The 72,089-nt window shown below is 44.0% G+C and overlaps 1 protein-coding gene across 1 annotated transcript; it reads right to left on the reverse strand.

Annotated features, from left to right (window-relative positions):
* Positions 1-25,431: 25,431 nt before the first annotated feature.
* On the reverse strand, positions 25,432-49,070 carry TMEM170B (transmembrane protein 170B). Its single transcript, XM_065400189.1, has 3 exons — positions 48,974-49,070; positions 31,940-32,110; positions 25,432-25,617 (listed from the first exon to the last, which is right to left on the reverse strand). Exons 1-3 carry the CDS (start codon positions 49,068-49,070, stop codon positions 25,487-25,489), a joined length of 399 nt encoding a protein of 132 aa, XP_065256261.1. The 3' UTR covers positions 25,432-25,486.
* Positions 49,071-72,089: the final 23,019 nt, after the last annotated feature.

Raw genomic sequence — 72,089 nt, forward strand, 5'->3', positions numbered from 1 at the left:
TGCATGATTACTAGTATAAAGGATGAAGATCCTGAAAAATCAGAGACAAGAGGGACCTATATTCTCCTTTTATCACAACAGTGCCTGAAGGTCCCAACCAAGTCAAGGACCCTATAGCAGCAGTTCTCAAACTATAGTAACCCAAGGGCCCCCATTTTGATTTAAAATTTTCCCCGGACCTGCTCAGCCCCAGGCCCCATCCTGCCCCTTCTCTTCCCCACCTCTTTCCACCCCCTCCCTCTGAGCGCGCCCCGGCCCCTTCCCCCCCTCCCTCCAAGTGCCTCCTGCATGCTGGGGAACTAAGGGTGCTCCTAGGGGTCTGCTGGCCTTGCTGATCAACTCCTCCTCCCTCCCTCCGCCCCCTCCTTCCCAGTGCCTCCTGCACACTGAGAAACAGCTGTTCTGCGGCATACAGGAGGCACTGGAAGGGAGGGGAGGAGTTGATCAGCAGGGCTGGCGGACCCCCTGGAGTACGTCCGCGGACCCCAGTTTGAGAAACACTGCCCTATAATGCAAGGTACCACACAGACACATGATGAGAAACAGTCCCTGCCTCAAAGAGTTTACAATCTACGTAGAAAAGAAGGACAAAAAAAAAAAAAGCACAGAGATAAACTGCCTTGCTTAAGGCCACACAACAGGGTCAGTGGCAAAGCCAGGAACACCACCCAGATCTCCAGACTCCCAGTCTTGGGCCAAATCTGCTAGACCACTTCGCCCTCCTCGCTGGAGCGGCTCCTTGGGTTCCAGGTTAGTCTGATACAGAAAGTAGAAATTCCTGAACACCTTACATTAAAAAGAAAGTTTGTAATAATGAATGATACAATCAGCACAGCAGCCCTTTTCTTATTATGTCCAGACCTAACACTCATCCACAATGACAGACTGAAAGTCCCCCATCAGCACTGTTAATACTATGTTGGGGTCCCAGGAGAGAAGGGGCACTCAAATGAGGGGAAAACTTGGAGATAGTCCCTTAGGGAATCTTGTCAGCTTAAGAGTGAGTGAGTGAGTGAGTGAGTGTGTGAGAGAGAGAGAGAGGAACTTGTGGCCATTGATAGGAGAGTGATGCGCAGATATTGTTGCTAGATGGCAGGGGCGGCTCTGTTTTTTGCTGCCCCAAGCACAGCAGTCAGGCGGCCTTTGGCGGCACGCGGATTCAGCGGCGTTTCTGCGGGTGATCTGCTGGTCTCGCGCCTTCGACATACCCGCCGCAGAATTGCTGCCGAAGCCGCAGGACCGGCGGACCTCCCGCAGGCATGCCGCCGAAGGCTGCCTGAATGCCGCCCTCACGGCGACCAGCATGCCGCTCCCCGCCCCAGGCACGCGCTTACTGTGCTGGTGCCTGGAGCCGCCCCTGCTAGATGGACCCTTATGGAACTAATAAAGCCCAAATTGTTTCAGGCTACGAAATAGTCCAATATTGCTGAAATGGGTATGGTCAAGGGAGTCAGCAGGCGCTGCAAGGCCCAAATAGAAAACCTCTTCCATCTAGCTTTATAAGTCAGTCTAGCCGAGAAGAACATTCTGCACCTCAGCTGAACAGCTTCTTTCCGTGGATGTCATCCAGCCAGCATTCAGGCTGTCAGATGAAACAATGGTGGGTCCAGGTGTAGGATGTGACTGTTATTCTGAGAGACAACATTGGGCAGAGTAGGTAAGGGGATCTGGGGCTGCATAAAGCCATTCACCAGATCTGAACACCACAACTGCCTGGCTCATGCTGGGGCTACCATAGTCAGTGATACTACATCTTGCTTCCACTTCCTCAGGACACTTAGTATCATTGGAATCAGTGGAAAGGCATACATCAGTTCAAGCATCATTGGGATGAAAAAGGTATATGGCACAGAGCCTGAAGTGGAGCTCCCTCAAGAGCAGAACACTTGGCATTTCTTGTTCTGGCCTGTGGCAAATAGGTCTATTTTGGGGCATCCCCACTTACAAAAGATGCTCGGCAACACTAGGTCTTTGATCATCCATGCATGGTTGTCTGAGAACAATCTGCAGAGGCGATCTGCTAGCAAGTTCTAAATGCCTGAGAGAAGGAACTATGCTGATTTGAAAATGGTTTGATATGAGCTACTGTCGTAGAATAAATTTTAAGTGAAGTTGCATGTTGGGGGTATGTTGTGGGACGAAGACCAAAAAGAACACACACCAATAGGTGCACGGAGACACAGAGGCTTGGACTCCTGAATGGAAACTCCATCCAGACTACTCATTGAGGACTTTGGGGGGTTGAATTTCACACACTGACAGTTGGCTCCGGGAGAGAAGGTTCGTCGGTTGGCTCCTGTGAGGAGAGGAAGCACTTCTGGGCTCTTATAAGCTTAGGATATCCCTGTTAGAGAAAGAAGTTGGAAAGTTACTAAACACTATTATATTTACTTGTGTTAAGTAAAAATTTTGTGTTATGTCAAACTGAGGATTTTGAGAGGTTTTTGAAGAGATCTGCAGGTCCTTTGAAATAGAGTTAAGAAAAGCAGCCAAGATCACCCAATATTTACAGATCCTGTGAAGATTAGAGGGGTAAAAAGGCTGTACTGGTGACCCAGAGACACTGGTGTTGAAGAAGATGCGTGCCCAGGAAGGGGCAGGTCATGACAGCATGAAAGATGCAGGGTCAGCGGTGTGATCTAGTGACAAATACATCAGCTGCTGAGCTGAATGGCCTCCTAACAGAGCAGAGATGACCTGGTTTCCCCTTGCATGTTGACATAATGCATAGCTGGTGTGTGTTCTGTCAGCACCTGGACTGTGGATCCCTGGAGTAGGAACACTTTGTGTACCAGGCAGATGGCTTTGAGTTCCAGAACATTTATGTGCAGATGAGTTTCTTGAGGAAACCATAGGTCTTGTGTTTTAAGGTGATCTAGCCTCCCCCCCACCGTCCTTGAGTGAAGGCATCTTTCACAGGAGTCTTGGCTGGTAGAGCTGCAGAGAAGGGTACTCAATTACGCACCTGAAAAAACTTTTCACCAGTTTAACAAGGGGAGAACTTCTTGTGGGACAGTGTCCATTTGAAGTCTGTAGGATAGATATGTTGATTTCAACCACCCTTGTATGAAGCAGAGAAGTCTGGAAAACTGCATCACATAGTGGCATGAGATATGTCCCAAAAGCCTGGGGCATGCTCTTATTGGATGTCTTTGAGTGAGCTTCAAGTGGATTGTTGAGGTCCATTATAGTTTGGAATTGTTCTTATGGAAGGTAAGCTCCTGCTATTTTGGCATCTAACGAGGCGCCTACAAACTCTATACTTAGATAAAAATGCACACTTAGTCTGACTCAGTTGGCTTTGAGGCCCAATTTGGCAAAGAGCTTTAAGGTTACTTGAATTGAGTTGGTCGCCTACTGGGGTGACCCTTCCCTAGATCAATCTGTCATTGAGATATGGGTAGACCTGGATCCCCGTCTCCTCAACTGAAAAACTATGACCGCCGTGCACTTGGTAAACACTGTTGGTGTTGTGGAAAGATCAAAGGGCAGGACCCTGAACTGGTCAAAAGAATCTGATCTCATGTGCATGGGGTGCATGAGCCAAGACTGTTTGACCCACATGAACAAATACTTGAAAAACAGCCTCTGCATTTGGAGAAAAGAATAATTAGTTTGGCCAAGTGTAGCCATTCTATTTTCTTCCAGGCTCTAGTCCTCCTCATTTTCTATTCACACTGTCCCCTTGTTTTAGTCCCAGAGAAACATCTAAAAGGTACATGTACACAACTGAAGAACCAGAATTTCAGTGAGATGACATACTTTGCTCGCCTGAAATCTCTATAGGGCATTACATGCCAAAAATCTGGCTCTAAATTTAAATGTGGTGGATTCTGAACAACTAACTAACGTGCCAAGCAATAGCACCATTTAACACACACACAAAAAACCTTTGTTAATATGGAGTTAAGTTGCATGGGCTCAGCCGTTCCCTCTACTCCTTGCGCTCTAAGAGTTTGAATTCCCAAAACAAAAGTATTGAAAAATCAGGAAATGCAGAGTTAAGGTGCCCTTACATCCATCATATAAAAATGTTAGTATGCAACAAAAAAAATCAAAACACAAACGTTAGAAAAACCAGAAACTGAGGAGTTAAGATGGTACTTCACAGATACCCTCCTCCCTTAACCTTAACTCTGCCCACTCCAGGCCCTGTCCTGGATCAATGGTGCTTCACAGTGAGGGGTTTGCAAGGCTGTACAAGTCCAAGCTCTTATTTGCAGTTATGGAGGTCACAGAGAAAACAGAATTTTTTATTCGATACAGGTAAGGGACTAGAATGTTCCCAGTTCCTCTGGGCATCCCTGCAAGGGAAGAGTTAAGGTTGTGTTGTGTAGGAAGGGAGACAATGAGGTATGGCAAAAAGGGCAGAATGAAGGAGAAACCAGTGGTGAAAGACTACACAAAAGCAGAGACTTTTGAGTTGAGATCTACTCTTCATGTTCCAATTTTTTTCTCTTAACTCTCAAATCCGTAACTTTTCCTCTACTGCCTCTTACGAGTGCAACACCCTTGCCTGTCCTAGTTTCCAAAGCCACCACACTCATGTCAATTCAATCTCCTGGTAAAAACCCATTTCTGCTGCAACACCCCCAAAGAGTTTGTAATTTAATATTTAAATAAAAAATAAGCACTTCTGTTGCCCTTTGTTGTGTCTTTTTGTTTATACAGGCATTCACAGTGTACTGTACAATGCCAAGCACATTGTTGGCACTAAACCAGTAATAAATAATTCCTAGGATACTGGACAGTATAAACAAAGGCACAAAATTGACTGGGAGAATGACAAAGGACACTAGGGAGATGAGATCTCAATGTGGGAAATGCTAATACGGTTTATCTCTGTTTAAACATGCTGTGCTAAGATAGTGTCATTAAAACAAAGCTGAAGGTGGGGATTGCATTTAGCAGCTGTTCAGTCTGGCAGAAAAAAGGAATGTATAGGCCAGGAGCACCATCTAGTGACAGAACTCCTGCTTTGCATAAGAACCACTCAAACCATTTGGCCAATCATCACACTAGAGCAACAAATCATTCAGGCATTTTATTCCATAAATTGTTAATTATGTGAGGTTTGTGCTTTCCTCTGAAGCAGATCAATTTCATAAACGGCAATTCCTTTTTTTGTGTGGTTTTTAATGTTATTTGCTTGATTATACAATTGATGAAGGATTTCTCCTTTTTAGTGGTAGATTGATTTCATAACTATTGGGCCAGTGGAAATCTGGAGGAAGGAGGGCCAACTTCTTCAGAATCTGAGGAATATAAGCACATTTTATTGAGGTGCTAGGTGAATCTTCACAGTTAAGGTTGAGTTTTGCATATAGATATTTAGAAAAATTAGCAAAACAGTAAGTTGTACATGATTTTAAATGCACGGTTTTAAACTGAATTAGCTTTAGCCTAGCTCAATGGGACAGAACAACATTCTCCAGTGAAGTGAAGGCTGAAGTTGTGGAACACTAGAAAAGCAAGGTAGGAGCCCTATTGCATGGGAACCACCCATCATTCTAAAATGGAATGTGCATGTGAACCCTGCTACAATGATTTTATATTTATATTGCATTTGAGACACTTCTCTCTTAGCACTGAACTTTTACTGAAGAACTACAGTCGTCATCTATACATTTTCCATGGACACTGGCAGAATGGTGGCAGGAGCTACTGGATCACTCTGCAGCATCTTTCTGTGAAGTGCCAGTAGGCACAAAGTGGTACTGGTTTTTGGATGTTATGTAAATGGACACAAATCTGACATCAGGAATCATAACATTCAAAAACCAGTGGGAGAACACTTCAACCTCTCTAATCACTCAGTGACAGACTTGAAGGTGTCAGTTTTGCAACAAAAAGACTTCAAAAACAGACTCCAAAGAGAGACTGCTGAACTCGAATTAATATGCAAATTAGACACAATTAACTTAGGCCTAAACAGAGACTGGGAATGGTTGCGTCATTACACTAATTGAAAGTTCTCCTCACACCTTCTATGGGTCATCTCGATTACCACTTCAAAGTTTTTTCTTCTGCTGCTACCGATAGCTCATCTCAATTGATTGGCCTCTTACAATTGGTATGCGTACTTCCACCTTTTCATGTTCGCTGTATGTATAAATATCTTGTCTGTGTGTTCCACTCTATGCATCTGAAGAAGTGAGCTGTAGCCCACGAAAGCTTATGCTGAAATAAAATTGTTAGCCTCTCAGGTTCCACAAGTACTCCTGTTCTTTTTATAAGCTTCATGGTATCTCTATCATCCTCATGGTAAATTTTCAAACAAGTAGTTTCAGATCATATTTTCAAAAGTGCTTAAATGACTACGTGTAAGTCCTATTTTCAAAAGTAACGTAGGCTCAAGAATTTTTCTAATTGCAAAGGTACTCATTGGCTGCCAAAATGTTAAAAATAGCGATGGAGAAGAAAAAAGGAATTAAGGTCAGGGTAAAGTTTTCAAAAGTGCCTAAGTCACTTTTTAAAATGGGGTTTAGGCAGACATGCCAAACCAACGGGGGAAAAAACGCAGAAATTGGGCTTGGTTTTGGCTTAATTGGCTTGTGAGTTGCTTGTTGGCTAGTTTTTGGCTTGTAGCTTGTTGCTTTTTTTTTTTTTTTTTTTTTGATCGGCTCCCGGCAAGCAGAGGCAAGAGCGGGGAGAGAGTCAGGGGTGCACGGCGGGCCCACCACAGCCCCAGACTGCACACCGGGGAGATCTAGTCACAGAGAGTGTTGGGGTTCTTAGGGATTGGCTTGTTTTGAAATGGGATTAGCTTGATTTTTGGCTTATTGTGAAAGTCAGGGTGCTTATTTACCACATGAAAGTTGGTAACTGTGGATTTAGGGCTTGTCTACATGGTCAATTAGCATGCTGAAAGCCAGGGTGTGAATCTACAGAGCACTGGCACTAACTGCCTATGCACTAACTGACCATGTGGACCGTGCTACAGCACACTATTGTACGCTTTGATGCTTCAAACAGGAGTATGTCAATGTGTGCTGTAGCAGCGTACACATGGCCAGTTAGTGTTCAGCAAGCTAGTGTGCTATAAATTCACATTGTGGCTTGCCATGCACTGACTTGTGTTGACTCAGGCTTCTAAGTAACATTAAGGTCAATGTGAATTAGGACTTCAAGTCATTTGAAAATAGGCTTTAAGTATTTTTGAAAATGTTACCCTTGACCTTTAATTCCTTTTTTCCCTTCTATCATTTTAATTTCAACATTACTTTGGCAGTCACTCTTAGAGTACCTCTGTAATTAAAAAAATGCTGTAGCCTATCTGAAAATCCAGAAAAGGGAAGTTACTTACCTTGTCGTAACTGGACTTCTTCGAGATGCATGGTCTCTATCTGTATTCCACTGTGGGGCTCAGGTTCATGGAGCTCATGCGTACCAGAGAATTCTTGCTAGTAGTGTCTTTTGGTCCACACCTTTGGCACAGCTCTCCATGTGCTCCCTACCAAGGATATAAGGGGCAGGGCAGACTGATCACCTTGCCAGTTCCTTCTCTACTGCCAATACAGTCATGATCCAATGCAGAGGAAATGGAGGGCAGATAGTAGAATACAGTTAGGGAACCACACATCTTTAAGAAAAGACAGTTACCTTTTCTGTAACTGGTGTTCTTCGAGATGTGTTGCTCATGTCTATTCCACAACAGGTGTGCGTGCTTGCCACGTGCACCGGTGTCGGAAGTTTTTCCCCTAGCAGTACCCATAAGGGAGGGCCCCTAGAGACCCTTAGAGTGGCGCCTCCAGGGCATGGTATAACTGGCACTGCGTGCTCCCCCCACCCTCAGTTCCTTCTTGCCAGACAACTCCGACAGAGGGGAAGGAGGGTGGGATGTGCAATAGACATAAGCAACACATCTCGAAGAACACCAGTTACAGAAAAGGTAACTCTCTTTTCTTCTTGGAGTGATTGCTCATGTGTATTCCACAATAGGTGATTCCAAGCTATATCTGCTGGAGGTGGGTAGGAGTTCACAAACTCACGGGACTGAGCACAGCCCTGCCAAACCCGGCGTCTTCCCTGGTCTGGGAGATGATCGCATAATGCTGGTTAGGAAAGATAGAAAATGTGGCAAAAGACCACCTTGGCTTAACCACGAGATCTTGCACGATCTAAAAAATAAAAAGGAGTCCTACAAAAAATGGAAACTAGGACAGATTACAAAGGATGAATATAGGCAAACAACACAGGAATGCAGGGGCAAGATTAGAAAGGCAAAGGCACAAAATGAGCTCAAACTAGCTACGGGAATAAAGGGGAACAAGAAGACTTTTTATCAATACATTAGAAGCAAGAGGAAGACCAAAGACAGGGTAGGCCCACTGCTTAGTGAAGAGGGAGAAACAGTAACAGGAAACTTGGAAATGGCAGAGATGCTTAATGACTTCTTTGTTTCGGTCTTCACCGAGAAGTCTGAAGGAATGCCTAACATAGTGAATGCTAATGGGAAGGGGGTAGGTTTAGCAGATAAAATAAAAAAAGAACAAGTTAAAAATCACTTAGAAAAGTTAGATGCCTGCAAGTCACCAGGGCCTGATGAAATGCATCCTAGAATACTCAAGGAGCTAACAGAGGAGGTATCTGAGCCTCTAGCTATTATCTTTGGAAAATCATGGGAGACGGGAGAGATTCCAGAAGACTGGAAAAGGGCAAATATAGTGCCCATCTATAAAAAGGGAAATAAAAACAACCCAGGAAACTACAGACCAGTTAGTTTAACTTCTGTGCCAGGGAAGATAATGGAGCAAGTAATTAAGGAAATCATCTGCAAACACTTGGAAGGTGGTAAGGTGATAGGGAACAGCCAGCATGGATTTGTAAAGAACAAATCATGTCAAACCAATCTGATAGCTTTCTTTGATAGGATAACGAGTCTTGTGGATAAGGGAGAAGCTGTGGATGTGGTATACCTAGACTTTAGTAAGAATATCATGCGAGATCGTATCAAATGCCTTATCGACAAACTAGGCAAATACAATTTAGATGGGGCTACTACAAGGTGGGTGCATAACTGGCTGGATAACCGTACTCAGAGAGTTGTTATTAATGGTTCCCAATCCTGCTGGAAAGGCATAACGAGTGGGGTTCCGCAGGGGTCTGTTTTGGGACCGGCTCTGTTCAATATCTTCATTAACGACTTAGATATTGGAATAGAAAGTACGCTTATTAAGTTTGCGGATGATACCAAACTGGGAGGGATTGCAACTGCTTTGGAGGACAGGGTCATAATTCAAAATGATCTGGACAAATTGGAGAAATGGTCTGAGTTAAACAGGATGAAGTTTAACAAAGACAAATGCAAAGTGCTCCACTTAGGAAGAAAAAATCAGTTTCACACATACAGAATGGGAAGAGACTGTCTAGGAAGGAGTACGGCAGAAAGGGATCTAGGGGTTATAGTGGACCACAAGCTAAATATGAGTCAACAGTGTGATGCTGTTGCAAAAAAAGCAAACATGATTCTGGGATGTATTAACAGGTGTGTTGTGAGCAAGACACGAGAAGTCATTCTTCCGCTCTACTCTGCTCTGGTTAGGCCTCAGCTGGAGTATTGTGTCCAGTTCTGGGCACCGCATTTCAAGAAAGATGTGGAGAAACTGGAAAGGGTCCAGAGAAGAGCAACAAGAATGATTAAAGGTCTTGAGAACATGACCTATGAAGGAAGGCTGAAAGAATTGGGTTTGTTTAGTTTGGAAAAGAGAAGACTGAGAGGGGACATGATAGCAGTTTTCAGGTACCTAAAAGGGTGTCATAAGGAGGAGGGAGAAAACTTGTTCACCTTAGCCTCTGAGGATAGAACAAGAAGCAATGGGCTTAAACTGCAGAAAGGGAGGTCTAGGTTGGACATTAGGAAAAAGTTCCTGTCAGGGTGGTTAAACACTGGAATAAATTGCCTAGGGAGGTTGTGGAATCTCCATCTCTGGAGATATTTAAGAGTAGGTTAGATAAATGTCTGTCAGGGATGGTCTAGACAGTATTTGGTCCTGCCATGCGGGCAGGGGACTGGACTCGATGACCTCTCGAGGTTCCTTCCAGTCCTAGAATCTATGAATCTATGAATGCGAGGTAAATGTGTGAACTGAAGACCATATGGCAGCCCTGCAAATGTCCTGAATGGGAACATGGGCTAAAAAGGCAACCGAAGAGGCTTGCGCCCTAGTCGAGTGTGCCCTCACAATTGATGGCGGGGGGATTCCCACCAGGTCATAACAGGTATGGATGCACGAAGTGATCCAGTTGGAGGGCCACTGAGTGGAGATCGGCCGAACCCTCATGCGTTCGGCTGAGGCAATGAACAGCTGCAAGGACTTCCTGAAAGGCTTAGTCCACTCCAGGTAAAAAGCCCGAGCCCGTCTCACATCCAGCATGTGGAGGCGACGCTCCTCACTGGATGCATGGGGCTTGGGGCAGAGGACTGGCAGGAAAATGTCCTGACCCATGTGGTAGGCAGAGATCACCTGAGGAATGAAGGATGTAGGCGGAGCTGGACCGTATCCTTATGGAACACTGTATATGGTGGCTCGGAGGTCAGGGCCCTGAGTTCCGAGACCCGCCTAGCCGACGTGATCGCTACCAGGCAGGCCACCTTCCACGAGAGGTGCAACCAGGAGCACGTAGCTAGAGGCTCAAACGGGGGACCGGAAGCCAGGCCAGCACCAAGTTCAAGTCCCACTGTGGGACTGGAGGCCTAACGTACGGGAAGAGACGATTCAATCCCTTAAGGTACCGGCCAGTCATGGCATAGGAGAATACCGTGTGCCCCTGCACCGGCGGGTGGAAGGCCGATATAGCCGCCAAGTGCACCTTGACGGACGATGGCGCCAGGCCCTGGGCTCTAAAGTGAAGGAGGTAGTCCAAAATGAGCTGGATCGGGACAGTTACGGAGGAAACGCCCCGTTCAGCTGCCCATCGGGAAAACCAAGACCACTTTGCCAAGTAGACTTGGCGTGTGGAGGGTTGCCTGCTTTCCAAGAGGACACACTGAACCCCTTCTGAGCACGTCCTTTACTCCCGGCCTAACGATTGAGCAGCCACGCTGTGAGGTGGAGTGCCACTAGGTTGGGGTGGAGGAGAAGGCCTTGGTCCTGGAAGAGCAGGTCCAGGTGGGATGGCAACGGCCACGGCGGGGCAACCGCCAGGCTCGTGAGGGTCCCGTACCAATGCTGCCTGGGCCATGCCAGGGCAATCAGGAGGACCCGGGCTCTGTCCGTCTTTATCTTTTCCAGGACCCTGCCGATCTGCGGGAATGGGGGGAAGGCATAGCGAAACTGGCCTGACCAGGGACAGGAGGAAGGCATCGGAAATAGCGCCCTGTCCTAGCCCCCTCTCCCCTCCCAGAGCTGGGGACAGTGACAGCTCTGCCAAGTCGCGAACAGGTCCCCGCTCTTGGAAAAGTCTGTGCACCACCTCTGGGTGAAGAGACCACTTGTGCTGAGAGGAAAAGTCCCTGCTCAAGCGATCCGCCCGCGAGTTCCAGGTGCCCAGTAAGTGGTAGGCAAATGTCGTGGGCTATACAAAAGTCCCACAGCTTGAGGGCTTCCAGGCAGAGGGCAGAGGATTGGGCCCCGCCTTGCCTGTTGATGTAAAACATCGAGGCCATGTTGTCTGTGAGAACCCTGACCACTCTGCCCTCCAGGTGCGAGCGGAAGGCCATGCATGCCAGTTGGACCACCCTGAGCTCTTTGACATTTATGTGGAGGGCCAGGTCCTGTGCAGACCACAGACCTTGGGTCTCAACGTCTCCCACATGGGCTCCCCACCCAGGTCCGATGCGTCAGACACCAGTTCCAGTGACTGGGTCCTGCCTCTGAATGAAACCCCACGGAGCATGTTCCCCGGGGAGGACCACCATCGAAGGGAGGCGATCACCGGTTCGGGCACAGTGAGGACCTCGTCCATCCTGTCTCTGGCCTGGGAGAAGACCAAGGCCAACCAGAGCTGGAGGGGCCTCATCCTGAGTCTGGTGTGATGAACCACATATGTGCACACCAACATGTGACCCAAGAGCTGGAGACACGCTCTGGCTGTTGTCACTGGAAGCCTTGTGACTGTGTCGATGAGCCCTTTCAAGGTCTCGAACCTGTCTGGTGGGAGGGAGGCTCTGGCTGACGTGGCATCCAGGACCTCCCAGATAAACTCTATGCGTTGTATCAGGACTGTGGACTTTTGGCATCGTTTACCAACAGGCCCAGAGTGGTGCACATGGACAAAAGGAGCACCACATGGTCCCGCACCTGCGACTGGGAGCTGCCTTTGACCAGCCAGTCGTCCAGATACGGGAAGATCTGGACCCCACAGCGCCTGAGGTAGGCCGCCACCACAGACATACACTTTGTAAATACCCTGGGGGCAGTGGACAGGCCAAACGGGAGGACCGTAAATTGGTAGCGTTCCTCCCCAACTGTGAAACAGAGGAAGCATCTGTGCCCCTCGAATATATGGATGTGAAAGTACACGTCCTGCAGATGGAGGGCGGTGAACCAGTCCCCAGGATCCAGGGAGGGAATAATGGTGGCCAGGGAGACCATGCAGAACTTGAGCTTCACCATGTACAGGTTCAGGCCTCACAGGACCAAGATGGGCCTGAGCCCCCCTTTGGCCTTCAGGATAAGGAAATAGCAGGAGTAGTACCCCTTGCGTTTGAACTCCGCTGGCACCACTTCCACCGCTCCTAGGCCAAGGAGCCGCCCCACCTCCTGCTCGAGCAGGGCCTCATGAGAAGGGTCCCCCAGGAGGGACGGGGGTGGAGGGTGGTTGGGCGGGGTAGAGGTAAACTGGAGGGTGTAGCCCCGGGAGATGGTGCTGAGGACCCATCGGTCTGAGGTCAGCTGCGACCACTCCAACAGAAAAGCACACAACCAGTTGGAGAAGGGAAGCTTTATTGAGGGTGGATCCCTGATGAGAACAGGTAGGTTGCCCCGGCCGTCCCGTCAAATCTGCCGTTTCCCTGCCTGTTTGCCCTTGGAGGACCCAGGGTGGGGGGCAGACCAAGACTGTCTCTGAGGGCGTTTCTTATAGTCCTGCGACTTTTTATAAGGGGGCTCGTATTTAGAGTGGGAGGCTGCTGTGGCTTAAACTTAGGTCTAGCCAGAGCTAGAACATAGAGGCCAAGAGTCTTAACGTAGTGCGGGAGACTTTCAGGCCATGCAGTTTTATGTCCATCTGTTCCGCAAACAGAGCCTTGCCATCAAACAGGAGGTCCTGTAAGGAGTTCTGCGCCTCACTGGACAGCCCAGACAGCAGGAGCCACGACGTCCTTCTCAGGGACACTGTGGAGGCCATGGACCGTGCGGCCAAGTCCGCTGCATCCGACGCTGCCTGCAGGGTTTCCCTGGCAGCTGTTGTACCCTCCTCCACCAGAGCTTTGAATTCCTTCCTGTCACGCTCCTAGAGGGAATCCTCAAACTTGGGCAGAGAGCCCCATAGATTGAACTCATACCGGCCCAGGAGAGCCTGATGGTTCGCCACCTGTAACTGGAAGCTTGAGGACAAATAAATTTTTCTCCCAAATGAATCCAGCCTCCTTGAATCTTTATTTTTTGGAGTAGAGGCTGGTTGGCCCTGCCATTCCCTGTGGTTGACCGACTCAACCACCAGGGAGTTAGGAGCAGGGTGGATGTATAGGCATTCATGTCCTTTGGGGGGCACAAAATACTTGAGTTCCGCTCTCTTAGAAATGGGGGCCAATGAGGCCCGGGTTTGCCACAAGGCATTTGAAATTTTTGCCACCTCTTTGTGGAGTGGCAAGGCCGCCCTGCCCAGTACCGAGACGGACAAGACGTTAAAAAGGGAGTCTGAGGGCTCCTCCACCTCCTCTGCCTGAAGGTTGAGGTTTGATGCCACCCTTTTCAATAGCTCCTGGTGGGCTTTAGAGTCCTCCTGCAGAACAGAGGGAGGAAGGGCCGTAATCACCTCATCAGATGCAGTACTTTGCGTGTCCACTGGCACCGGAGGGGGCTGCCCAACATGGGTCTAGCCTCTCCCCCAATCTTGTTCTGGTGCCGCGGCGGAGACGGCCTCTTCTTAGCCTTCTTGGTGTGCACCGCAGACGGGGAGCGGTGCCGACTTGGAGCAGCATGCTAGAGTCTGGGTCAATGCCGACTTCATCAGGATATCCCGGAGCCTAATGTCTCTCTCTCGGTCTGAGGCTTGAGCAACTTGCAAATCTTACAGCGAACGCTGAGATGGGTTCCCCACACACAGCGTAAACAGTCCGCATGCAGATCACTCACTGGCATCAGTCGCCTACAAAGTGTCATACGACTTAAAACCCGGGGCACAGGGCATGCCCCGGCCCGGGCACACTAACTAAACTACTAACTACAGGTACCATACACTGAACGAACAAGAGTTCTGGGGACTAGCTGTAGCAAAGCTGGAGAGAGCAGTTCCGAAGCACTTCACTTGTGGCAAGAAGGAACTGAGGGTGGGGGGAGCGCACAGCGCCCCTTATACCGTGCCATGGAGGCACCACTCCAGGGGTCGGTAGGGGCACCACCCTATGGGTACTGCTAGAGGAAAAACTTCCGACATCGGTGCACGTGGCGAGCATGCACACCTATTGTGGAATACACATGAGCAATCACTCAAAGAACGCCAGTTACGCTAAGTAATTTCCCTGTCTTCTTTCAGTGCTGATTCCTATGTGTATTCAACTGTGAGCGACTGACAAACAGTATTCAGAGCAGAAGAGAGTGAGAGGACGCAGTTGGTATAGCTGCTTGGAGAACCGCTGTCCTAAAGGATGTGGAGTGGAGTCCTGGACAAGGTGTAATGTCTTGCCAATGCATGTGTGGAGCTCCATGTGGCTTCCCTGCAAATATAAAGCAGGGGTACCTCTTGAAGTGAAGCTTCTGAGGTTGCTTGGTCCCTTACCTGGTGTGGGGGAGGAATCTATGTAAACTAGTAACAGTAGGATACAGCCAGACGTTCACTGAGAAGACGCATCTTGTCCTCGTACTGTTCTGTTATGGAAGCCAAGTTGAGAGAATGAAGTCTTCGCTCCTCACTGGAAGCATGGGGCTTCAGGAAAAAACATAGTAAGTATATTGACTGGTTTATGTGAAATTCTGAAACTATCTTGGGAATGAATTTTAGGTGTAGCTGTAGCGAGACCTTATCCTTTTGGAATATTGTGTAGGTGGATCAGCCATAAGGTCCTAAATTTAACCTAACCTTCTGGCTGAGGTGATGGCAATGAGGAAGGCAATGTTCACTGACACGTGGAACCTTACTGGGCTTGAAAGTTTAAGATTCAAAACTAGGCCGGTAAATGTAAATATACTTTCTTCTCCATAAGGTTGAGATGCTTGAAATCCTTATCTGCAAGAGTGGCCCTCTGGTGTTGTCTGGATCTTTCCATGGCTGCCTGGAACACCAAGGAGTTTGGGTGGGTGAACAAGAACTCAGCTCTTTCAGCCAGGACAAAGTACTGCTCCTCTGCCCACTTGGGGGTAGAGGTATGTGCCATACAGTCCTTGTCAGTGGTTATGACCCACAGGTTTCCAGTCCAGGTCCACAGGGTTCACAGGAGCAGCCATGATTCAACCCTCCACTTGCCACCTGCTGACCCAAGATGCATGAAGCCCAGCACCTGATTGAGGCTCCACCCATTGGCTGAGTCCCAGAGCAGTTGATCTGCTGGCTTAAGTAGGGCCAGCAAACCACAGAAACAGGAAGCTGTCCTAACAACTGGGATCCACTCTGCTCTGGACTGTGTACCTTGTGCCTCCTGCTCCCCTGACTTGACATCCTGACCTGGCTTGGCTCCTGACTTCTGATGTGTGGTATCCTGACCCAGCCTGACACTCAGCTCCTGATTGTGGACACTGGCTCTGACCACTACGTCTGGATGCCCACAACCAGGGCTTGACACCAGTTCTAGTATGGCTTCATTTACCAGTACAACCCATTTAGAGAAGTTGAATCAGAACATAACTTGCACTCAGTCACTATAACATTTAAATTTTATGATGATATAATTCATGTGGAGGTTACTCCGCAGCTACAGAGCAGAAATCAGATACATGAAGTAGCAGAACATCAAGTGTCTGGAAGAATATGCACCACAGATTGATATGAAACGTAAGTGATTATTTTGGCTTTGATCCCTTTATATTGTTGATTATTGTCAAACATTGTACAGGCATGCTATTACACAAAGAAAATGGCAATACATACAGCTTTATAATCAATTTATTTATAAGTGCATGAAACAGGTTACAGAACATTATTAAAATACTGATTTGGGGAGTTGTATTTTTTACCAACTTTTCATCAAATAAATCTGTACAATGAGTATTATCTACATACTGGGTTAATTTGTAACTTACTGTATATAGGTCATTACCAAAGATTTCCTCTAGTATGTTACAAAGATGAAAACTGCATAAAGACTCCTGATATCTTATGACTAGACAGGGCAATGTTAATTGTGCATCACTGCTTTATAGCTGGAGCAATGAAGTGGAAATATGTGCAGAAAATTTTGCTTTAATCTAAAGTAATATGCCAACTTTTATTGCTACCCTTTGAAAAAAAATGAGAGGTGAGTGTGCTGTGAGAAACAGAGAAAAAACATTTGTATGGCTATACTAAGTTCATTACTGCAATTAAAATACAGAAGGTTAACTGCAAAACTTTTATTGTCCAAGAAATTATTGTAGGTACATAGTAAGGTTTATACACAAATGGGGAAATAAAAAAGTTGCTTTTATAAAAAAATTTAAAGTATACAATATTTACAGCTTATTAGGTATCATCCATGAAAGTATTTTAATCTTAAATTAGAGCTAAGCTATTATATAACATGCAGTACATACAGATATATCTATCACTTTAAAAATACTGTTTTCACACAATGTAATATGAATAATTTCTAAATGAAATTACCTCTCAACTCTCATTATTCTTGCTATCTTTAAACTTTATAATAAATCTCAGGCCAAATTTTCAGCTAGTGTAAGTTTGTGTCAGCTGAGAATCTGGCCCTTAGTTCTAAAAGAGGAACATACGATAGGCTAGAAATCACATGATAACACTTTCTCCACCTCCATTTTTCTAATGCCAGGAAAAGCTGCATCTACTAGGCTCCCTATAACTGAACAGTATTATTTAAATCATGTTTGACCAAAAACCAAAATAAAGTCAATCCAATCAATCAATCTTTATCAGCTTGCTACTGCAATGACTATTAAGACTAGAATTTTAACGTTATTAATCCTCTCGGAAAATGTATTCTTCTCCCTTTTATCTGATTACAAGTGATAAATGTGATGTTTTTCAGCTGATTCAAGATGTTCACATATGGTGGGGACTAGCTTAGCCCTAATGGTTATTTTAAAGAGTCTCTAGTGGATTCTGAAGATTTTAAAAATATATATTTAAAAGTTCCAGCCTTCATAGACTGTCTGTATTGTTGCAACTAAAACTCTAAGGCAGGGGTAGTCTATTTTTTGTTAGAAGTTCAAATTTCTTAGTCAAGATCCAGACTCCAGAGAAAATAATAAAAACAACAATCAAAATAAGTAAATAAAAATATTTTGGGGTCCATTCAAAAGCACCTGGCAGACTGGATTTGGCCCACAGTTCGCCTACTGACTATCCCTGCTCTAAGGATTACCAGAAATGTACACAATCAATGTACTTTCATACGTCAAGAGAAAGGTTAAGCATTTTTTAACTTGTAGTTTCATTTTTACTATATCAATATATACAACTTATACAGTTTATACCATTTTTAAATGGGAAGAACAAACACTTGTCAACCCAACCATTCTAACCAAAGAGTTTAACAAGTTTCTTTTAGACACCAGCTCTGAAGTTCTTACCAACATTCCTCTGAAAACGGACAACACATTATTTGAGACGATAACTAATTACCAGTATCAAGCTAAGGGGCTAGCTTTAAGACAAAATGACTATTTAGATCAGTCAATTACTTATTCAGTTAATCTTCAGCATTTAGTGAAAAAACTGTTAATTATTTAGTTTGGCCTATAGATTAGTTTCCCCAACTCATAATAGAAGTTGGAAAAACAAATGCTAAGGATTCATTTTGATTACTGATAAAGAGAATAGTTAACATTCATGCAGTTTTAGTGATTTAATCTCAAATATAAACAAATTTTCCTACTTCTGATAATAGATTTTTTTCCCGTGGAATAGATCAAGGAATTGAAGATGAAAACTTGAGGTGAAAAACTTCTTGTAACAGGAATATTTCTGTAGATATCCTCACATGCTTCTACTCTAAAATCAATTACTTTTAGATCTGCTGTAGTTGGAGATTACTCTGAAGTAAAATGGCACTGCGGGGTCTGATGTTGCATCTCTGTAATTACACTACATATTAAACTTTCACGTAAACTAAGCATAAGGATGGCTTTAACTGCTTCAACTTTAATAAAATTTGGAATCAAGCCATGGACTTTCTGGCTCAAACCACCATAAGTAGGTAAAAAGGATTCTGCAGGACAAGGTCAGCAGTTACAATGCACAGAACCAAGTGGAATTTAGCTTAAAAAAATTGTTGACAGGCAAGACTGAATGGACACTAGCTTGTTTTCACACAGCTGTATGGGGTCTCTACCTCTAACAAGAGTGAAAAGGTAACGAGAGCTTTGTCACTCGAGTAAACTAAACAATTTTAAATACACAGGGTAAAAGTCACCCATCCATAGGGGCCAGCAGAAGGCCTATGTACCATGGAAGGCCCACTTAAATTGTACTTTGAGGGCATAAAGGGGGATTTCAGCAGTGCATTGACCTTATACTGGCCACTATATTAGAATTAATTTTACTCAGCAGATCGGCTCATTGTGGATGATGAGTTGATGCATTTTTTAAAATGATCACTTTTGGGATTTAAATTCACAATTCCCATCCACAATATTGTTTATTTTTGGAATGTCAGTGAAATATGTACAGTTCCATTTAACAGAATATTCAAGCAGCTCACAGACACTTGTCTTACCTTCTGTATTTATTTTAAACTAGAATCTACAAGCCCAAAGTCAGAAGACTGGTCAAAGCTCAAACATGATGGATCAGATGATTTAGCTACAGATATTATAGTAGATGTAATTACAACGATAGCTTCAAGTTTCAAGTATACATACAACAAAACCAACTCCTACAGTAGAAAGAAAAGGTTGTCAGATATGTAAAGAGCGGTTTATAAAACTGATTCCTTTCAATTGCAACGCAGAATATTTCCTTAGCAAGTCAGTATTTGAAATGTCCCTGCTAAACTAATGGAAAAATGTGTTCAATTAGGCTATGTGAGGAAATCCCAAAAGTTAATTTTTGGTGGTGAATTTGAAAGCTAGAAATAGACCTACTGTCCAAGTGTGTCAACAACTAATTTTTAGTTCCTTCAATGTAATCCATACAAAGAGAAGAGACTACACAAAAAATGGTTCAGAAGCAAGGGGGTGCCCAGGAGAAATACTACCAATACATCAGCTACATGGAAGAATTGAGAGCAAGTCTTAATCTTATTCTATCAGGATCTAATATTTTTGTCTGCATGGCATCTTCCACCAACGTATGTGGAAGGGAATAGGGTTTGTGCCAGTTTTTTCAACTGTTGATATAATGGAGATTGTTACCAAACACCAAGGCAGTGCATCTAAGAGAAACAGGAAAGGGAAGGTGGAGGGCGCGCTACTTCCCCCCCCCCCCCGCCCAAAATCACAGCCCAGGAGGCTGTGACTGCAAGAAAAGCCCCTAGCGGCTGCATGCAGCCACGGTGGCCGCATTTGAGAAACGCTGCCATAGGAGGCCAGGGGAAGATGATATCAAAGTGGTCCCCTGCCTAATCTGCCTTTCACCATCAAATAGCTAAAAAAAATTAACTAAAAGTGGTCCTCTCAGAGAAAAAAAAAAAAAAAAAAAAAAATCAGAAGGAAGAATTGCAGGGGCCTTTTAAATGTTCCAAAAATCACTGCAACTCAGCAAATGAATTTAAGGCTCTTAAAATACAGGTCACATACTCACTACAAAAGAACTGATTGCCAAACACAGTAACATGTTTCATGGATAAAAGATATTATATGCAGAAAAAGGGGGTGGGGAGGAGAGGGGAAAGACAGACACAAAAACAACTACTCTAAAGATGCATCACTTTAAAAAAATATTTAAGTGTATTTAACAGCTACAATAAAGGCCGAAGAGATTAGCTGGGGTTGTAGTCTGAATAAGCATACTGAGATTTCTGCTTATCTCAAGTACTTTGGTCTGAAAAATTCAGGTTGCAAGCCTCATTGTAACAAATGACTTCCTAATTTTGGCCATGACAAAAAATACCATAAAAGGTTCTCTTTATTTCCACTTCCAAAGCGCAGCAATTGAACAAAACCCGAGAGAGTGTGTATTTTTTTTTATAGATAGATAGACAGACAGACCCAGACCAGTTGGGAACAGCAGAGTAGCAGAAGGGAGATATACTGGCCACTGGATAAGTAGTTTTCTGTTCCCTAGTGACCAGAGCGGGGCTGCTCCAGGCTAATAGATCACCTGACTCCAATTAACCTGCTAAGAGTCAGGTGAGGCAGTTAAGCACCTGACTCTAATTAAGGCCCCTCTGATGCTATAAAAGGGCTCACTCCAGTCAAGCCAGGGAGCCAGAGGAGAGGAAGTGTGTGTGAGGAACTGGGAGCAAGAGGTGCGCAAGAAGCTGAGAGTGAGTAGGTGTACTGCTGGAGGACTGAGAAGTACAAGCGTTATCAGACATCAGGAGGAAGGTCCAGTGGTGAGGACAAAGAAGGTGTTGGGAGGAGGCCATGGGGAAGTAGCCCAGGGAGTTGTAGGTGTCGTGCAACTGTAGCAGGAGGCACTCTAAACAGCTGCAGTCCACAGGGCCCTGGGCTGGAACCTGATGTAGAGGGCGGGCCCGGGTTCCCCCCATACCTCCCAACTCCTGATCAAAAACAGGAGGAATTGACCTGGACTATAGCTTCTACCAGAGGGGAAGGTCTCGACTGTTTCCTGACCCACAGGGTGAATCTGTGAAGCGAGCAAATCCGCCAATAAGCGCAGGACCCACCAAGGTAGAGGAGGAACTTTGTCACTCTCTATATATAAAAAAAAATAAAGTTTTTTGAGTTTTGGTACAATTTGGTCAATTTATTTTACCTAAGGTGAGATTCACCCATCCTTAATTACAACCCAGAATGCTACCATATCTCAAGAGCAATACTTCAAGTCTTTTTCCTGATCATCTTGCTATGGGGTGGGATTATACATGAACTACTTTGGATGACCATGTACAAAGCTATAAAGCTAATATAGTAATGGTGCAATATTAAGTTTTAATGTATTAAAAGCATATTAAAATATGCTCAGCGAATGAAATGTAAAAATACACATGCAAGTGAAAAAGAAGAACAGTTTACAAACAAGGACAGATTTTCTAAACAACAGGTATGATAATAGAAAAAGCTATTTACTAGATGGTACTATATACACAACAAAAAATACACAAATGTAATTCAAATAAAAATCAACTGATCATACTAAAACAAAAAAAAATAGTAAAGTGCAAAACTAACAAAGAATCACTATTTCCCTTAGATTAAAACAATCACAATTCAATGAACATTAGAAATATATTTATACTGCTATGTAACATTACAGATAAAGACAGGAGTATAAATCACTCTTTGGTCCCTGTGTTTGTACATTAAAACTGGTTTAAGTACTGTCATTTGTTGCTGGAAACAACTGAGGAGTATGCCCAGAATTACACTGCTAACCATGGTACACAGAGATCAGTTCAACAAACATAAGAAGATTATCACCAAAAATTAAAGATTTGAAATATTTTCTTCATATACTACAGCTGTTCTAGCTATCCGAAAACAGATTTTTTTTTTTTTAAATAGTGATGCATAGCTAATAATCAAATATAACTGGTATTTAAATCTTGAAAAACCAACAGAGTTTCTATCTTAAAGTTACGAGAAAGTGGTTGAAGTTTCTTCACATCAATTACCATATTCAGTCATTTTTCCAAAGACCAGAATTGTGTAGATATGTTGCACTTCTACACTACTGTGAAAATAGTGAACAACAACATCAAGGGTATCCATTTAGTGCCATTCATATAAAAGATGCCTTTGGCCTGAAATACTGCACAGTACTATTACAATAAAAGAAATAACACTGTCCCAAGAAATTTACTCTGAGAGGTTGGGTGAATTACTAGCGTGCGTAAATTCTAGAATACATTTTTCACAAGATGGATTATAAAAAGACCATTCCCAATTATTACGTGTATACATTTCATTTTGACTACAGCCATTTTTGATAATAAGGGCCAAAGAGTGCAACAGCCATCCAACTCCCCAAAGCAGTCATTGGAATAAAACTTCAGTGCTGAAACTGATCTATTTCTTTCAAAGGCATAAGGCTACTTAAGATGTTTTCCCCACTGGTAACTGCTTGTTCATTCAAATACTGTATTTTAATATGGAAAGGCAGTAAGTTAATACTGTACTTTGTGACAAGCTATTCATCCTCATATCTCCCCCACACAGGAAAGCAGTTAACAAGAATTCTCCCTCGGAGCAGATAGTTTTGTCCTATTGACATCTGGTGAGCCACTTGGACATTATATTGAATGGTCTACTGTTGCTAAGCATTAATACCATATAGTACATATAGACAACTGAGCAACTCACACCATATTTTAGAGAGTGACAATTCTGTATGCAACGTATGTATTTTTTAAACATAATACATGCTTGAGCTAAAGAGCATTCAACAGCTGATCCTAATATTGCAGAGGTTTCCTTCATATGAAAAATACTGACCTATATCATAAGGAGGTGCACATTAGCAAACACTTCACTGGCACCTCAATTGAGGTGAAAAGCACAGTTCACCATTCAGTGAAATCTGAATTTTCATTCAAACTTTTGAACTTAGTAATGGCTTCTTCTGTAGTCATTGGTTTAATACAGTGAGACTGAAGATGTTAAATTGTCATAAGACGACAATGTTATGAATAGAACAGCAAGTTAGTTAGACGTGCAAAAAAATCTCAAGTCTAAGATGCAGCTTTCTAGAGAAAGCTAAAAAGTCTTGAAATTATTCAAGTTACTGAAGACTATGCTTTAAGAAAGGAATTTTTAGATCCAGATAAAATGTGGTTCCAGATTTTGTCATGTCATAAGAATTCATTACTCCTGCCAATACTTCTGTTGATTAAACCATTGCATCAGATAACCAAATCTGTTAGTAAAAGCAACATGAGAACAAGCAGTAAGAGGACAGTAAAATTATTTAAATTCCTTCCCCTAAAATCTCTCTCTCCAAGGCACATTAAATTAAAAGGAATATAACTTCAGTTATTTTATTTATACTAAGTTTTTTTTAAGTCAGTGACTTGACAACCTGCAATCAATTATTTTTTCATACATTAAGTTAATGACAAAAATTTAAATCATTATCTACAGATACGGAGAAGTAATTTAATGTTGTCCTGGAAAATAATCTCTATATCTACTAAACTGCATCATCTTTTTATGACAAAGTATCAGTTGGGAAGAAAAAAATTAACTGAAAAATGAATTAGTATTTGAAGACATTCACAATAATCCAAAAAGGACACATTGACACGTGTGTGTTAAAAAAGCAGATTCAAAGCCAAAATACTTAAATGAACACTGTCAAGGTTTATATACCTATATTTTGACTTGTGTTCTCTCCTATGTTTGGAAAGTCCATGTAGCTCTCCATATTTTCCACAAACAAAAATAAGTGTTTTTGAAGAACAAAGTTATTAATATCAGCAGCCTACCAATTATGAATAATAATTGATAAACCAATGTATATGGACGAAATAATGGTAAAATCAGATTTTAATTTATTGTATTTTGAAGTAGTGAGCAAAGTAATTTTTAAGTAACCATTGTGACAGTGTCCTTTTGATAGTGCTGCAAGTACTACTGTTTCAGCAGGCCTGGAATAATCTTGGACATCATGACAGCAACATCTTTGGTGCATAAGCCGTCTCTCTCTATGCATACATTTATTCAACTGTTGTAAAGTACTCCATTGAAGCAGGATATGAATGATTCCCTCTTTCCTCACACAGACCTTCTTGGCCCTTCTGAATTCTGCACTCATGTAATATTTTAAAATTTCTATTCACTTTGAAACATTTTATATGTGCATTTTACATGCACATCACCACTGTTCCTTTTAAAGAAGAAAACACAAGTCTACTGAAAGCTAAATATCTGAAAACTCCACATATCTAATTATCCCAAAGATAAAATGTGTTCAGAAATGAGGAAGTACATGCATTACACTACTATCCGAGTTTTGATACTGATGGACCGGATCTTAACATTAAACTTACCATTTTTGTTCAGCAGAATACCGGCACAATCATGTACCACACACAAAATATTTCTTAAAATCCCTTTCAATTTTCTTTATTGTTTCTTTATTTGTTTTTTTATTCTCTTTCAGAGCCTAGATTAGGCCATGTTTTAAACATCAGATGTTTCAGAATTAAAGACTGGTTCTGGTTTTTAAATATCATTAAAAAAAAGATTTAATTGCAACAAGTAACTTCTCTGACATCACACTGGAAACAACTTATTTCCTTGAAGATAAACAGCAAGTACCTTTTTCAGAAGGGTTAATGAATACCTACATTTCAAACAAAATAATGTATGAATAAAGAAATAATTTAAATTTCATTTCTCAATTCACATAATAGATTGTACTTAGTTTGCCTTACTCTCAGTCTGCTTGATGATTTGGGACTGATAAAATACTAAGTATGTAGAAATAAAACCATTAAATCTCTTTTCTATACGTGGTGAACCTCACAGAATTGCTTCACTAAAGATCTCCTACATATAGTGCTAACCACATTAATTTTATGAATAGAGCTGCTGCAGTCCTATATCCCAGTAATACTCATGTACAGTTCAAAAACCAAGTAGTTACTTCATATGCTGAATGGGGTAACACTCAGCACTGAGTAGGTTTCAGTTAAACAAATGCAAGTACCTTACTAGTTTACCTGAATTAATGTGGAATATATTCACAGCACTCATCTTCAAATGTTCACACTATCAATAGTCAAAAAATTAAACTTCAAGTTTGGCACACGTACCGATTCTTCAGAAATGTCCCTGTATTTCAACATTGTTAAGAACAATGATCTCATCAAGTGTTAACCTGATTGGCAGTTCTTCAAGGTGCTTTATCTCACAGCTTCACATCCATTAATTGCACCTTCCCTGTGACTGAGGCACATAAGGTGCAGAGCAGTAGTACAACAGTGTGGACACTAGAGGGCAGTCCTTTCCCTCTTAACTGAACTAGATTTGAAGTACAGGTCCCATATGCTTCCTGTTGCACTAATCCATGTCCACCAGCCACTGAAGCCACTTTCAGGGAGCTTCTCTGCAGACAAAAGGTTTCCTTATATCAACTGACTATTTTCACATAAGTCTCAAAGTGTAGCAAGAATTCTTGAAAATGAGATAATCAATGTCAGTACTGTCTGTCCAACTCCAAATACCAGTGCTTCCAAAGGAGCCATGTTCTTCCCTGCTACTCTGTAAATTCCAGCTACTGCTGCACCTAGAATCACAAGAAAAAACATGTGAAATTATTACACGAACGAAAGATCAAAGCGGAGGTTTAAGATGATTAATATCAGGTCTCAACATATTCTATTACCAAACCTGTTATCAAACTATTACTGCAGAATTATTAACGCCAATTTGCTGTACTTCTCTTGCTGTTATGATCGGCATTAAGTATAGTTTCCCAGCTGAACTGCATTTTTTAAAAACCTAGGAAATTACATACACACAAATGTTCCTAACTTTCAAATACACACACGTATACATCTATTTTATGTATTTATTTTTGTAATTTGTTAAGTTTTGCAGTTTCCCCAGACATTTTCACACTATTTATCTCTGTTTCTCTGTTCTTTACTAGTGTAAAGAAGCCTTGCAAAATTGCCAAGAAAATTTAGCAGCTGATACAGTCTACTTGCATCCCCTTACAACAATGCTTATAATGAAGAAAATAAGATTTATTCACTCCATCAAAAACATTTGAATTTTGCAAAGCTCATGTACAGTAAAATATTTATATCACCCAACAATGTTCTACATTTCAACTGGGTTCCCCCAAAACTATTTTGAGACTACACTCAATTTCATTATAGCAAGTCAGTATCATTCTGACTTACCAGTGTTAAAATCTTTAAGAGTTGTATTAGAGGTACATAAAAAAAAGCATAATACTAGTAAATGTTGCATTATCACCCTGCAGAATATATGAAAAAAATGTAAATTTAATGTTCTATTGCAGTGTTTCTCAAACTGGGGCCGCCGCTTGTGTAGGGAAAGCCCCTGGTGGACCAATGGGGGCTGCTGGAAGCGGCGTGGGCCGAGGAATGCACTGGCCGAGCTTCCAGCAGCTCCCATTCGCCTGGAGCAGCGAACCGCGGCCAGTGGGAGCCGCGATCGGCCGGACCTGCGGACGGGGCAGGTAAACAAACCTGCCCGGCCCGCCAGGGGCTTTCCCTACACAAGCGGCAGCCCCAGTTTGAGAAACACTGTTCGATACAATGTTGAATAGCGAGGAAAGAGTTTTTCTTGCACTACTGTGTGTGGGCTTTCATCAAAAGTCTGTCTAGTGCCAAGAGGCCAGGATAGGTTCTGGGTAAACTAAAAAATAGAATACTGTACTGTAAATTAACAAGACTGCTGCTAGTAACTCCTTCCCACCAGCTTCCTCATGCTAAATATCACATCACATGGGCAGTACGTGATGTTTCACAAATCAAGGTCAAAGAATAAAATCATGCTGTCTTATTCACGAGTGATGAAAAGTGAGTAAAAGTGACATTATTAGCAGTGAACAACAGTTGGGAATAACATCCACTGCTATACCAGTGATGAAGCTATGAAGTCCTGCTTACTGTACCTTTGCAATCTATCAGCGGTTGTAAGAAGATTGTAAGAGCCTACAATAGTTTTGTTAAGAGCAACTAATTTTTTTCATTTGATATCCCATGTGCTAGCGTGATTTGGATCACACTAATCCATTTTCATTGCACCTTATTTTCCATGCCTACAGAAAACATATGGAGGGCATCACATCCTATTTCAGCATTAGAAAAAGTTTCTTAGAGGAATAAAAGGTTGGTGGAATGGTACACATTTAGTATGGAAAATTTACATGCACTTTATTACAGTTAAGTACTTAAAGATCACAAGGAAAAGATAAACAACCTATTCAGGCTCCAGAATGTAGGGAGAACATATGAATACTATTTGACGTTAATGAAGATAGGTTTAGTTTAAACATGAAAAGAGCGCTTTGTAGTGTCAATGTATGATGGGATGGTCTGCCAAAGTAAACAGAAGCAAGGAATATTAACTTTAAGGAAAAACACTACTTTGAACTGATTCTCAGCAAGTACATCAGGCTCAACATGTCTAACTATGTATCTAATTTGGTGCCTTCCAAAAACAGAAAATCTTGTTTTCATATCGACCATAGTGCATGCCGCTATTCCAAATGACAAAGTACTATGGTCAAAACAATACATTCCATGTAGGTATTTGCTGGGGTTGGTTAGGTAAAAAGGGATTTTTTTAATTCTCAAAAAAACTATTCTGTGCTGCCATCTACAGTATCGCACCAGAAATACCACGCTTATATTATTTCAACCACCTGGCACAAACTCTTTCCTAAATGTTTCTTGCCTATTCACGGTCAAAATCAAACAGATTCTTTAGACAGAGCCCTTCTTCCTGAATTGGAGACAATTTATGTTGGTGAATGCAGCCCAAACTGAAATCCAGCTGCTTGGTTTTAACAAACAGCATTCCTAAAAAATGGACTCAAATTCTAGTCTCTTAATAGTTGGGACAGAGATTGAAGAGCTCTGGAAAGGCTTGCAATATTTAGGTGAAAAAATAGTCATTGCTGTAAAGCTCTCAAAATTTAGTAGTTTGAGAGACTTTTAATCTATTCTTGTCAAATTGCAAATTAGGGTGTGTCAAGCAATTTTCATTTTATAAACACAGCACAATTAGAATGGAGCCAAAAAACACACTGGTTGAAGTTTGCCAACATAATAAATAGAAAAGTGGCAGCAAATAAGTAGGGGAGAGAAGAGAGAAAATAACATCTGAGGAATATATGTATCCAAAATTCCTGCATCTAGAACACTGTGGCAAGAAGAAAGATATGCATGACATTGTCCAATGCTGTTTAATCAATATCTTACAGCTTCTTGTCTGCAAATATTAAATTCCATTAGACAACTTGCACGCTCTGTCAATATTTAGGTGTAGCGCATTTAACAAAATGTTCCTTCTCCTGGCACAGAGATTCCAAACTTCCAGCCAATTAGTGGGACAGGATTTCCCATTTGTCAAATTACAATTTCTTTATTTAAATAAGCTACTCTGCATTTCCCAAAAACACAACAGATGCAGGAGACGTGAAATGTAAAATGGAGACTCAAGTTGGTCTTGTCACCTGGAAATAATGACTTAAATTTAACCTACCTGAAATACAATACTAAACAGGAAAAGGAGGGAATACCTCAATTCACATCACAATTTGAAATGCAGTAAACTATTAAGAAGGGAAAAAAATCATTTCATGGCCATAGCTGATCTTAACAAGTTTACTACAGCCTGCTGTGCTGGTTAAGCAGTGTTCTCTGCCACTTGCCAAAACAGACAACACCTGCTAATAAAATTATTTTGCTCCTCTAGTATCGTGATTAGCAGCTAGTGATGCAGAGTTCTAAGCCAGGCCTTGAAAATGATGCACTGAAAGATCGAGGAGTTCAGCACGTTCAGAAAACAGGGATTATGCATTATTTACACAAAAACAAATTTTGCCTACTTGTTACCCATTTTTTCCACAAGACAGAACTGCCAGACAATCAACTGGGTTGCTCCTCCTTTTATGCATAAAGGAAGTGAATCAGTTCCAATAAAAAAAACAGAACGTCTTTAAGTTCCAACCCCAGTACCACATCTCTCCAGCTTCAACTATTGCAGTACATTAAAAAACACCTTAGGTAAGTGTGACTCACAGTAAGGGCCATCTAGATTTTTTTTTTTTTTAAAAAAAAAAGGCAATTCTGGATTGGGAAGTAAACTGCAATGAAAATACCCTTTAAGGCATGGGAATCTAAAGGCTTGCAATAATTATGGTAACTAGTAACTTCCTGAATGGGGTGGCAGACATCTATCAGGAATCACTGCCAGTATATGGACAGAGTGTGTACAGTTTATGTGACTTTATTCTTTCGCTTTTACTGGACAGCAAAGTTAGACAGAAGGTCATCCTGAAACATCCCATTCTTGCCTGAGACAGGGAGTATGCTGAGGAAAGAGAATGTTTTAAAAGTAGGGCTGTCAAACGATTAAAAATTAATTGCCATTAATCACAATTTTAATTGAACTGCTAAATGGTAACAGAATACCAATTTAAATTTCTTATAAATATTTTTGGATGTTTTTCTACATTTTCAAATATATTGATTTCAATTACAACGCAGAATACGAAGTGTAGAGTGCTCACTTTAATATTATTTGTATTACAACTATTTGCACTGTAAAAAAGAAACAACAGATAGTGCCATATAAAAGTCGAAGCATGATGGAGCATGCAAATATTTAGCGTATCTGGCACATATATTCCTTGCAATGCCAGCTGCAAAAGTGCCATGCGAATGCCTTTTATCACTTTCAGGTGACATTGTAAACAAGAAGTAGGCAGCATTATCTGCTGTAAATGTAAACAAACTTTAGCAATTGGCTAAGAAAGTAGGACTGGGTGGACTTGTAGGCTCTAACGTTTTACACTGTTTTGTTTTTGAGTGCAGTTATGAAAAAAATAATTCTACATTTGTAAATTGCACTTTCACAATAAAGAGTTTGCACTACAGTACTTGTATGAGGTAAACTGAAAAATACTATTTCTTTTATCTTTTTTACAGTGCAAATATTTGTAGTCAAAAACAATATGAAGTGAGCACTGTACACTTTGTATTCTGTGTTGTAATTTAAATCAATGTATTTGAAAATGTAGAAAAACATCCAAAATATTTATCAGAAATTTAAAGTGTTGTTATTAACAGTGCAATTAAAACTGGATTAATTGTGATAATTTTTTTTAATTGAGTTAATTTGTTTTGAGTTAATCGCTTGAGTTAACGGCGATTAATTGACAGCCCTATTTAAAAGGCTTGTACTTTTACAATTGTTTGAATATTGACTGTCAAGAACAAAACTATGTTGCTGAAGCTGTTACAGAGTACCAGGGAATGTGATAAAGCCAGAAACATCACTCTTGTTCTCTTACCTGATTTCCTGACCAATCCTTGAAGGGAGTGAAATGGGAAAAAAGGAATAGGGATGACATTTTGCCTATAGCTGAGGTAGGGAGTTAATGGCCTTGGTTTTGTGGTCCCTACACCTTAACAAGAACCTTTTGATTTCAGTTTATCCAGTTTGCAAAGAGATCTAGATCTAATTTAGCTCATCCCATTGATGATACTGATGACTCCTTGATTGAGATTACTCCCGTAGTCTATTGTGGTTCTGTTCTACCAATTGACCTTTAGTGTTAGAAAATTCCTTATATGGGCATTGTTTTAATGAATGAAACAAGTTTCTGCCCCTTTACTTTTTTGGGCTTTACTCCAACTCTTAGGCTTTGTCTGCATGATATGTCATACCAGTATAACTAAATCAATTTAGAAACAGATTTAGTCAAGTTGGTGCAACCTCCTTGTGTAAACTCTTATTTTGCTTAAAGAGTAGCTTTTTGATTCAGCTTAAATTGGTAAGTAATTGACTTAAGCTAAATGAATAATGCAGTCAAACCAAAATAGGAGGTTCACATAAAGGGGTTGCACCAATTTAACAATCATTTCTGAACTGTTTTAGTTATACCCAGGCAATTCTCACATAGACAAGACAAGGCCTTAGTTACTCATTTGGGTCCAATGATTGAGTGATGAGTGAGTGGAGAGGTTTTTTCTTTAGAAGAGAGGATTTCCCACGTTGTCAGAAAAATGCTTGTCTGTTTAGTCTGTTTCTGATTGCTCAGAGGTCTAACTCCTTCAGGGCAATTGTTTCCTGTCAGAGCATATATTGGTTCAAAGCAGGGATCCAAGACATTGAGGTTATTGGTGGCCTAACCACCAGGGGAGTAGGAAGTAGGACAAGACCAGCAGAGCCACTGTGGCAAGCCAAATGCAGAGGAAACCATTGTGAGACTAAGGCTTTGTCTACACTACTCAGCTTTTAGCGACACGGCCGTGACGCTAAAAGTCTGGCAGTGTAAATGCTGTCTGTCAGCACTTTTGCCGACAAAATACTTCCACTCCCTACGGGCGGGGTTTGCGTTGTCGACAGGAGAGCGCTCCTGCCAACGAGCTGTTTACACTGCTACTTGCTGCGACAAAACTTTTATCTTTCGGGGGGAGAGGGGGGCTTTTTTAAGCACCTGTGAATGACAAAAGTTTTGTCGTTCAATTGGCAGTGTAGACAAAGCCTAAGAATACATGATTTCCTCCCAATAACTAGAAACACTCATCACAGAACCTCAGGAGACTGGGGAGCTGTCACTTCCAGTCTCAGTAAAGAAGAATGGAATGACACCCTTCCCAGAACAGAGGTCTCCCCATGGTTTCCAAATATGAGGACACAGAGATTTGAGGAGTCCTCTGACAGTTCTGTACTGCCTTTATCTTCACACAGTAGAAGGAGCAACCAAGTTGACATTCTCATAGGAAAAACTACATGATTAAGGTAACAAATTTGTATGAACAGTTACCAGAATAGCTAAGAAATAATGCTCTTTTGAAAATCAGATGTAAAACTATATGTAAAAAACAAAATAGACTTACTGGTTATCATTGCTCCAGATACAGAACCCAGAAATCCAATGCTGACCACAATGACAGAGATTAGTCTCCCCTGCCTATGCCTCTGCAGCATCACAAACATTAACACTCCCACAGCACCATGGACAAAGAGAGAGGAGAAGAGAGCCCATAGGAAAACCCAGTACCACATCTCTGAAAAGAAAGCAGTCAAATAAAAGTTAATACTCTGATGTGTTAATTATAAAGCAAGACGTTTAGAAATACTGTATTTTTTAAGAAAAACACTGATTTCTGTCTTCAGAAGATATCAATCTGAAGACAGTGATATGTGCTCAAGACACTGTACCTATTTGGCCGACCATCTTAAAGAAACACCCCCAAGTATATCCAAAAATTCCAAGTAAAGTTTGGGTCCACCTTCATCAGAAGTGTATCTCTGAAGCAACCAGTTTCCCTTGAGCTGTTTTTAAAACCAAATTTCATTGTACTTTCACACTAATATACAGTATCTACTGTAGAACTATTCAACTGTCACATGCAAACAAGCTTATCAAAAATATTTAACAAGGAAGCTTAAAAAGGTGCAAAGATTAGTGATTTAAAGGGGGAAAATAAGATGAAGGCTAGCACCCTAGCTACCCATAAACTTAAATGGAGAGTTCTGACGAACAAATTAACCCCAAAGGAGCTGAATTTTAACTACTGTAGAACCTTGGAACCTCGGGAATGGAGGTTGGCCGGAACTCTGAAATGTTCCGTAGCTCTGAAGAAAAGGTTACGGACTTCAGCCATATGGGGGGGGGGGGAAGGGGGTTGGGTCTGCAACCGCAAAGGGGCGGGGGGGGGGGGTGTCAGGGCTCCGGGTGGGCGGGGCTTCTGCCCTGGGGGAGAAGCAGGGCTCAGCACTTTAGACCTGTGGGCGGGAGGGGTGCTGGGGATCAGGGCTTCAGCCCCACGGGGGGGGCTGGGGCTCAGGGCTCACCACGGTTCTGCTCCCGGCTTCAGTGGGGGTTGGGGGTGTCAGGGCTCGGGGTTTTAGCTACGGGGGTAGCGCTGGGGCTGAAACTGGTGCTCCCCTCATGGATAAAGCCCTGAGCCGCGGTGCCCCCTACGGGGCTGAAGCCCCAAGCCACAGCACCCTCCGTGAGGCTGAACTGGGATCAGAGCCATGGAGCTGAAGCCCTGAGCCCTGGTGCTCCTAAGAGTCAGAAGCCCCTCCCCCCGGACTCCTCACCACCACCCCCCCATGGCTGCAACCACAAACCCCATGGCTGAAGCCCTGAGCCTGGGGGCTAAAGCCCCGAGGCAGTACAGTATTTGCTTTTTTGTTTTGGTCTGCGCTACTGCCTGATTGAGGACTTTTAGTTCCACAGGGTGTCCAGTTGACCGATAAGTCCATAACTCTGGCGTTCATATCTTTGAGGTTCTACTGTACCTAAGTAAAAAACCTAATGTTTACAAAGAGCCAAGTTACAAATGATTTTTATATTTCTAGTTGCTTATTTACAATTAGTCAACAATGTCAGTCTAGTAATTTCTACTACTTCTTCAAAAATATGCCTACATTATGTTGTCACAGCTAGGTAACCACTAAAACTGAAGTTCTTAATGATGTAATACGTGTGCTTGAAGACAAACAGGTCCCCTTCTTAAATGTCAGACAAATGTTACTACTACTTTGAAAGTAAAGGAGCAGTAAGAATCATTGAAGGTACATGGGAATGGGAGAACTACTAACAAATCAGAAAGACCACAGAATAAGGTGCAAGAGTCGATAGCATCCACTGTTTTGGAAGAAGAAACTGTTCTGCTCTTGATATGCATGCACCCCATGTGCTCAGGTTTGGATTCTTTTGGCCAACAGTGTCTGCTGAGTATGGACATGCACTCCATGTGTCCTCATACCTCCCACCCAAGAGCATAAAGATCCAGGCAATCCCAACCACCTCTCAGTTCCTTCGCCAATATAGACTCCATGTGTTAAAGGACTCTGTAGTAGCAGGGAAGAAGAGCTGGTCATAAAATATATATGGACATCTCGAAGAACCACAATTACCATAAGGTCTGAGCGTGGAGATGGTCAAGGTGAATTCCCCCATACTAGACTGGAAACATCTCATCTGTGCACTGGATGGCTATAGAGGAAATAAGGGTAAACTCTGCATACTTCTGGAAGATCTGTCCACCAATTTAATCCAATTTAAACATGATGGGACATGGGGGTTAGTGGGATCTGCACTCATGTCTAGATGTCTGTTGAGCGGATATACAGACGTCAGCCACTCTTGCAAGCATTGAAAGTGAAGTCTGGCACGCAGAGTTACGAAAGTGTGAGAGGCCATGTGCCCTAGGAGACTGAGGCAAACTACTGATGTCCGAGGTTGGGCTTGTAACTGATTGACCAGACTTACTATGCAGTTGAATCTCAACTGAGGCAGATAAGTCATTGCTGTGGTGGAGTCCAGTAATGCCTCTATAAACTCTATTGTTTGGGTAGGAATTAAAACCAACTTCTCCTTGTTGACTGACTCAGAGGGAAGCAAAACGCTGGAGTATCCGATAATGGACAAAGTCACATGCTGAGGAGATCTCTCCCAAATGAACCAGGCTGTCTAGGTAAGGAAAAACTTGGTTAGCTTGTTTTCTCAGGTATGCTGCCACTACCACCAGGCATTTGATAAGAGTTTCTCTCTGTCTGCTGTAACTTTGAACCTAAGGCTAGAGGGGGTTCCTCTGGGTCTTTAAATCTAATTACCCTGTAAAGTTATTTTCCATCCTGATTTTACAGAGATGATTTTTACCTTTTCTTTTTAATAAATCCTACTTTTAAGAACCTGACTGATTTTTCCACTGTCCCAAAGGCCCAGGGGTTGGGTCTTTGATCACTTTGTAACCAATTGGTTAGGATATTATTCTCAAGCCTTCCCAGGAAAAGGGGGTAGGAGCTTGGGGGGATTATTCTCAAGCCTGCCCGGGAAAGGAGGGGTAGGGGCTTGGGAGATATTTGGGGAAAGGCAGAGCTCCAAGTGTCTCTCCCTAAATGTTTGTTTAACTCGCTTGGTGGTTCTGCATACCTTTTAACCTAAGCTGGTAGAAATAAGCTTAGGGGGACTTTCATGCGGATCCCCAAATGACCTTAAGGCAAGACCTGAATACCAGTTCTGTGGATCCACAGAGGGAATTATAGAGAACACTGTGATCATTCTTAAGACGAACATGTGGATGAAGATGTTCAGCTGTTGCGGTTGAGTGTCAAACCCCTTTCTTCTTAGGTATTCAAAAGTAATGGTAATAAAACCTGTTTCCCCTGTAATCTTGAGGTACTTCAACTGCTCCAAGACATAGGGCAAGTCTACACTACAAAATGAAGTTGACTTAAGTTATGTGGCTGTACAGCCATCACAGTAATTAAACTGGTTTGGCATGTCCACACTAGATCCTTCTGTCAGTGGTATGCGTCCTCACTAGGAGTGTTTGTTTGCACCGATTTAACTCAAAGTGTGGGGCATTGTAGGGTACTGACAGCTGGAACAGTCAACACAGTGTCTACACTAACGTGACGTAGTTAGGTCAATGCAGACCCAAGCGCTACGTTGCTTGTGGAGATGGAGTTATTAAGTTGGTGTAGTGGGTGACTTACAGCAGCAGGAGCAATACTGTAGTATAGACACTTATGTTGACCTAACCGTAGTGTAAGACCAGCTTTAGAAATTATTTCACTTCTTGATGTAGTGTGCTCTAGTGAGAAAGGTCCCTGAATATGGATGGGGAAGGGATATGTGAGGTGAGAGAGTCTGGAATTGAATGGAGTACCCCACCTCTACAATCTCCTTTACCTATCAGTCCATAGTTAAGAGATGAAAAACTGTTCTTAAATTGAAGGGGGTGGGGGAGGGGAAGAGAGAATTCTTTAGGGAGTTATGTGGCTCCTAACTGAAGAGTCAAATCTGCTGTTTTGAAAATGATGCTGCATAAGCAGCTGAAGAAGAGGCCGCCGATGGTCTTCTCCTCTGCAATCTGTCTCTTTTCGGATGCTTCAGACAGTCTCTGATGCAAGAAGCCTGGCTGTCTGATAGCGCTGAGGCCTAATCTGCCTTCGCCTGAGTGCTGATATATACACATTTACAAAGACCTCAGTTTTGCCCTAGAATCTTTTAAGGAGCATAGGGCCTTGCCAGACTTGTGACTAAACAATACAACATCGCTCAACGAGTAGGTCCTCAATTGCCACTTGAACTTCTTTAGATATTCCAGAAGATTATAACAAAGATCTCGTTGTGGCTATCAAGACAGCTATGGACTTTGCTGCTGTGTCTTATACAGTGCAGCTTGAAGAAATGTGTGTACCACCAGCATTCCTTCAGATGCAGGAGATTAGAATTCTCCCTAACTCTCCAGAGGAAGTTTATGTAAAAATTTATCAGCACTATCCCAACTTAAATAATTGTATTTCACTAATAAAACATGGTAATTGGCAATCCTCGTTTGTAAACTGGATGAGTAGTTTTTTTAGTCCCAAAAAGTCCAGCTTTTTTGGTTCCTTGACATGGGGCGTGGCCTTAGGTGGTCACTGTTGTTTTGCCCATTCATGCGCCATTATCACTATCCAGTAAGCCAGGCACAGGTTGAGTGTAAAATTGTTCAAACCCTCCTGATAGGAATAGATCTTTCCTCTCTAGGCACTCAGGTGTAGGTGCCAGAGATACAGTTGTCTGACATAGTAAGTTGGCTGTTGTGATGCTGCCAGGTCTAGTGCCAACTCCTGCCAAGGTTGCAGGCATTAACTAAGAACCAACAAACTGATAGCTGGAGACCAGACCAGTTCACTTATGTGTTAGTGTTGCTCAAAATAGGTATTAGTCTTATAACAATATATATACTCTATAGAATGTTTGCAGGTTGCTGCATGTGTTAATCTCATTTATAATGTCTTTATTACATGCTATAAGAAAATATGAAAGTTTTGCTTTGTAACTTTGAAAATGTTCACTCTAAACTTGTGAATGCAAATCGGAAGAGTGTTCCCCCACCCATCCACAAGGGCAATCAAAATCAGATAGGCCATCAAGGAACATCGCAATATAAAGGATTGGTGAATGGCCATATCATACCTTGGAAATGCTACATGTAAGGAAGTTCATCTTATGGACTTGGAGGCTGAATGAAAGAAATAAAACAAAGACACAGGAATATTTTCCATCTCTTTGCTGTTTGAACTCTCACAGGGCCAAGACTAATTGAAGCTGGATACACCAAGGGTTACCCCTGGGTCTGCCCTGAAAGACATTTTGAATTGACAGATCACTACAACTCTGTCACTCTTAGGATTTAGATTGCAACTTATTTGTGTGTATATGTTTGCTTGCTTCAAGCCGTAAATAACATTTCTTTTTCCTAGGTTACGTCTACACTGCATCTGAGATCGATCCACTGGCGGTCGATTTAGCAGGTCTAGTGAAAACCCACCAAATCGACAGCAGATTGCTCTCCAGTCGACCCCTGTAACCTTACTCTTCTTGTCAGGGGTAGAGAAGTCGACAGGAGAATTTCTCCTGTCGACCCCCCGCGGTAACTCGACCTAAGATACTTCGACTCCAGCTACATTATTCACGTAGCTGGAGGTGCGTAGCATAGGTCAACTTACCGCAGTAGCGTAGACATAGCCCTAATTAATAAATCTTTGAAGTTACTTTATTAGAGGATTGGCTATAGGCGGTCGTCTCTGGTGTAAGATCTAGGGTACCCACTGATCTGGGGCAAGTGATTGGTTTCTTGGATCTTGAAGCAACCTGATTATTTTGTGATTTTTGGTGTAAGTGAAGATTTATCACTAAGTCCAGCTTGCCTGAGCGGCAAGATAGACTAGAGTGGCCCAGGGACAGGGTGGATAAAAATCAATGATTTTAAAAAAAAAAAAAAATCAGATTTTTTAATTTAAATCAAAAAGCATTTTATCAAATAAAAAAAAATCTGAGGAAAAACCTATCTAAAGATAGTTTTAATTAAGATACCTTCGAGCTATAATGTATCTCATCATGGAATAGGGATTATAAATTCTAATTCTATAGTATGAGACAATATATCAGGAGTAGGCAACCTACGGCACGCGTGCCGAAGGCAGCACGTGAGCTGATTTTCAGTGGCACTCACACTGCCTGGGTCCTGGCCACTGGTCCAGGGGGCTCCGCATTTTAATTTAATTTTAAATGAAGCTTCTTAAACATTTTAAAAACCTTATTTACTTTACATACAACAATAGTTTAGTTAGACTTATAGAAAGAGACCTTCTAAAAATGTTAAAATGTATTACTGGCACGCGAAACCTTAAATTAGAGTGAATAAAGACGACTCGGCACACCACTTCTGAAAGGTTGCCGACCCCTGCAATATATTCATGTAATGTTTAAGAAAAGTTTTGTAAATGAGTTCCAATAGTTCATGGATTAGGGACCCAATCTTATTGTGTTCCAGGGGCTTCTGTATAGAAAGATTAACCTAAATAATCTATCTACCCAATAGGACTCAGTGCTCAGTCTAGAACAGGGATGGGCAAACTACGGCCTGTGGGCCGGATCAGGCCCCTCAGGGCTTTGGATCCGGCCCGCGGGATTGCCCCCCATGGCACCGCGGGCCCGGCGCCGCTCTCAGAAGCGGCCGGCACCCCTTTCCTGCGGCCCCCAGGCGGGGGGGCAGAGGGCTCCGTGTGTTGCCTTTGCCTCCAGGCACTGCCCCCCGCAGCTCCCATTGGCCAGGAATGGGGAACTGCAGCCAATGGGAGCTTCAGGGAAGGTACCTGGAGGCATGGTAAGGGCAGCGCGCGCAGAGCCCTCCGCCCCGACTCCCCCAGGGGCCGCAGCACTTCCTGGAGCGCTGTGGCATGGGGCCAGGTCAGGCATGCAGGGAGCCTGCCCTGCCCCGGTGTGCGCTGCTGCCACCCCAGAGCCGCTGTAGGTAAGAGGCGCCGGGCTGGAGCCTGAAACACTCCTGCACCCCGCCCCCCAACTCCATGCCCTAAGCCTCCTGCCTGCACCTTACACCCCTGCTGCACCCCAACCCCCTGCCCTGAGCCCCCTGCTGCACCCCACACCCCTCCTGCACCCCAACCCTCCGCCCTCAGCCCCTTCTGCACTCTGCACCCCAACCCCCTGCCTTGAGCCCCTTCATACACGCCACACCCCTCCTCTGCCCCAATCCCTTGCACTGAGCCCCTTCCTGCATACCGCACCCCCTCCCGCACCCCAACCCCCTGCCCCGGCACTGCATACAATTTCCCCACCCAGATGTGGCCCTCGGCCCAAAAAGTTTGCCCACCCCTGGTCTAGAAGATACCATAAGAGATGCTTAGTTTTGCAGTTCATAAACTGTGGATTATTGTCTCCAGAGATAACATGCGTGTTAAAAGCAAAAATGTTTTTAAATACATAAATAAATATATAGAGGTGAGAAATAACAGACCTCAACCCTATTGTCCCTCTGCAAATTTGTGTACACAGAGTTAATCCCTTACCTCTCTCTAAAAGTGCTAAGTTTCAAAAAGTTCAATGAATAGAAGATTGTTGGGGGCGGAATAGATCTGGACAAGAAGAAGTCTGGAGATAAATGTGAGAAGGTAGGGACAGGCAGTAGAAACAAAAGTGAAACTGTTTGAGCAACATATTCCAGAAGTCTTGAGGTCTTTCTGAGTGTAGTCTTCATTGATTTGAGATCTACCATACCATTCTCTCACTAGAAGGGAAAACCTATAATGGCAGCAGGCCGTAAAGAGACCCAGTTTGGGAATATTTTAATGAAGTTCCTGTACCTGTGGGTAAGAGAGGCATGTGTGAAAAATGCAAACAGTGCAACAAAGAAATGCCAGGCCTGGTTGCCCGAATGAAACAACATCATGAGAAGTGTTTCTTCTCAGGAGGAATCACAGAATCACAAAATATCAGGGTTGGAAGGGACCGCAGGAGATCATCTAGTCCAACCCCCTGCTCAAAGCAGGACCAATCCCCAGACAGATTTTTGCCCCAGATCCCTATAATGGCCCCCTGAAGGATTGAACTCACAACCCTGGGTTTAGCAGGCCAATGCTCAAACCACTAAGCTCTCTCTCCCCCCCAAAGGAGGCTTAGGGCAGGGAGTTGGAGGACGGGGTGCAGGAGGGCTTCTGCTGCGCTGAAGATGATGAAAGGAACATGTCTGAACATGCAGGATCTTCAGGTTGGTAAACTTTTTTATTTCATAATTCTTTTTTAAGGACTGCCTGTCTTCCTTCTGGACTATTCTTGAATTCTCATGTTTGAGCAAAAAATATAGTTGTTACTCTATGGTACTATCATTTTAGATGCAGTTGTGATAAAAAATAAATAGCTGAAATAGGCAGAGCTTGCTTTTACAATTTCACCTTTAAAGTAGTATTGAGTGTCAGTGAATGCAATGAGTAATACTAAATGAGTAGTATGGTAATAATAAATAACTGCATTGACTTATTTTGTTTAGGAGAATCCATCCTCAACATACAGGATTCTGAAGACTACCCACCTTCAAGATCACCATCATTTTCTATAGTTTCAGAGTTATCTGCCAATGATAGTGTTTCAGTCACATCATGTATGTCACATAGCAACAGTATATCACCTGAAGCAAAAAAACTAATCTAAAAAGTTTTCAAAATAAATCACTTCAAAAATGTTGTGTCTACCTTCTAAAAATGAAATCACATCTATCTCTGAGTTGTGAAGAATATATATTAAAGTTATAACAACCAACAAGAACGCCCTTTTATGTAGAAATCCATGATTAAATTGAGTCTTCCTGACTAGTGATTTAAATCAAATCCACCCTGCCCAGGGAACTGTCTGTGACTCCATGGTGAGAGTGTTACATTTGTCATTGGCTTGATGAACTCTAATGATAGAACATACCACCAGTTTGGGGTGACTGCCTTCTTTTTGACAGTCTGCCCTGAGGTAGGCACTTACGGCCATGAGCCACTCCAGACAGCGTGACAGCTGGCTCAAGCATGTTCTCATTTATTGGCATCACAAGATGTCCTGGAGGAGTAATATGCAACCTGTCAAGGAATTTATGAGATTTCCCCTGGAAAGCTTCCATTGGACTCTTGTGTCTGCCATGCAACAGAACAGCTCTTGAAAAGTCTGCATCGGGCTGCAAGTTAGTGAAAGTGGGAACAAAGTCTCATCACATGACAAAGAAGAGATAGGAGCAAAAACATTGTGCTCCTCAGCCTATGGATCCTTTTCTTAAGTCTTGCTCCCGTGACTATTCAGTTGGAAGGACTGCTGGTTGGGCCACCTGCAATGCTCCCCATGTTTTGATGGACAGAGACACCTCATTCTTGCTGAAACTGTAGATGCGGACTTCCTGGCTGGCTGTAAGACCCATGGCACCCAGTAGGGACGGTGGTGCTGATATAGGTATGCCTGAGGACAGGGGTTCTCAAACTGGGGGTCGGGACCCCTCAGGGGGTCGCAAGGTTATTACATGGGGGGGGTCGCGAGCTGTCAACCTCCACCCCAAATCCTGCTTTGCCTCCAGCATTTATAGTGGTGTTAAATATATAAAAAAGTGTTTTTAATTTATAAGGGGGGGGTCACACTCAGAGGCTTGCTATGTGAAAGGGGTCACCAGTAAAAAAGTTTGAGAGCCACTGCCTTAGGAGGCTAGGGGATGGGTACCGTGGGGTCATGTCCCTTTTAAGCTTCTAGGCCTAGGGTATGTGCTCTAGTCTCCCTTCTCTAAAAGACAGGGATCAAATGGCCTAGGACTTTGGGGAATATGTTGATGACATCTCCCTGCTGCTATCTGAGCCAGAGGAAGAGAAAGAATACTCTCTTCTCCCTCTAAAGGTGAAGTAGTGTTAGCTGGAGTGTCAGGTAAGAGCTTATTCTGAACCCTAATAGTAGCACTGATGGGCTGAGCACTGATCTGGGGTAGTGGTCAGTACCACAAGTGGAATTTTTACCATGACCTACGAGTCCAAGACTCATTTGAAATGTCACCATAGGTTTTGATCTTAGGTCACTTCTCAACGAGAGAGACAGGAACCTGTCCTCTGGGAGGCAGGCTCTTGATGTTCAGGAATCAATCAGCTCCAATGAACCCTATCATCTTTTGTAGTTCACCAGGAGACCTAGTTGAGAGAACAGAGAAAGGACATACACTAACACTGTTCAAGTCTCCTTTTGGGATTGCCTCAGATCAGCCAATCATCCAAGTATGGGTAGCCCTGGATGCCCTGCCTCCTTAAATGTGCTGCCACCACAGACAGCCATTTAGTAAATACTCTGTGTTGTGGAGAATCCAAAGGGCAGCTCTCTATATTAGTAATGGTAGGGCCCCACTGTGAATCTTGGATATTTTCTGTGGACTAGATAGATGGCTATATGGAAATATACATCCTGCAAGTCAAGAGCCACAAACTAGTCTTGAGGTTGAAAAGACAGAAAGATGGATGCAAGTGCTACCATTCTGACATGGCATATGCATTTGCTGAGTCTCCTCAGATCTAGGATAGGACAAAAACCTCTCTTCTTGAGAATGAAGAAACACCTTGAGTAGAAGACTTTTCCCTTCAATTCTGGTGGAACCTCTATTATGGCTTCTAGATGAAGTAACAAGGCTACTTCTGTATGTAACAAGCTCTCATGGGAAGGGTCCTTGAAATCGGTTGGAGAAAGAGGGTGGGTAGTAGGTAAAGAATGGAATGGAGTAGCATGGGCAGTGATCTCCAATCCATATGTGAAATGTCATGGTAGATGACATGCAGTGGAATAAGGTGAGGAAACTTCCAAAGGTGATGCTCTCTAGACTGCATCCAAAGTGGTTCCCAATGGTACCATCAAATTGCTGACACGTCGTGGGAGGGGTGCATTGCTGAGGAAGGCTGGCATCCTCTGCTCTATCTTCCTGGCATGTTCACTTCTTGGTCTGATATTCAGGCTGCCTAGGATGGTAAGATAGTGTCTACTGTCTTGAATAGGGCTGAGGGCAATATGGCTTGCAGTATGGTGGTGGGGTGTAAATCCACAAAGAGCAGAGGTAGAACTGAGTCCTTGAATGAGCAGACAGGCAGTGCTCTGCACTCATTGAACAGGCCTAAGCCCTCAAAGGGCAAATCCTCAATCATGGCCTTGGCTTCTCTAAAGATGCCTGGAGCCAAGAGACTTGGTACATTGTAACCATAGTGGCCATAGGTGTCTGAGGCATCCATTGCTGCCTGTAGGGCTGTCTTGGCCACTAATTTGACTACCTTAACTGTCTTTAAAGTTTCCTCTCTGCTGTCATGCTGGAGCTTTGTGCCAAAGGAAGTCACCCTGTCCTGTGTTAGAAAGTCATAACTGAGCAATAAGGCCTTAACAGTTAGCCACACACAACTATAAGAAAGCAGACTGTATAACTTTTTATCCCCAAAAGGTCAAAGCCTTCTGCGGCTCTTGGCCCCCGGGGACATTTACTCAATTTTGACTTTTCTTATACTTCAGACACAATTAAGGAGCACAGATTGGGGTGACCAAAGAAGTACTCAAATCCCATGAGAGGTACCTGTTACCTCTCCTCAGTTTGTTTTGCAGCGGACATTATGGCGGTTGGTATCTGCCACAGGGCCTTGGCCAGGTCAAGCAGTCCCTCACTAACATGGAAGGCATCCTGCTTGGACTCAAAATTAACAAGATTTTAAAATAGCTTGAAGAATATGCTGTTTTGAAAGGCTTTGAAAACAGACTCCAGCCAAAACTTTGAGCATCTAAAGTTATACATCTAAGTAATTGGCCTGATTTTCCACAGGTGCTGAGTGCTCACAGCAAGTTCAGTACACAGCATCTTGGAGGGGTGGAAGACTTATTTAGCTGCCTATGTTTTAGGTATCTACGTTCAGAAATTTTGATTTAGCTGGTTTGCCTGTAGTTGATTGGTTGGTCATATTCGTTCAAGATCAAGTACAGTAATGGAAGATTAGGAAGAAACACAAAGATACTGCCAACTGAAATCCAGTCAGGTTTTTTTGTTTGTTTTTCGTTTAAATAGACAGGCTGTGGGGTGGAGGTAGGAGAAAGAACTGGGAAAGATATATAATCACTAGAAAAGAACACTTCTCTCCAAGACATAGAATTGAAACCAGGCGTCCCAAAACTCAATATTCTTCCGTTGTCAGCAAATATTTGTGAAACCCGCTGGCAAAATGTGTCTCATCCCTCTCTAGTGCCTGATCCACCTATTCAGCCTACTACTGGCTACCAGTTCGTTAGCTCAAGTGGTCTGTACTGGGGATGAAAAGATCCAAACCCTACTGATGACTCAAGTTGGGTTCAATATAGCTCCATGTGATTAAAAAAAAAATCTCTTTAAAATTAAAACATTACATAAAAAAGAACTACATTGAAAAAATGCAAAGATTACAAAGTCCAACACCCAAAAGTTAGGAAATACCAGGAGGTTGCTAATGAAATCCCCTTGTTCTTATGAATTATGACAGTCTATTATACAATCACATACAAATTTTTCCACAAGACCACTGTCTCATTCAGTGCACAGCATTGATGGGGCTCTGGAAATAGCTTAGGGTTGGGTAATGAATGAGGCTGTCATGTGTAGAATCCCTACCTCATTTGTTGCAGAAGTTAGATGGTGTGTAATGAATAAAGCAGGGGGTTGCAGGAAGAGGAAAGCAAAGTCTCATGTTTAAGAAAGCTGAAAGCCACCCTAGAGAATTAGATTCTATCTCTGCCACTGCCACAGAGATTCTGTGTGATGTTAGTGAAGTCACTTAAACCAAATGTCTTCAGTTGGCCTCTAGCTGTGTTTTTCTTTTTCTGGGTGCCCATGAGATACCTGGGACCAGATCTGCATAAGTGTGAGCACTCACAACTACAACTGAAGTCAACTAGAACTGGGCTTTGAACAAATAATATGCTTTAAAAATGGCTATAACATGCTAAGTTTTCTGGGGGGAAAAAAACAGGTTCTAGGTGTCTCAAACTGGGCACCCAAAATTTGTGGATACTTGACAATTTTGGCCTTCATCTTTCTAGGCCCTCAGTAAAATTGATATAACACCACCTAGTCTCACAGGTGTCTTGTGTAGATAAATTCATTAATGTTTGTGAAGCACTCATACTACAGCAGCTAATTAGAAAATACCCAGGATAAAATTCATAATTTTGTATTCAATCCAGGGTTTGAATAGGGTGCAGTAAATAAACCTGAGGCCATACACTAGATGAGTATAGAAGAAATATTAAAGACTCCTCGCTCATTGAATGAGGCAAGGCTTCTGCAGAAAAACTAGTATTTAATCATGTAATTACAGACTATCATAACGCATATGCTCAAGAGGGCCGAATACTGGTTGTACAGGCAAACTGAATCCTGGCATTTCGTAGAAGTGCTTCACTTTGCAACTTTAACATAGTGGCTTTTTCTTTTCTTTTTTATGTAATTGTATGATAGTGTTATTCTTCTGGCAATAACCTATTACTCCACAAAGGCACATAAAAATTCCTCACACGAAGACAATATAATGTCTAAAAGAAGAGGAGCCTGGAACATAAGCCATACTAGATTTTAAAAAAAACAACCACATATACTGACAGATGCTAGCAAGCAGCAGTCTGTTAGGCAGAAAGAGATGTGGCCATGACATGTAGCAATAAATATATCCATGCTCTGCAAGGCAACATTTTTGCTCAGTTAGCAGGGCTCTTCAAAGTGCCCAACTGGTTTTGAAGTGAAGGTGGTTTTCTATTTTCTGCACAATGCTAATAATCGTTAGGCCTGATTTTCAGCGATGCCAAGTAACACTAGCTCTCAAAATTCAAGAATTGAAAGTGCTCAACACTTCTAAAAATCATGCATTTTTAAAAGGAAACAGTGTCCAGAGTAAACTGTGGAGACTAAAGTTGAGATTAACATAACATACTCTGACTTTAGAACCTGTAATCACTCACTCTACAGCAAGAATTTTTCAAGTTCCCTCTCTAAGCAGGGATGTAGAAAAAGAGAATGAGGTATAGTGCAGGGATGGGGAAAACAAAACTAACTCAGATGCATGAAGCTTAAATCCTTGGAATATGCAACAACAGGGAAACATGCAGAAAAGGTACATAACAGTTACATGGGGTAGTGGAAATAAATGCTGCAGAGTTTCCTTGAGTACAGAGGTAATCTTTAAACAGAATACATTTTAATATAGCCTAAAAATTCAGTCAAACTGTTCAGCAAACCTTCACTTTGCTTATATAAACTTTACAGTTTTATACATAACCATTACAAGGTCAATTTGTTCATCTAACTATGATAGGCCTCTTGATGACAAAAACCAGTTTGATTCCTGAAGTCAACACGTAAGGGTCTTCTTTAATACATTCCTGGGGCTACATTTCTTTGTAGATATCTTTAAAAATGTCTTCCCTCACTCCATCCAAGAAATCTCTTCTTACACACTGTACATGTCAAAGGTAGAATGAAATGCTTTACACTCAGTTGAGTTCAAAAATTCTCATAAATGCAGCAGGAGAACAAATGAAGTAATAGTTAGCAAGCAGACCACTCATTCATTCATCCACCTTTCTCTCTGTATGGAGTGTCACTGTACCCAACTCTCTGTAAAGCAATTTATTCTACCTCTGTCAAATATTTTGAGGGAAGGTTTGTTTTTTATATATAAAGCTTATTTTATTTTATTCTTTTATTTTACAAAAAAAAAAATCAGTTATAAGTCTCACTAACATTAGCTGTTGAGTACTATTTAAAATAAAATGAAAATAATGTTTAAGCTCCTAAATACATATCCATGTAAGTCACAGTTTTTATAAAGAGCGAACACAAAACTATGCCATATTATGCTATGAAAGTCACTCATTGTCAGCAATAGGTGTCAGCAACAGATAAAGCAGAACGTGTTTTAATTGCAATTGTAATTAAGGAAAAAGTGTATTCCACACACCTTTAGAAACTGTCCGACCCATTTCTGACACCAATTGGTAGAATATACAAGTTTTAATTTTTTACTATTCATTAAAGTGAAGAGAGCTCCAGTTCTAAAAATAAATTACACAGCCCTTCGCTAAATTCCATATAAGCAAACACGATCACCCTCATTACTTACTACTCAGCAATAAGCTCAGATTCACAAAGACTAAGTGAATGGAGTGGATACAGTAAAACAGAACACAAATTTCTGGAAGACTATCAACTTTCTCCTGCATCACTTACATTTGGTAATATACTCTGGGGTTTTTAGCATCCAGTCTTCAAAGGTTAGAAACTACATGCTGTGGTGGTGCTGTATAACTATTTAGCTTTCTTCCAAATCCTCTCCAGACTTGATGCACATTGGGCATCAAGTAGACACTGGGCCCCACACCAACAAACTGAGGGAAAGCACAGTTTTAAGGAGGATTGGAGGAAAAAACACCACAATAAACAGCAACCCCTCTACAGCCTTTGTATGCTGAATGATTAATACAAGAATCTACTTTGTTGTGTGATGGAAAGGTATGAAAAACCCCTTAGCATTAATGATGAAACTTTAAGAGGAAATCTGCCACAGAAGTGTCTATCACACTCTGGCATCCTTTTCCCTTAAAGGCAGCTAGGAATCTAGGATTTAAATTTTAATAAAATATAGTTAACTTTCCAATAGTTATGTTTGCATATATTCAGTGTATTTTTATTACTATTACTACTACATGTATTCAGGCTTCCCAGGCTTGAAAAATTTACTTTATGCCCAGTACTCCAAGGGAAAAAAAACCTACTAGTCAAGTTGAAAGTCCTGTTACCCTTCCCTCCAAAGTCATGCCCCCTATGATTTAGAGAGACAATAGAAATATATTTATTATATACTGTGTTTTATTGTCAACTTTTCAATTTGCTGCATTTAAAAATGTTAAGTCTGTCTCTTCCTTCTATTATGACTTCTACTTCCTCGCTTTATTCAACTTTCTTATTTTCCAATGATAGATTGTGGTGTATTGCCAAAAGCAAATGAATTTTTCAAGCCTTGAATGCTTATTATGATAATAAAATCTCAACATTTAAAAGAAAAGACATCTAGCAACTCCAGCCACAACTACATCAATGGAAAAGACAGGGTGACGGGGAAGAGGAGCAGACAATTTATTTCAAAACCAGATTACTAATATTAATCTCTCAATGCCGGGTAATACGTTGTACAGCAGAAATCCAGACCCCTTTTACTTCAGCACTCCCTCTTAGTCCAATCACACTTGTATAGTAAGTACTTGCTCAATAAGAGCTCCACCACTACAAAACTTCTGCCTATCAACACAACCAACAATCAATTGATGTGCTCTACATCCCATGCAATCCAGGTGACTGTGCTCTTCAGTGTCAAAGAAAAATTAGTGGGCAGAGTCGAGTAGGATGCAAAAGTCCAGAGTTTATTGAGACAGTTCTCCTCCCCCCCCCCCGCTTCCCCCCCCACAGGGGTTCCTTGCAACAGTTTTATTAGTATAGACCTCCCAGTAGTCTTCCTTGTAGTAAAGCAAAGAAAGAGTCCCCCCAAAAAACTACATAGTACTGGGCCAGGCTCACTTTCCTCCAGATGACTCTGGCAGTCAGCAGTCTCTGCACAGGCCCTTTCCTTGGGGAGCAGAGATAGGAGGTCTATTCTCCCTAGTCCGCCAGCTATTGGGCTGTCCTCTTCCCTTTTTAATTGCCCCTTCATGCCCTGGCAGCAAGCCCAGGTGTAGCGGCTTAACGGGCCCACCACAACTCATCAGCCTTCTCTGGCTCACTGTGGGGTTGCCAGCCCCCATCATCACACCTGGCCCCTTTTTGTCACCAGTCCCCAGAGAGGAAAGAAACAAGTCACTGTCAGCCCTCGCTGACCACAAGCGGAGGCAAAAGTGAGAGCCCCCTGGGCCCTGCTAGTGATGTGGGACCCCACCGACACTTACGGGGGCTCTGCCTTTAACAGGATCCCCGCTCTTATCCCATTTCGGAGTCACCCCCGCCCCACGGGCCCGGCTCAGGCTAGAGCAATGTGCACGGGCACCCCGCGCCGGGTAGGGGGGGGCTGGTTACCGGTGAGGCTCCGCAGCACGGTGCCGTGCGCCCACAGACTCAGCACTTGCTGCACCGACAGGTTGATCATGGAGTTGTCTCCCGCTTCCGCCTTCATCTTCCCCGGGGGTCTCTCCGCCTCCTCCGCTGCTCCTCGGCCGCTAGGGGCTGGCGGCGGCCGGGTCGCGGTGACGGGCGGGAGGCCGGGCTCCTTCCGCGCCCAGGCGGCTGCTGCGGGCCGAAGGGGAGGGCGGTGAGGGGGCGGCTACGGAGAGGGGGCCGGGGCGGCTGGACTCCAAGGCGGCAGCAGCCTCCCCGCGGCGGGGGAGACATTGAGGACGGAGACGGGGCGTGGAGGGGGCCGCTGGCTCGCCGCCTCCGGCTCGGCCCGGAGCCTCCTCAGGGGCAAGGGACGGGTCGGCGGGGCTCCAAGCCGGACCCGGTGGGCGAGAGGCGGGGGGCAGCGGGGCGGGAGGCCCCCGCTTCCCTTCTCAGCCTCTTCCTCATCATCGCCCCAGCCGCCAGCATCACCTGAGACAGGGGCGGGGGAGGTGCCCGCGAGGCACACACGGAGCAACCGCCTCCCCTGCTCCGAACCGCTCTGTACGTGCGTGCGCCGGCCGCTCTCGTGCCACCCCCTGCAGTGCACGAGCCGGCGTCAGCGAGGGACGCAACGGTGAGCGCGCGTGCTCTCCACGCTCCGCGGGGGGGGGGCCTTCTGACTGCGCAGGCTCGACTCTCTCTCCTGGGAGAGGCGAGAAGCGTCTTGCCTGGTACATACTTGGCTGTTGCCTGCGTGCTTAGAGCGCAATTGGGTTTCATTGCAATGGGGGTGTGGCGTCTCCATTTGCCCAGCCGTGGAGGCATCGCACCCCCCTACCCGTCCTGTGCCAACCCACCCCATTTCTGCAGCGAGTAGGTCTTCCACCTTTGCCCCCATCATACGCTGCCACACCCCCTGGCTTGAAGTGGTTTCCATGGTATGCAGGGTTTACAGTTTGGTTCAAAGGCTCTCAGCACCCCCTGCTACCACTCCTACACTTGGGGAGCTAGCCTCAATGCTGACCCGAGGTGGCAGTGCCTGCACTTTTAGCTGCCACAGTGGTACCCTGCCCATGCACCTGTCCCATCACTGGGGTTATGGTATGGTGGTACAAGCACCCTGCTGCCCCCAGTGAACAGTGCCCACATTATGGCACCCACAACCACCTCCACATTGAAGGCAGTAGCAAAACTCCCATTGACTTAAATAAGATCAAGTCCCTCACCGCCAGAGCTCAGATTTGCACAGCACTAAGCATTCCAGTAGGATACTTAAAGTTTTATTTTAAAATGAATTAAATGCAATCTAATGCTGGTACAAGGGCAGCAACTTGGTCAGCAACAGAAGAGTCAAGGTGTACACACCCAGGGCCGGCTCTACAGTTTTTGCCGCCCCAAGCAGCGCGCCGAATTGCCGCCGCGGACGGCGGGAGCTGTCCGTGTGCCATTAGGGCGGCACACGCGTTTCCCCGGCGGCGGCAATTCGGGGGCAGCTTCTGTCTTCAGCCAGAAGACAGAAGTTGCCGAATTGCCGCCGCGGGCAGCTGAACATAGAAGCTGCCGCCGCCGCCGCGGAAACGCGCGTGCCGCCCTAACGGCACACGGACTGCCCCTGCCGTCCGCGGTGGCAATTCGGCGCGCTGCTTGGGGCGGCAAAAACACACGGACTGCCGCCCCTTGCAGATTGCCGCCCAAAGCACCTGCTTGGAATGCTGGTGCCTGGAGCCGGCCCTGTACACACCCTCCTTTGTATAAAGCATGACTATTAATGTAGCACAAGTTTTTGCTATTATTTTGTTTGATAGCTTTGAGTCTAGCTTTATCCTATAGAGCGTTTACCATCATTAAACTATGTAATACAAGAATAAAATTCACAAAAGAATCAGCTCTCCCTGCACTTGTCCGCAATAGTAACAATTAGTGCACAAAATAACATCTATGATGTCTCTGTGGCACTAACACTACCCACATTAACCCCACAGATGATTACCCTGTAGTCTCAAACTCACCCACTCATTCTTGTAATAGACCGCTAACCTCTGGCTGAGTTACTGAAGTCCTCAAATCACGATTTAAAGTCTTCAAGTTACAGAGAAGTTACAGAAAATCCACCATTTACAGTAGTTTAAACCTGCAAGTGACCCATGCCCCATGCTGCAGAGGAAGGCAAAACTAAAAAAAACACCAGGGTTTTTGCTGATCTGATCCGGGGGAACTGACCCCAAATATGGCGAACAAGACCCAGCAACTAGACTACTGGGAAAAGTAGTCTTTGTAGTAACTTGGAGTCCTTCCCTTTTAGTGTCCCATCAGCAGCTGTTGGAGATATTTGCTACTTGCAGTTGCAGATTGATTACATGCCACTGTAAGCAGTCCCATAATACCATTCCCTCCATAAGCCTATTAACCTCAGTCTTGAAGCCAGTTAGATTTTTTGCCCCTAGTATGCCCCTTGAAAGGCTGTTCCACCCCTCTGATGGTTAGAAACCTTTGTTTAATTTCAAGCCTAAACTTGTTGATGGCCAGTTTATATCCATTTGTTCTTGTGTCAATGTTGGCACTTACCAGGGAGGGGGAAGAGTTATTTAATTATTTATCCCTCTGATATATGTATAGAAAGCAATCATATCTTCCCTCAGACTTCTTTTAGTTAGGCTAAACAAGCCAAGCTCTTGGAGTCTCCTCTCATAAGGTAGGTTTTCTATTCCTCTGATCATCCTAGCAGTCCTTCTCTGCACCTGTTCCGGTTTGAATTAATCAAACATGGGAGCGTGGGCAGCCGGTGACCTGACCACCCAGGGAGGCTAACCCCCAGCCCCTTCCCTTGTGCCCGAGGCCCTGCCTCTTCCACCTCCCCCTCCCCTGCAGAAGCCCAAAGCACCCCCACCGTGGCCCCGGAGTGGTGCGGTCGCCGTGGCCCCAGCCCCGGGGCAGTGCCCAGTCCCGGTGCTTGGGCAGCAAGCACCGGGCAGGTAGCGTGGCCCAGCACCAGCTGCCCCAGCGGCCCCCAGTTGCTGCAGGAGGCAACTGGCACACTGGCTTGGGCGCGGGGCCATGGTGGGCTGTTTGGGGAGGCAAAGCCTCCCCTTGCCTACAATACCCACCGCCCATGCATGGGAGACCAGGATTTCACACAGTATTCCAGAGCAGGTTTCACGAGTGCCTTGTATAATGGTACTAATACTTCCCTGTATCTACTGGAAATACCTCACCTGATACATCCTAGGACTGCATTAGCCTTTTTCACGTTTGCATCACATTAGCGGCTCATAGTTATCTTGTGATCGACCAATACATCCAAGTCTTTTGCCTCTTCTGTCGCTTCCAACTGATATGTCCCCAGCTTATAGCAAAAATTCTTGTTGTTAGTCCCTAAATGCATGACCTTGTACTTTGGACTATGAAGTTTCATCTCATTTCTATTACTCCAGTTTTCAAGGTCCTCCAGCCTCCGCCCTATTGGTAATACCTCCCAACTTTTGTCACCTGAAAATTTTTTGTGCCAGGGTCATTAATAAAAATGTTAAATACAAAAGGTCCCAAGACCGATCCCTGAGGAACTCCCTCCAGCCTGACAGTCCACCTTTCACTAGGAAAGGTTATAGCACTCACCCAAGATGTGGGAGACCCAGATTTAAATCCTTCCACTGCCTGAGCTGGAGCAGGGATACTTGAATCCATACTTCCTGAGAATCCACACTTCCTGAGAAACTTCATAGTCCAAAGTACAAGGTCATGCATTTAGGGACTAACAACAAGAATTTTTGCTATAAGCTGGGGACATATCAGTTGGAAGCGACAGAAGAGGCAAAAGACTTGGATGTATTGGTCGATCACAAGATAACCATTGGACTATGGAATATTCTGGGATGTCTCTCTCAATCTTTCCTGTTGAAGCTGTTCCACTTTGTATAAATAATTAAATGTTCATAGGGCAAGAAAGCATATTAGAATGACTATATCCCAGTGGTTAGTTACTTACCTGTGATGAAGGAAACCCGAATTCACATCCCTGTTCCAATTACTATAAACCTCTTTTTCCCCCCCTCCTTTTTTTGAGAAAGGGATTAGGTGTTTAACTCCATGAGAGGGCTCAGGGCTGTGGATCCCAAGCAGAGATAGGTACCTCCTTCTGGCCCAGACTTAGGCCACACCTCTTTCCTTGGCATTTCCTATTGGCTAGTTTAGGTGACTCCATGTTCAGTTTGCTGGCTTCTGGGGATCCCATTTTCAGGCATCTGATTCTCTCCATGCATTCCACAGGCGGCCAGCATGCCTAACGGGGCTGTGGATTCCATTAGGCAGCAGCATGTCTAAAGTTAGGTGCTGCAACACTGAGCCTAAGTCCCTTTTGTGGACCTATCACCTTGTGTCCGGGACTTGTGTAAAGACCATTCATACCACTTATGTTCCACAGTGGGGTTGTGGAGCAAGGGCAGCATTGAGACAAATCTACACCTCTGTGTGCAATAGAAGGTAGCAGAGGACTTAGGCTCATTAGCTAGGGAATCTATAATTAGGTGGCTCCAGTGGTCCTACGCCCCCTACAAGCCATGGGGACGCTATTCTAGCCCTCAGGCTGCAGTAGTAGCTGCTAGATGCTGTGCTTCAGCTCCATAGCCTGCCTCTGGACTTGAGGGTGGATTTTGCTCTCCAGGCCCCATGCTCATCACCTACATAGAAGTCTCTGGCTTTGTGGGTGTGAAATAGAGCTGTGCAGGAACTGAAATTTCCATCCTGAAGAAACATTTGCAATTAAAAAAATTCTGAATCAGAACAAAAGAGAGTCAGAAATGTGAAGCTTTCTGTGGAATGGACATCTTCAAAAATTCCATTTTAGACAAATCAAAATGGAATTTTTCAAAAAATTCTGGGCCAACAAGCTGGTTCCCTAGCCACCTTGCTTGCTTGGGAGCGGGAAGCCTGGCAGCTGGGGAGCCCATTGGACTGCCAGGTGGGCACCCCAGGGAGCTGGCCACCCAGGAAGCTGGGGAGCCCACCAGGTAGCCTGTCTGGTTTCCATCTAAAGTTTAGACAGAACAGACATGTTCCTGCAAAATACTTTAATTATGTCGAATAGGAATTTTTGCCATGGGAAAATTGTTCTTTCAGAAAATTTTCAACTAGCTTTAGTGTGAAATGAATGCCAAACACGTCAATGAGGCTGTCCAGGTCTTCAAGCTGTGATCCAGGGGAGAGTCTTCAGTGCTGTCTATTTCAGAAGTGAAACAACAGAGATGCCCAGTCACTGTGCCAAAGTAGCTCCCAAGGTTGAGCAACAACCCACAGGAGGAGGCCTCGAACACACACAAGGGAGCTATATTAACTTTCCTCCTCCTCCTCCCTCTGATGGCCATGTCAGAGAATTATCACACGGCTCCACCCTGTCCCAGCACCTGGCACTGGAGGGGTCAGGTTGCATTAGACATAAAAGGATGGAGAGTCATATATGCCACCCGGGAGGGCTCATCTGTGCAGCCTTGCTTGTCAACACTGCTCATCTGTGCAGCCTTCTCGCTCCTCCACCTCATTGTTCTCCCCTCATCACTTGACTATTATGGCATCTACCATGGTTTTCATCCTTCCTCCTCATGAATCCTAGTGATGCCCGCCTTGTTTTGCTGCACTGGGATCAAGGAGCTGAAGAAGAGCTCTGTGTAGCTCAATAGCTTGTCTAATTCACCAGCAGCATTTGGTTCAGTAAAAGGTATTACCCACCCCCCCAACCCGCAGCCTTGTTGTGGTGGTCATTAACTACAGCTGCTGAGAAAGTTCCAGGCTTCTTGGGTCGTGGTTTGAACAAGCAGAAGGTGTCAAAATTTAGCTTCAAAGATCCATGTAGAAAATAAACTCTCAGGTGGAAGGAATATAGAAAAGAAAACACTTAAATCATCATGTATTTCAGGGATCGGCAACCTTTGGCACATGGCCCGCCAGGGTAAGCCCCCTGGTGGGCCGGGCCGGTTTGTTTACCTGCCGCGTCCACAGGTTTGGCTGATTGTGGCTCCCACTGGCCGCAGTTCGCCGCTCCAGGCCAATGGGGGCTGCAGAAAGCGGTGGCCAGCACATCTCTTGGCCCTGCGCAGCATCCCGCAGCCCCCATTGGACTGGAGTGGCGAACCGCGGCCAGTGGGAGCCGTGATCAGCCGAACCTGCGGACGCGGCAGGTAAACAAACTGGCCCGGCCCGCCAGGGGGCTTACCCTGGCAGGCCACGTGCCAAAGGTTGCCGATCCCTAATGTATTTTGTAATTAACAGACAGGGGACTTGCTTACTGTTTGAGTTTACAGCACCAGTAACAAGCTTTTTCCAAGAAAGCAATACTAAAAATAACTGTACAGTTATCAATACAAAAGGCAAACTATCATCTACTTCAGAAACACAAGTCCACCTCTTACACATTGTCACAAACCAACAGTACAAACCCAAAGGTAACATCTACAGCTCTATGGGAGATGAGCAGAAGAATGTTTGTATAGTGCCCTCTGGTGGCTGATGCTAGGAATTGTCCAGGGAACTTATTCTAGCAAAGCAAGGTTTCATTTGAGACTGTGTTAAAAAGAAAAAGAACAGGACCCTAAGCAAAGACAGACACTTTGATCAGCTAATTGAGGCACATTAACAAACAAAGAACCACCAAACCAGAGTACTGAGATGAATTGTGCTCATTATTAGGATTGCAAAAATACTGCAAAACATTATTTACATTTTTGAAACAAATTCACTTTTACCATGTTTGCCTCGCATTTATGTTCATGTTCCACAAATATTCTAGAAAACAACTTTACTGGACAGAATATTTGCCCGAACAGCAAGTATTGCAGAATATTCACTGAAAGCAATCTTTAGATTGGTAATTGCAAGTATTTGAACTGGGAACCTCATTCTAAGAGTTACGCTCATCAAGCCAGGGAACAGAAAAACAAAATCTCGACCTTTGTGTCATCAGATTAATACAGGGGTGGCCAACCTGTGGCTCCGAAGCCACATGCGGCTCTTCAGAAGTTAATATGAGGCTCCTTGTATTGGCACCGACTCCGGGACTGGAGCTACAGGCGCCAACTTTCCAATGTGCTGGGGGGGTGTTCACAGCTCAATCCCTGGCTCTGCCACAGGCCCTGCCCCCACTCCACCCCTTCCCGCCCCCTCCCCTCAGCCTGCCATGCCCTCGCTCCTCCCCCTCCCCCCCAGAGCCTCCTGCAGGCCACGAAACAGCTGATCGGGAGGTGCGGGGAGGGAGGGGGAGGTGCTGATCGGCGGGGCTGCCAGTGGGTGGGAGGCTCTGGGAGCGGGGTGGGGGAGCTGATGAGGGTCTACTGACATATTACTGTGGCTCTTCGGCAATGTACATTGGTAAATTCTGTCTCCTTCTCAGGCTGGCCACTCCTAGATTAACTCATACGTCAAATGCTCACTATCTGAAGGGTTATTCTGGCAGAATGGATCATGAGCAATCCATAGGCTGAAATATAAAACATTTATCAAATTTCAAATAACTAATGGGAGGGAATGATGATCTTTTTGGAGACAGTTCAAGCATAGAAAAAAGGGCTACATAAAATGACTAAATTGTTCACTCCAAATAATTTACAGTTTACTAATTATGCATTTAGAACCCAGTTCTGTCATCAGATGCACATGCATGCGGATGATGACTTCAAACAATTCCTGCACTGACAAGATAGCAGACTTTTACTCCAAGAGATCAGACTCCCCGCTTATTGTCTGTGCCTCAGTTTCCCTACTTGTAAATGGGATTAATGATAATGTTCTTTGAAGTGTGCAAGTCACTATAAAAGAGTTACATTGATTCCAGGCTATGAGAGAGAGAAGATGGGTGAAATAATAGATTTTATTGGACCAACTTCTGTTGGTGAAAGAAACAAGCTTTCAATCTGAAGACCTCTGTGTAGTTCAAAAGCTTGTCTCTTTCACCAACAGGAGTTGGTCCAAAAAAAGATACCTTACCTATCTTGTCTCTATGAAAGAGCTAGTTATTAATTATTATTTTATTTATAGAGTGAAATTCACCTTAAAATAGGAGAAATGGTTCAATCTGCTTTTTCTGCAACATTCTCAAAATATTAAAAATGACCTTCTGTCCAGTAAACAATTGGGAAATGTCAGGCTAAGCTGTTTAGAGCCTCCAATAATTCTTCAATTTACAATAAAAACTACTGAATAGAGTTCATTTGAAAAGCTTTAGTGGAATCATTTTCCATTGCAAAATATAATTCCATGGCAATCAAAATGCTTCTCAAAATTCTGCTGATTTTGGCAATTTTTTATTTTGGAGAAAAGCCCTCCAAAATTTCTGACAATGCTGAAACATTCCATTTTGACATTTATTGAACAAAACATTCTGATTTTTTGTTTTGAAACTACTTTTGGTTTTAATTTTTTTAAATTTTGTATTATATACTATCATATAAAATACAAAAGTTGAAATCAAAACAAAATATTTTGATTTTGTCTAAACAAAATGTTTCAATTGATCCAAATTGATTTTTTCCCCCAGAATTTTCCTTCACTAAGGATTTCAAAATTTTCAGGTTTCATTTTGATTTAAAAGAAGCCAGATTTCAAAATCTTGAAATCCTTCACAAAACAGAGTTCTTCTCCTCCTCCAGCTCTAATAACGAGCTTTCCTACTACAGCCAAGATTCCCAAGATAGCTATATGGATTGAGGTTCAAAACAGATGGATGATCTATTGGCGACAGCCCATAGCTTTGTTTGAACTGGAGGGCTTTAAGGCAATCTGAGCATCTAGATAGAATTTTGTCATCCTCTGGCCTGATATTCAACATGCTCGCAAGACAACCTAATGCAAATATAGTTAACAAGTGACTGTCCTATAAATGTCTGTAAGAAAATAGACTATCAGTAATAGATTTACATCCCTTTTGTGTGGCTGGCCCAGTGTAAGACTATCACTATATATAATGTAGTAACCTTATGCACTCAAAGGATTTGTGGTTACTGTCAGTTGTGATTTGAGATTCAGGTAATTTTAAGATATTTTCCCCTTTAATATCAGTTCTCCAAAAGCTGAAAAGGTGATTTCAGTCCCTCGGTCCCGATGATGGAGGAAGAGGTCTTGACAGTGATTCAGGAGAGGAAGAAAGTGAAGCAATATCATGGGCTATATAGGGGAATTTTTCCCAGCATGATAACAACCTCACAAGTTGCACCAAAACACCAAAAGAACACTCAGAAATGGCTGCTAAGCTTAGAAAACTGTTTTAGCAGGTGGAACATGGTGTAAATTAGAGGACTGTTTCTTACATGCCAGTAGATGGAGCTCTATTAATCATCTCCATACACACATATGCACTAATACTGCTTTTAAATAGGTCCCCTATAACTATAGACAATAGCCTCCTGGAATTCATTATTTAAGTGGGAAAAGAGTTCTCTTATTTTTAATGTCCTTCTTTCATCTTTACAAAGGGTGAAGTATTTCTAATATTTGTGAATATGTGCTTCCCTTAGAATTTTAAGGCTTTTAATAATTTTTTTTTAAAAAAATCTACATTACAGTGTCAAAGGTCTGGTCTACACTGGGGGCGGGGGGATCGATCCAAGATACGCAACTTCAGCTACGCTCAGCTACGCGAATAGTGTAGCTGAAGTCGAAGTATCTTGGATCGAATTACCTGGGGTCCACACGGCGCGGGATCGACAGCTGCGGCTCCCCCATCGACTGCGCTACCGCCGCTCGCTCTGGTGGAGTTCCGGAGTCGATGGTGAGCGTGTTCGGGGATCGATATATCGCGTCTTAACGAGACGCGATATATCGATCCCGGATAAATCGATTGCTACCCGCCGATACGGCGGGTAGTGAAGACATACCCAAAGTATCCATCTGTACATTATAAAGCCCATTGACTTCAGCAGAAGGGTTGAGTGCATAAAAGAATAAAGGTTCAGGCCCTATGAGTGCAGCAAACTACCTATAGCGTTCTGATCTGCTTGAATGTGTGAGGAGTCATTTGGAACACAAGCACATGCTTAACTTTTTCAGCATGTGCTTCAGCAGGATTTAAGCATGTGTTTCAGTGCAGTCCTGAATGGAAATAGTTTCCTGAATTGGGGGCTAAAGCTATAAATTTTAGCATGGATATCTGTGCAATCCAAAAAGGTCAGATCAAAAATATGATTTTAAATCCACACCACCACTCAGGAGAGCACCAGGGATGCTCATTTTGATCAGTCATTGCATGGTGCATAAATAAGAGAAGGTGCCTTGAATCGTTCTCACCTGTTGTGTGCTCAGGTCCTAATCTAGCCCTTGTGTTGTTATTATCCATGCCACTTTAATTGTATTTATTTGATCCTTGTTGATACCACTGAGCAGTCTTTTTTCCATCCATTCTATAATATTTCTATTAGTATTTTTATGGTAACTAATTTTATCTGCACTAATCCCTAGTTTATTCTAACTGGACACAAAAGTTCACCTAAATATTCCCCATAAAATATATAATGGACTTGAGGGACAACTGTACATTTATTTACAGTTTCTTGATCCATAATCTGCTGAATTATGGATGATCCATAATCCTTTGTTCCCCCGCCGTCTATACATTATATATTAACTGGGGACAAACCCCTGTACCTTTGTTCTTCCATTCAGTACACCCACAGCTGGTCATCTTTCTACCATTTTTAATACTTAAAAGGTACCAGATTGATTTTCTTACAATACAACTCTGTTGACACAATGATAGCCAAGTGGGATTTCTCATATGTTTAGGACATTAGCTAACAAGGTCACTGTCAATCTATTGTTCAATTTCTAAATGTCCTTTTTAAAAAAATCCCTGCCTGTAAATAGCCCTTGGAAGTTTAGAAGTGAAATCTGTTCCTTCCATTAAATATTTTCTCTTTATCTTTCACATACATATTCTGGTCTAGAGTATATATAGACTTCTTTTTGCATCATAAGGGTAAGACAATGGAACATTTGTTTTGTAAATATATATTACAACAACAACTAGGGCTGCCATTCAGGAAAGCACTCCTGTTCAGGAAAACAATTAAGTATGTGCTTAACTTTAGGCACATATTTAAGTCCAACTGAAGTCATTAGAATTTAAGCATGTATTTAAAGTTAAGCGCATGCTTACATGCTTTCTAGAACAGGATGTTTAAGTGCTTTCTTGAATAGAGGCCTTAGTTATTGATTCCTTTTATTATGCCTACTTCCATTCCCCTGGGCTCTCTCACAAACACTTTGTGCTAGCTTGACTGTCATCAAAGCTCAATGACTGCTGCTCTTAAGAATACAGCAAATGACACTTGAGCATCACAAAGTTGATAAATTGAGCAGGTAGCCTCCGCAATGCTTCTACCACAGCTTGCTTGAGAAATGACCACACACTACAGATCGCTGTACTTCCGACACTGTTGATTTTAGTCTGCTCTTTCTCCAGCTTGTTCTGTTTCTCCTTCATTTCTTGACCTTTTTTTTCCATGCTGCTGCCAGCCTACTACAGCCTAAGAGCCTGATCCAAAGCACACTGAAGTCAGTAGAAGACTTAATAGATTTCAATGGGCTTTGCATCCAGCCCTAAATGGCAGAACAGTACATTTGCAATCTGATTTCATCACAGTTTTGTTTTATTTGACATGTAACTGTGTTAAGTTTATGGATTTAAAATGTACTTTGCAGGAAATATCTTTTTGATAGTTCCATCTTTAACCTTTGAATTGTATTCCAGAGACTCACTTGTACTAACAATCTCTTTGTAACACACTCGTAACTTGGGGAAGATTTTTTCCCTCTGGGTCACAGTCTGATTTCATCTATTCTTGGGCAGATGCTTTTAATTTCCCAAATATGTTTGCAATGCTGATATAAATAACCTGTAGTCATCCAGCTTACCACCACAGTCAGTTTTGGATGAAATGCTTTTACGTTGTTTACTCCACCAGATTTAGAAGATATTAAGTCTAATTGTATTGTCATCTTCTCTTCATCTTTCTTGATTTCATTTTTCCCCCTAAATCCCATGATATTCTAAAATCTCTATGACTCATGTCTTGATTTTAATTTACTGATAAGCTAAAACCTTTTGGAGCCATATTTCACATATTTTACTGAGCTCAGGCTGTGGTAAGTTTCCATTTGAATTCCTGACACTTTTAAAAATCTGTTTTAACATGCCTCTGAATTCCTGTCATTCCTTATTTCCTTTCTTCCTGCAGGTATGATCTAATCTTTTCTTTTTTGTCCCTCTTAATTGATTTAGGTAGACATTGTGGAGGTAGATACTTCTGGAAGGCATAGTTATCCAGCGTGTTTACATTACTGATTTGAACTATAGATGAAATGGGACCTACTTTTGACTGTAAATAGTGATGTGTGAGTGGTGGTCAGGGAATGTACTGATTCTCAGAAGTACTGTAATTTGATAGGCTAATTACCCTTAATGAAAGGGGATCCAAAAATTTTATCAGGCTCTTTAGACTGACTAATGCGACAAAGAATGGGGTTTTCGAGAGCACCTGTGTGATATAGGAGCATAGTCACTTAAGGGCTTGTCAACAGTATTTGTACTGCTTTGCTATGGGCTTGTCTATATGAGCAACTCGCAGCAGTTTAATTTAAATCCATCTCTTAATCAATATAGTTAAATCTGAGCAAAAGGATGTGCAAACACACTTATTTCAGTATAAAAAAAAAAGAGGCTTATTTTGGTTTAGCTAAAACTGTTCCTAATCAACTTAGAATAAACCAAGATAATCCATTCTTGCATCAAAATAAGAGCATCAAGACACTCGCACCATTTTAACCATATCAGTTTAAAGTCACATCTTAATTTACACCAGTTCAACTTTCTTGTGTAGACAAGGCCTAAATTAGGGCACATCTACACTAGCAAAGTTACAGCGCTGGCAGTTACTGCACCGCTCAGAGAGCACAGAAGGAAAACCGCTGTTGTGTGTTTACACTGACATCTGCCTGCGCAATAGCATTTTTCACACATGCGGCACTTGCAGCGCTACTTGGAGCGGTGCGCTCTGGGCAGCTATCCCACAGAGCACCTCTTTCTCTTTTGCCACTAAAACTTGTGGGAAGGCGGAGGGGGTCGCGAGGCATCCTGGGTCCAGTCCCAATGCCCTGTGATGCATTGCTTCACATCCCAGTAATCCCTGTGTTTCCATCCACATTTGGTGCCATCTTTCAACGGTTTGTGTACTACGCGCCCTGCCTCTTTTGGGCTGCAGGAATGGATCCCGAACTGCTGACCAGTATGCTGCTCGCTCTGACCAACACATCATGAGTGGCAGTGGAGTTATTCCTTAAACTGCAAAGGCAAGAGGAGTGCGACATTGATCTCGCCATGCGAAGTAGCTATGACACGAGATTGCTTGTGGCATTCACAGAGGTGTTGACCAAAGTGGAACGCCACTTTTGGGCTTGGGAAACAAGCACTGAGTGGTGGGATCACATCGTCATGCACGTCTGGGATGATGAGAAGTGGCTGCAGAACTTTCACACGAGGAAAGCCAAATTCATGATGAGCTCACCCCAGCCCTGCGGCGCAAGGACACGAGAATGAGAGCTGCCCTGTCGCTGGAGAAGCGTGTGGCGATTGCTCTGTGGAAGCTGCCTACTTCAGACTACCACCAACTGGTCGCTAACCAGTTCGAAGCCAGAAAGTCGACCGTTGGACTCATGTTGAAGGAAGTGTGCAGGACCTGCTCCGAAAGACCGTGACACTGGGCAAAATGCGTGACATTGTGAATGGCTTTGCACAAATGGGCTTCCCTAACTGCGGAGGGGCGATAGATGGCATGCACATTCCAATTCTGGCACCAGACCACCTAGCCACCGAGTACATTAATCGCCAGGGGTATTTCTCAATGGTTCTCCAGGCGCTTGTGGATCACTGTGGGCGTTTCACAGACATTAATGCAGGCTGGTCCAGAAACGTGCATGACACACGCATCTTTCAGAACACCAGCCTGTTCAAGAAGCTGCAAGCAGGGACTTTCTTCCCGACCAGAAGATCACCCTAGGGGAAGTCGAAATGCCCATTGTGATCCTGGAAGACCCTGCCTACCCCTTAATGCTGTGGCTTATGAAGCCATACATGGGGCAACTTGACAGAAGCAAGGAGCGGTTCAACAACAGGCTGAGCAAGTGCAGAATGACTGTTAAGTGTGCATTTGGCCATTTAAAAGCCCACTGGTGATGCCTGTATGGGAAGCTGGACATGGCCGATGGCAATATTCCTATGCTTATAGCCACGTTTTGTATGCTCCATAATATTTGTAAAGGGAAGGGTGAAAGCTTCACTCAGGGTTGGACCTCAGAGGCTCAGCACCTGGAGGCTGAGTTTGAGCAGCCAGAGACCAGGGCTATTAGAGGGGCACAGCATGGGGCCATAACGATCAGGGATGCCTTGAGGCAGCAATTTGAAGCTGAAAGCCACTAATATTTGTTGCTATGCCCGGGATTGCAGTGCTTGTGATGCTAGGAGGTGACTGGTGCACATGATGCAAGAAGGGGCCTTAACATAATTCTATGTTGCAGTGCTCTTTTTGCTTTCACTTAATAGAATAAAGATTGCTTTCAAACAAACACAATTCTTTTATTAAAAGACAACAATCGAAAGAGTCAAACGAAAAAATTCATCAGCAGGGAGGGGGATGGAGGAAGGGAAGGTCTCCAGAGGAGAAGGGGTCCCGGGACAGCTACAGATTTGTGTATGTCCAGGGATCATACCCAACCTTCTCCTTTGGAGTACAATGCAGGGGTGCTTGTGACGGGGTTGGGACTCACCACCTCTGGCGCCTCCCACTGGTTCTCCGGGAATTAGCTCTGTCCAGTGGAGCACCCTCTGCCGGTGGTTTCCTGTACATCATCTCACCCTTGGTTGGCGTCTGAGCCCGTGTCGCTCTCCAGCTCGCAGCGCCCTCTTCCGGACCACTGCCCTCCGGCAGTGCCCCTCAGTCCATCCACATCCCCTTCCGGGGGGTTGGTGATCAGCAGTCTTCCTGCGCCCCGGCCAATGTGGGCATCTGCACCCCCAAAGTCACACCCTTCTTGGCAGGGGGTTGGTGCAGCCCAAGACAGCCACTCCCGTCGGCCGGGTGTAAGGCAAGGGGGAAGGGGAGGACCCAGGCCTGCCCACTACTCTGGTCCCAACCCAGGGACCCTCTAGTGGCAGCCGTCCTGCCCTCCTTCTTTCCCTCCGTCTGTCCACATCCCTGGGCCGCTTCCCCTTCGGCCCCTCGCACCGGCTAGGCCCTTCCCCTCAGGACCTGCAGCCTGACAAACACTGGGCTGGAGTTCCCTTCTGCTCCCCTGGGTCTGCCCAGCACTGCGCTTTCCCAGGTGCTAGTCTCCCAGCTCTGGAGACAGACCTTCCCCTGTCAAAGGCCTGGGACAGACTGCCTGCTCCCTGTCTGGGCAGCCTTTATATAGGACCAAGCTGAGCCCTGATTGGCTGTCTCCACTCTCAGCCCTGATTGGCCCCCAGTAAGCCCTTTTCTAATTGGCTGCCGGCCTGTGCAGCCGCTCTGGCCTACTCTAGACCCCTCTCACATGGGGGTGGGGCAGCCGCCCCACCACAGTGCTGTACTTCAGCAGGGCCAAACTGCAGAGGGATGGGTGTTGAGTGTAGTGGGAGTCCACACTACTAGACTATGAGGAGGGAGGAGTGGAATGCTGTGGGTAGAGAGTGGAGCCAGGAGGTTGATAATGTGTTGGCGGTGTGTGGCGGGCACATGGGAAAGAGTTTTGTGACAGCGGCTGCAGGGGAGGACGGGCGCAGAGCTGCTCGGTATGAAGAGCTAATATCATCTGGACCGTGTCCACTTAGCGCTCCATAACATTTAAAAGCCACTGCGTGGCTTCTTTCTGGTGTGCTGCGTTCTCCTTTCGGTCCCTCTTCTTGCTGTCCCGCCACTCCTTCAATTCCTGTTTCTCAGTGGCGGAGTGCATCATAACCTCACAGAGAAAGTCCTCCTTAGTTCTTGGCCACTTTCTAATTCTGTGCAGCCATTCTGCCACCGATAACAAAGAGGGAGGCTGGGCTCCCATGGTCATCTCTGTGAAGTTTAAATGCAACATTTTACAGAAGCAGTATTGTTTACAACACTGATTCAGTGCTTTAAAACACAGCCAGTACTCACACACCTGTCACTAACTGGCTGACCCCAGGCTAGCACACATGAGCAACAAGACACCCAAAATGGAGTAGCCGCAGGGACTGGGTAAATCACTTTTCCCAGACCCTGCTGTACACTGGGCACGCGGGCACGCGGCTCTTCCTGTCCCCACACTTTCCACAGGCTGTGTTCACTATGGAAGATATCTCGCTGCTGATGGTGAACAGGGAATCAAGGGAGGGTCTTCTCCAAGCCTGCGGCTTCCACACTGGCCCCTATGCGGCTCGCCTGTGTGCAGTAATGGTCCCCCCCACACACACACTCCGTGACGGCACAGTGGTGTGGGAAAGTTACTGTTAATGCAGCAAGAAACAAAGCAGCTCTGCCGAGGAACCTGTGGCAGCAGATTGCCCAGTATCTCCACGAGAGTTTCCTGGACATCTCTGAGGGAGATTCCCATGAAGTGAGGGAGTCTATCAACAGCCTGTTCCGCTGCTCAGACTAGGCATGCAGTGGGAGACAAGCCTGCTTTCTGCATCCCTCCTGCCCCCCACAACTTGCTTCAGCAATGCCCAAAATCAGATCCACTTACCAGGGGTCTCCTCTCCTGTTTGCACTTCGCCAAGATCCGACTGCTGTGACTGGCTAGGCTCCTCCGGGGTAGAAAAGAGCTCCTGGCTGCATGCATCTCTGGCCTCCGAGTCATCCTCTGCCTCTGGTACCCCTCCACATCCTCGTCCAAGATTTCCTCCTCCTGGCTCGGTCCACTCTTGACTGGCACGCGAGCCAATGAAGTATCCATAGGGGCCTTCGCAGTGGAGGTGGGGTCACCACCGAGTATCGCGTCCAGCTCTTTGTAGAACTGGAAGCTCATGGACGCAGCACCGGAGCGGCAGTTTGCCTCCCGCGCCTTGTGGTAGGCGTTCCACCACTCCTTCACTTTGACCCTGCACTGCAATGTGTCCCGGTCATGGCCCCTTTCTATCATGCATCGTGAAATCTGTCCATAGGTATCATAATTCCTATGGCTGGACCGCAGCTGGGACTGGACAGCCTCCTCACCCCAAATGCTGATGAGGTCCAGCAGCTCAGCATTGCTCCAAGCAGGGGATCGCCTGGTGCATGGAGCAGGCATGGCCACCTGGAAAGATGTGCTGAGACCACTGCACGCATCACCGAGAAAACAGGAAGGGGACTTTCAAATTTGCAAAGGAATGTACGGGCTGGGGATGACGGTTGGTCACCTGAGGGCAGGGCAGTAGAGTTCAAACCAGTGACCACAGAGGAGAGAACAGGCATTGTGAGACACCTCCCGGAGGCCAATTGCACCACTGTAATCACCACGGTGTCTACACTGGCACCCCAGCGCCGTAGCCCCGGCGCAGAAAGCTGTATGCCTCTCGTTGGGGTGGGTTTTTTTAGAGTGCTGCAACTGTGCAGTTTCTGCTCACTAATTGGCTTGGCAATGTACACCTCGGGAGTTACAGCACAGAAAGCTGCTTTTCTGTGCAGAAACTTGCTAGTGTAGACAAGGCCTAAATTGTCCTCTGCTCTATTTATGTCATCATCTGCAATGTGATTGGTGGAGACTAGATATCTGCAGTCTTACTCTCAAATAATCTGTGAGAGTTAAGATAACAGGAATGCATGTGTACGTGCACTGCAGATCTGAAAAAGATTAACTAAAGACGGGAATAAGCCATTTGCTGGTGAAGGTCTAAGACCTGGGTAACACAAGAGAAGAACGGAAGCAGATATTTTCCAAGGAATATATACAACTGGACTCTCCCAGGATTTTACTACTTCATCTTAAAACTACAAACTGGCCAAGAACAGATTAAATTTCATTTACATAAACAGATTAGAAAGGGAAAACGTCTCACCACTTATCCCTTGTCAGACTGAGTCCAGAGCCGGGAATTACATAATGGATTGGTCTTTCAGTCTGTGTACATGGTCCTCAGTTCACCTCAAGTTTTAAAAAAACGAACTTGATGGATCTGCAACAAAAAAAAGAGAAGGATGCAGTGATCACAGTTTTTTCATAATGGTTACCTTTCAGTAGGTGCGCTGTGCTATACTGGAACACTGGGGGAAGAGGTTTTTTCATTATTATTGCACTCTAATATCACTCCATAATCTAAAATATCCCCCCCCCCTCAAATTATAATACAGGGGAAAGCCAATGAAGCTCCCATTAAAAAAATAGATACTTTACTAGATTATGGAAGTAGCACATTGGTAAGGGATACTGGTAATACATACCAAAGTGTTACTAACAGAGTTTACTGAGTAGGGCCTGAATTCAGTTTGGGTTGTGCCAACATACACTCAAGCACAGAGCCTGCTAGGCAGAATAGCTGTCTGGGAAGAAAGTTACAAAGACAGGAAATGGCTACCACCATCCATCTACCAAGTGAAGCCAATGCTGTTCAAAAATTAGTTGGAAGGGGGTATGATTGAGCCCCATTTTAATAGCCCTCTCTGCCAGGCTGTGACACACTGGCCATAATTTAAAGCCAGTCACTCCTCCTCCCACCCTGGACAATCCTCAAGAACTAGCACTGGTAACTTGATAACTGCAAAGTGACACCGCTTGCTTTGTCCCTAGATGAATCTTTCCATTCTCCTGGACTGTACTGAGCTTTTGTAAATAATTGTCTGTGCCAGCTTCAGTGAATCTGGCCCTAGATCTTCAGGGACAAAAGTTTCCCCAAAAACACATCATGAGTATTTCAAGACGTATATTTAAAAAAAAAAGAAAGTTTAATGAAATGTGAATATTCCTATGTGATAGTTAAAACAAAAGTTAGTGGGTACATTATGATGTTCCTTTAGATTTCTAATGACTCTTCTGGTCTGGCTATATGTTTATCCATACTTTTCAATTATGTTCACTCTTATGTGAGTACAGTTTTCACATTAATAGGCCTGCACGGATTCTGCAGTTTGAATGTATTCATACTGGGTGAAATTCACCCTTGAGCATAGTGCTAGCGTAAGATCCATGCACCACTTAATTCCCATTTAACCCTTGTTTTGAGAGCTGAATAGGGATTTTCGGGGTGTATGGCATAGGCTTGTGCCGGCACTATGAACAGGCATAAATTTCACCAACAGGAGGGTGGGGGGTGTGTGTGTGAAAATCACAGTGTATCGATAATAAGAAAAATGTCTTGATAAACACGGATATATATTTTAATATTCTTTTCCTTTTTAATAAATACTAAAAAAAAAAGTAAGCCTTAGGTTTATGGGCAAAAGTGTTCATGACTACATTTGCAAGTGCAACTTCCCTTCTGTATCCAAAGGAGATGATAATTTGTGCAAATGGAAATTTAGGCACCTATCCATTTGTATGTGCAGTTACCTGATTTGCTTGTGAAATCACATGATTTGCATGTGCAATCATGGCAACGCCCTGTAACAGGGTGCACTCACCTCTTGTGAGCGCCCCCTTGGCCAAGTGTGCGCCTGCATAAACTCTCTCTCTCTCTCTCTCTCTCTCTGATTGTCCCTCCTCTGGAGACAATGTCTTCACCCTCTTGGGGCTTCCTGGCTACAGCTCTCCAGCTGGTTCAGTTTCCCCCTCAGGGGGCGGGGGGAAGGGAAGAGGGCTCTCTGTCCAGGCCACTTCCCCCAGTGGCTAATGGGGGGTGGTGGGGAAACCCAGGCCCACCCACTACTCCGGGTCCCAGCCCAGGGACCTGTAGATAACAGCTATCTGCTGTGTCCCTTAATCTAAGGGCTAGTCTACACTGCCGCGCTAGTTCGGCGGCTGGGGATCGAAGTTCCTAGTTCGATTTATCGCGTCTGGTCTGGACGCGATAAATCGAACCAGGAAGTGCTTGCCGTCGACTGCGGTACTCCAGCTCGGCGAGAGGAGTACCGCGGAGTCGACGGGGAGCCTGCCTGCCGCGTGTGGACCGCGTCTGAACCGCGGTAAGTTCGAACTAAGGTATGTCGACTTCAGCTACGTTATTCACGTAGCTGAATTTGCGTACCTTACTTCGACTTGGGGGGCAAGTGTAGACCAAGCCTAAGTCACACTGCTGCTCTAATTCCCTGGGCCACTTCCCCATGGCCCTGTGCTGTCTTCACCCTTACCTCAGGGTCTTGACCTGATGGAGTCCCTGCAACCAGCTCAGGACTCCTTCTTGCTCTCCCTGGCTTCTGGCAACACTGCCTCATCAGCGATCCTGTAGCTCTGTCAGCCAGCCACAGTCCTTCAGCTCTAGCAAGGAACTGAACTCCTTATGGCCCTGCAGCTCTTCTTCTACTAGGCTACTGGGCCCTAATTGGCTGTGTCCCACACAGCCACTCTAAGCAGCTTGGAGGACCCTCTCCACTGCCCTTTTTTAGGGCAGGGTATGGCAGAGCTATGAGGACTCCAGCAGGGGGCCTCAGAGGGTGTGGTATACCCCATCACATACCCTCACATATTTTCACATGGACCAGGAGTGTTTTGGGTTTTGTTTTTTTAAATCTTAAAGTGTGAAGGCAACACACTGACAGCTTAAGAGTGGAGGTTTAGGTACCTGTTCATCAGCACAGATACAGTACCATGAGCAATCTTCCCCACCCTGCCTTGCTGATGAGTCTACCCTGTTCTGGAAGGACCATTCTTAGGGCACATAGTTGTACGATTTCACAGATAACAAAATAATTGCAAATACACTCTGTTTAGCACCTATTTTTTCAGCTATAGTTTAAGAAACTTTTGTACTTTTATTTTATTTCTAACAAAGCTTGCACAACCAAAACCACCATAGAGCTGTGACCTTCACCTCCCTGTGTCCTTTCCACAGCTGTACTCCAAAAAAGACAGTTGGTTGTAAGTTGCTTTAATTCATGCTAGCCCTGTTGAATCTGTTAAAGCTCAGACAAACATGATGTCAGCTGCTGACCCAGCAGGGCACCTTCAGGAGATTAGATTTCTTTAAATTACAAAAACACTCTCTTTACAGGAAGCAGCAGACCTTTAAAGTCAATGTTTTATAATCCAGGTCAAGCTTAATTTTTTCACCCTTCACTTAGAATAACAGCATGAGCTTGGTTGACCTAACACCGCTGTACAGATGTCTGGTGTAGCAAACACTGTGTGAACATTAAGTAGCATTTAATGAAAGAATCTTCTGACTTCTGGATCTAGGCCAGTCCTAAAAGTTATGAGGCTTTTCGATTTTCATATGCAGTATTTTATGAGGATGAGGATTATTATAATGCTGAATTAGAATTTCATTCAGAAATGTTTAAACTCTGACCTCTTCATTCTTCTTTTTAATATACAGCACTGATTATTACTGTCCCAGACATTAGTACACGACTTGAGAAAGTATTTGTTAATCATCCCCAAACTTGGTAAGAACAAACTATTAGGTAGATCTTAAAAGAGGTATAGGCAGGGCTGGCTCCAGGCACCAGCCCAGCAAGCAGGTGCTTGGGGCGGCCAAGGGGAAGGGGCGGCACGGCGGGCTGTTCGGCAGCAGGTCCCTCTCGGAGGGAAGCACCTGCCGCCGAATTTCCGTGGAAGAAGAAAGCGGCGCGGTGGAGCTGCCGCTGGAGTGCCACCGATCGCAATTACGATCGCGGCTTTTTTTTTTTTTTCTCCGCTGCTTGGGGCGGCAAAAACCCTGGAGCCGGTCCTGGGTATAGGGACAGATCCTCAGCTGGTGTAAATGGGTAGAGTGGAGCTCCATGTGGTGTGAGGATAATGTACACCAGCTGAGGATCTCTCTCCATGATTAGGAAATCTACGCTCTTCTTAGTCAAGCAGTAAATTACTTCAACACTTGATTTAATGGAGTTTACCAGGATGTCACCCTAAGCTTTGTTCAGTGTGAGCATCAAGTTTGTTATAGTTATCAGCATCATGGTAGGTTTTTAGTTTGATCTCTTGTGAGTAGCAGCTTAAATGCCCTGTGTGGCAAAATGAAACACAAGACTTTATTGTTTAAGATATAGGGCCAGATGTTGCCACCTTTTATACCTCAATCTGTAGAGTCCCATTAGTTTCAGTGACACAGCTTGTGAAGTAAAGAACTGCCCAATGTGAGTAAGTGTGGCAGAATCTAGCCATTAATCTGCAAGTGTCTATTTTTATTTCTACCTCAGTTTTTCCTACGGCATCAGATGCAACAAAAGAGAACAATGGCACATGGATATTCTGTCTGAACATCAGGCAGAGAGGTTTTAGTGATCCCGTTTTCTTTCTACTGAATGCTTGCAAGTGGCAATGATCTGGCTACTTTGGGCTCCTCTTTTAAATAGATGGAAGAAAGTATTTTATATAGAGTTGGTCGCTTTGAATGTAGCCAGACAAGAAATACAAAACTGACCCCACTGATGTTTGTCTGGTCATGTTCAAAGTCAGTTTTCATCACCTTGTTTGTATTTCTAAATAAAATACTGTCATATAAACAAAAAGGGTGAAATTCACCCGATGCAGAGAGCCCACCTCCGGGTTCTGCATCACCTAAGTCCCAGGTAAGTCTTCAGGATAGGGCTGAAATGGCACATAAATGGTACATAGGCTTCAAGTGGATTCTCTGCATAGCGGTGAAAACTGCTTGAAGAAAAATGAAATTGCTCCACTTATCACACAAGTATAGCTACTCTTGGGGCCTATCTTACATCCAGGTTGTACATTTGCATTAGTTTCACTATAGCAAATTTAGGAACATGTAGAAGGTTGTTGGCAAGCTTCAAAATAACCTCACATAAAAGTACTCTTTGCTGGGGATTGGGGGGAGGTGTCAAAATCACAGCAAGATTGAGTAAACAGTTCTATGACCGATTTAGCATTGAAATTGTTGATAACAGAGTATCTGTACTCTACACTTTAGTAGTTCTCTGATTATCAACAGGACAAAAATATATTGGCCTAACAGCAACCCATTCCCCACTTGTCCCCTGCAAAGCTATAAAGGGACCTGATGGCACCTTCAACTTGCACTCCAAATTTGTCC

The sequence above is a fragment of the Emys orbicularis genome, chromosome 2, assembly GCF_028017835.1.
Source record: "Emys orbicularis isolate rEmyOrb1 chromosome 2, rEmyOrb1.hap1, whole genome shotgun sequence".
NCBI classification, from domain to species: Eukaryota; Metazoa; Chordata; order Testudines; family Emydidae; genus Emys; species Emys orbicularis.

What these genes read in the sequence shown, in the direction of transcription:
- TMEM170B (XM_065400189.1), bottom strand. Translation starts at nt 49,070, where the DNA reads ATGAAGGCGGAAGCGGGAGACAACTCCATGATCAACCTGTCGGTGCAG. An exon ending in CGTGCTGCGGAGCCTCACCG is followed by an intron (nt 32,111 to 48,973) that starts GTAACCAGCCCC and finishes CTTTCTTTTCAG; the next exon opens with AGATGTGGTACTGGGTTTTC. An exon ending in ATCTGGAGCAATGATAACCA is followed by an intron (nt 25,618 to 31,939) that starts GTAAGTCTATTT and finishes TTGTGATTCTAG; the next exon opens with GTGCAGCAGTAGCTGGAATT.